Source organism: Nicotiana tabacum, chromosome 3, assembly GCF_000715075.1.
Source record: "Nicotiana tabacum cultivar K326 chromosome 3, ASM71507v2, whole genome shotgun sequence".
Classification (NCBI taxonomy): Eukaryota; Viridiplantae; Streptophyta; class Magnoliopsida; order Solanales; family Solanaceae; genus Nicotiana; species Nicotiana tabacum.
In genome coordinates this window covers 136,782,207-136,854,295 of record NC_134082.1, presented here as the reverse complement: position 1 = coordinate 136,854,295, position 72,089 = coordinate 136,782,207, and the positions used below count along the sequence as shown (strand labels likewise).

General features: G+C 40.6%; 2 protein-coding genes across 4 annotated transcripts; one reads left to right on the top strand and one right to left on the bottom strand.

Moving 5' to 3' along the window:
* The first annotated feature begins 51,767 nt into the window (after nt 1–51,767).
* Nucleotides 51,768–54,957, top strand: LOC107829475 (B-box zinc finger protein 19). Its single transcript, XM_016656924.2, has 5 exons — nt 51,768–52,165; nt 53,177–53,273; nt 53,412–53,527; nt 53,618–53,854; nt 54,551–54,957. The coding sequence occupies exons 1-4, from the start codon at nt 52,073–52,075 to the stop codon at nt 53,840–53,842; spliced, it is 531 nt and encodes a 176-aa protein (XP_016512410.1). The 5' UTR covers nt 51,768–52,072; the 3' UTR covers nt 53,843–53,854; nt 54,551–54,957.
* Nucleotides 54,958–56,055: 1,098 nt separating this feature from the next.
* LOC107829473 (fructose-bisphosphate aldolase 1, chloroplastic-like) lies at nt 56,056–58,716 on the bottom strand. Of its 3 annotated transcripts, NM_001326224.1 has the most exon segments (8): nt 56,203–56,481; nt 56,577–56,845; nt 57,069–57,109; nt 57,111–57,115; nt 57,150–57,159; nt 57,241–57,350; nt 57,429–57,698; nt 58,468–58,638. In NM_001326224.1, coding segments are annotated over 8 exon segments (1,155 nt in total).
* Nucleotides 58,717–72,089: the final 13,373 nt, after the last annotated feature.

The window sequence follows — 72,089 nt, the reverse complement described above, 5'->3', positions numbered from 1 at the left end:
CGCACAAAGAAGATCAACAACCGCTACCGTGACCAGATACACCTAGATCTGCACACAAGGTGCAGGGAGTAATGTGAGTACACCAACTCAGTAAGTAACAAGTTTAACCTGTGGACTGACAGGTAGTGACAGACAAAAACCTCAACAGGCAATTAGCAATTAATATAACAGAAATGTAGACATGCTTACAGTTCAAGTAAAACTCAACAGTAATAGATGGAACTGCTCAGTAAAAAGAGTTCAAAACTTAGAGATTTCATATATGTACCAATGCACATGAGCATGATCAATGTTCCACACCTTCCACTCACAAGTGCTCAACCACTCGGTACTTTATATGGCCATCCGGACCAGGGAAGGTCCATCCCAGAATATATATCACTAACCTCAGTCATTCAGTACTGAGGACACAGGTCGATCCAGCCTCTCGGAGAAGATCCATCTCCCGGTATAGTACTTCGGACCAAGATCCATGTCCAGGGAAGATCCATCCCTCATATATAATCATCTACTGTGCTCACTGGGGGTGTAAAGATTCCGAAGGGGCTTCTCTGAGCCCAAGCGCTATATCAATGCCAGCGAAGGCATGATCAATATCATTACTGCGGTGTGCAGCCCGATCCCATATTGTAAATGGATATTCGGCTCTCAGCCTCACTCAGTCAATACTCTCCAGTCTCACACACATAGGCTAAGATGTCATAATACAAGCTCAAACAATGAAATGATATGTCAAATAGCAATAATCGAGACTGAGGCATGATATAATATGCATGAACATGACTGAGTATAGAATATACATGAATCTAATGACATGATAGCAAGAAAGGATCTCTCGGGTCTCAACAGTGTTGGCGTGGAGCCTTAACATGATAATTTACATGATTTGCAGCTTATCAATTTGATCACATGATTGCAACACAGATATCAATATAAAATAGTAGCTAAGTGGTGCCATGGAATGATCCAGACCGCATTTCTCACGGTGCACGCCTACATGCCCATCACTTGGCATGTGTCGCCTTCATAATGGTCATAGAACACATCGTTCGGGGTTTAGAACCCGCAGAACCAAGGTTGGAAGTGTTACTTGCCTCAAGCCAAGCCAAAACTCTAGCCCGCAATGCCTTTTTCTCTCGAATCGGCCTCATAATGCCTCGAATCTAACCAAAATCAGTTCATAACCATCAAAATATTCTAAGGGAATAAATCCCACTCGAAAACAATCAAATTACAACAGAAAAATCCGAAACTGACCAAACCCGACCCTCGGGCCCACGTCTCAAAATTCGACAAATTTTACATCAATAGAATTATTATTTCGCCACGAGTTCATTCATACCAAAAGTACCAAAATCGAACCTCAAATGGCCCCTCAAATCACCACTCAAAGCTCTCCAATTAACCAAGCCCTAACCCCCAAATTTACCACTGATATTCCCTTAAATTTCATGCTAACAACGATAAAAATCACCATAATAACGAGCTTAGGAACCAAGGACCTTACCTCAATGAATCCCTCTGAAAATTCCCTTGAAATGGCTCCCAAAAGCTTCACCCCGAATGAAATATTGAGAAAAATGGCCAAAATCGCGAAGGGCAAAACATATACCTTCTGACCCAGGTATTCCGCACATGTGGTCATTTCCTGCTTTTGCGGTCCCTCTTATGCGGTCCAAGGCACCGCATCTGCGGTTTTCACTTATGAGCCCATTTCTGCATCTGCGAGGCAATGCTCGCACCTGCGCTATCGTAGGTCCGCTCCCTTAGCCGCTTCTGTGGTTCCAACTGGTTCCCTCTTGACCGCTTCTGTGGCTTGCTTCTGTATCTACAAGAGTCGCACCTGTGGCCTCACAACCACAGATGCGGTTATGACAGCAACTATAAAACTTCAGTTGCCAAACTCAACTCCAAAACCTCCCGTCAACCACCCAAAATCGCCCCGAGGCCCTCGAGACCTCAACCAAAAGCACAAACAAGTAACATACCACCATCCAAACTTATACCAATCTTCAAAATACCTCAAACAACATCGAATCAACCATATCACGTCAGATTCAAGCCTAAGGTTCCAAAAATCTTCCGAATTCCGCTTTTGATCAACAAGTCTATTAAACTACGTCCGAATGACCTGATATTTTGCACACACAACCCAAATGACACAACGTACCTACTGTAACTCCCAGAATTCCATTCCAACTCCTATATCAAAATCTTACCTATTAACTGGAAAATGCCAAAATTCCAATTTTGCTAATTCAAGCCTAAATCTACTACGAACCTCCAAAACACGTTCTGATCACACTCCTAAGTCCCAAATCATCTCCCGAAGCTATTCGACCATCGAAATTCACATCCGATCCCCTTTTCACACAAGTCAATATCCGGTTGACTCTTTCAACTTAAGCTTACTCAACAGAGACTAAGTATCTCAAACCTTACCAAAACCATTCCGGATTCGAACTGACTAACCCGATACCACATAACACGGATAAAAAAAGTATAAAGAAGCATAGATGAGGGAAACGAAGTGATAACTCATGAAACAACCGGCCGGGTCGTTACATCCTCCCCCTCTTAAATAAACGTTCGTCCTCGAACGGGTCAAGAAACATACCTGAAGCCTCAAATAGGTGAGGATATCTGCTCCGCATCTCCTGCTCGGTCTCCCAAGTAGCCTCCTGCATGGGCCAACCTCTCCACTGCACTTTCACTGAAGCTATATCCTTTGACCTCAACTTTCGAACCTGACACTCCAAAATTGCCACTAGCTCCACATTGTAAGTCAAATCACTATCTAACTGAACCTTGCTGAAATCCATAACATGAGACGGATCCCCAATATACTTCCGGAGCATAGAAATATGAAATAGCGGATGCACACTCGACAAGCTGGGTGGCAAAGCAAGCTCATAAGCTACCTCATCAATCCTCCGAAGTACCTCAAAAGGCCCAATGAACCGAGGACTCAATTTACCCTTCTTCACAAATCTCATAACACCCTTCATGGGGGAAACCTTCAACAGAACCTTCTCATCAACCATGTAGGACATATCACGAACCTTCCTATCAGCATAACTCTTTTGTCTCGACTGCACTATACGAAGCCTCTCCTGAATCACCTTCACCTTATCTAAAGCATCATGCACCAAGTCTGTTCCCTAATAGCCTAGCCTCGCCCGGCTCAAACCAATCAACTGGAGATCTACACCGCCTCTCATACATAGCCTCATATGGAGCCATATGAATACTCGACTAGTAACTGTTGTGATAGGTTACAAGTACCTTGGGCACAAGTACTTTACTTTATATTTTGATGATCTAATATACTTACCATCTAGAACCATATAAGGAACCTGTTACACATTTACAAGACCTTGAGATTGCAAAGTTCCAGGTTGGGATCCAGCCCTTGGGAAAGTAAGGTGACTACTATTTACTGAATCAAAGGACTTGTATCAACTGACCATAGAAGAGCTAGTTGGAAATTTGAAGACCTACGAGATAAAAAGGAAGATAGACAGTAAAAGAAGAGAACCAAAGAAAGAAAAAAACCTGGTACTCAAAGTTGATAGCAATGACTCAAGTGAGGAAGAGTGTAAGGAACAGCTGAGGGAACAGGTTCCTACCAGTTCCCAAGATACTGTATGAAGTCAACTCTCCAACAGGAAAGTTGCTGCCTGCACACGCTACTGCATAGGTACAGTGCAGTAGGCAACTTTCTATGAAAGGCTTTTTACCTACCTTGCTTAGATCATTATAAGTGATGCCACACACGTATAAATACAATCAAAGAAGGTAAAACAACTTACTTCATGAGAGAACCAGGTAAAGGACCTGAATCATGTCTGGTACAGTCATTCAAGATTAATTGACTCAAGATAATCTGGGCAGTGTACCTTTAGATTCACAGGAACCAGATTAGGGACCTGATACCTTGTGTTCCCCTGATAGAAGGATAAGTCTGGTGGACGCTTAAGTTTTCTAACAATTGGTATCAGAGTAGCTTCTTTCTAAAAGGATAACACCTGGAAAGGATCTACGTGGCTACTCCACCAAACTTCGAGGAAAGTCAATCAACTAATAGACCACAAAGATTTCAGAAGATGGGTCACAAAAATGGTGGGATCCCAAAGAAAGGAAGTTCCAGCAGGAATTTCAAAGGAAATGAGTGTTGTCATAACTGTGGAAATCCTGGACACTTCTTCAAAGATTGCCCACTTCTGAAACAAGAGCATTACAAACACAACACTAACAAAGTAGCAAAAAAGGAACCTGGTTCCTAATAAACAATTCAGCCAAAAAAGTGCAGTTGAAAATGTTGTAAAGCAAGCTCTTACTGCATGGGGAGACTCCTCTAGAGAATTAGAAGAGGAACTAGATACAGGAAGCAGCTCCATTATGGCAGTGCAAAATGAAGCAAAGGAATTTGATTCATTGTTTGCATTGACGACTCAGTCCCATGATGATGAAGAGGATGACAATGATGAGGTAACTTTCAAGGATTTTCATAGAAATCTGAAGTCCTACTCTTCAAAAAAATTGATGTCATTAGCAAATGTTCTAATTGATATATATTATAGTTTTGTTAATGAGAAATATGCCCTAACCATAGAGCTAAGAGATGCTGAACAGTCTAGAGATGATTTGATGGGAGTGGTTGATGACTTGAAGGAAACCATAGAGACCCTTAGCAAAGAAAAAAAATACTCTAATAGAGAAAATTGCAGCTATTGAGCAAGAAAGGGATGATATGGTAGTTTCTGTTGTAGATTTAAGGGAACAAGTGGAAGAGGTAACTAGAGAATACAACTTGTTGAAAAAACAAACAAAAAAATGGATGGGCAACATTGAGGGAGAGGAAGTGGCTGGAAAGGCTCAACTTGAGCTTGAGAGTAAGCTTAAGAATATTAAAACAAGTCTTGTTGCTGAGCTTTAAAAGAATAGACAACTTCAGGAGGATTTAAAAAGGGTTAAAAATGATCTTGATAAGTCACTTAAATGGACCCGATGCTTTGATGTGATAACGTCCATATACAGAAGTAATGGTGGAAATAGCCAAGGCATCGGGTTCCAAAAGGCTAAAACCTCTTATAATCCCCATAGGAAGTGTGTAACTGTGGCTTATAATAGGTTGTGCACTCACTGTGGTCAAACTAGTCATTACAAGGACTCTTGTAAAGTCAAAATTCAGTTTTACAGAAAAACAAAGTTTTTAGTGAAAATAGGCGTACAGATGAGGAACCTGGTACCCTGAAAGAAAAATATGTGCTACCTGCATGGGCAAAAAGAAGTTTGATTCGCCCGTTCTATCATTAACTTAAGTGTGCAGGGAATAGTGAAAGAGAGTAGTCAACAATGGCACATGGATAGCGACTGCTGGAAGCTCATAACTGAAGAACAAATGATTTCCTTTCATTGAAGGCCCTGCAAGGAAGGAGTGTATCCTTTGAAAATGGCAAGAAGGGATACATTCTGGGAGTTGGAAGGATTGAGAACAGTATGAGTCCATTGAACAGTAGAGTACCTGGTCCTCTACGAGATTCTGCTGGGTATTTCCCAAACCCGTGACAAAGGGATCTTGGCTGTCTTAGTGCTGTTAACGATAATGCTGAGCTAATGGCACAGAAGACTGGGTCATGCAAGTTTCACGCTGGTGAACAAATTAGTCAAGAATAGATATGAATGAACCTGGTTCTCCTGTAAATTAGACTGTGTATAGAGGTATCATAGGGTCACTTCTGTAGCAAACCAGAAATTGTTTTTAGTGTGGGTTTTTGAGCTGAGTTTCAATCCAATCCAAAGGAATCTCATTTGAAAGCTGCCAAGAGAACCGTATGATGTCTCAAAGGATGCAGGACCTGGTTCTCTACTACCCCTTAGGAGATATCCTTGACTTAATAGGATATGCTGATGTTGATTTTGTTGAAAATCTGCTAGATAGACAAAGCACATCTGGAACGACACATTTTCTGGGTTCATGCTTGATCTCAAAAGGTACAAAGAGACAAATGGTGTGGCTCTTCCTACTGCTGAAACTGAATACGTGGCTGCTTCTTTTTGTTATGCCCAACTAGTATAGATCAAGCAACATCTTGAAGACTTTGGTGTACTTACAGCTTGAACCCGGTACAACACAAAAGGACAAAACACATTGATGTCAGACACCATTTTCTCAGGGATAATATTGAAAAGGTTCTGATTTGTTTGAAGTTCTAGAAAAAGAAGGATCAGGTAGCAGACATCTTCACCAAGGCGCTGAGTAGGGAATATTTTGAAAGAAATCTTCTGGAGTTGGGGTTGATCAAGCTCAACTAAGGACCTGGTCCCTCGATGATTGGCTATATTAAGAAGGAAAGTTACAATGCTAAAAAGTGTTTTTCGGCGACATCTAACTCAAATCTATACTGTTACAGGTATACACATATGGCAGTCTCAGGACAAAAACAAGTAAGAGTGGCATTGCACTTCTAGGAGTTTTTGCTCAAAATTTTCAAAAACCGTGAAGGAACTTGGTTGTTGTGACTCAGGTTAGTAGTCTCTTTGATACTTATATGCCTTTTTAAGCCGCTGAAGTGTCATGTCATTAATTTGTTTCTTCCTTTCTCCTGCCTCTCCTCCTAAATTTTGAAGTCCAAAATGTTAAACCTTTTCTGAAGTGACCCGTTACCCCGGAAAGGCACTTCTCTATCTTACACCCAAATAAAACCTATTCTTTTCTTCAAAAAAAAATCAACCCTGTCTTAAAATAATTCTTCTTTCCAAATATGCCAGAAGTGAACCCAACTCTCTCACTTTCCAAAAACCTAACTCCGTCAGAATCAAAACTCTAAGAATTCTTTGATAGATTTTGATGGAAGTTTAACTGAAAGGGAACAGGGTAGATCTAATATTCTAAGAAAGTGAGGCTAAAGTTGCTGTTGGATTTGTGGAAGCCTTGAAGGATGGAGAAATTGGAAAATATGAGGACTGAATGAGAGACTTGATCCTCAAGTCCTTCTCATGAAGTCAATTTTAATAATTATCTTTTTCTCTTTGAGTTCTGTGTATAAATGAACTTCCGATCCAGTGAAAAGGATTGATGAAAAGTAGGCTGATTGATGATAAAGTGGTGTGAGTTGCTGATGTGATTGTGGAAGAGAGAATGAAATGAAATCTTTTCTTGTGAGAAAGAATTTTTAAAAAAAAGGAAAAAAGGGGGGGTTGGCTGAAAAAGATGCAACCGATGATAAGGGTAAACAGATTGAGAAGAAGAAGAGGGAGACATGGTTGCTCAAGGATAGAAAGGGTAGTGTAAGCGAGGAACCTGGTTCCTTACAAAAGCAAAAGGTTGAGCCATTAGGTTTGGAGAGAGAAGACGTTGAAGTCTTAAAAAGTGCGGTAAGGCAGAGAGTTGACTCTGATATTGCTGAAAAAATGGAGGAACTTCTTGACATTGTTGAGTTCCAAAAATCGAATCACCTCTTTGTTCCTCCAAGTCCCAATGTTTTCTGAAGAAGATGTAAAAACTTCTATATTTTATGTGATACTATGATGCTATATGTGCATGGGACTGAGTCTGTTCTTGATGAGACGAAGCTTGGGGAAATTCTTGGTGATCTTATTGATGGTTCAACCTACTCAGATAGGTTGAGAACCTGGTCCTCGAGGACCCTTGATAGAATAGAATGCTAAGTTGAAGGGTGAGAATCAAATATTGAGGAAACAGGTGGAGGAACTGAGAGAGTAGATGATCATTGATCAAAGGACAGTAAATGAACAAATGGACAAGCTCATCAAGGTCTTAGCCCCTTACTTTTCCTACTACCTAGTAATCCATGTCTTCCACTCCTTCCAAACTCCCTTGAATTCTTATCTTCTTTTGATCCATACATTTGATGACATTGGTACTTCAGTGGTTTAAATTGTCATATTATGTATTGTTGAAGCTACTATGATTTTATTATAATTACTCCACTATGGGCAATCACTCTATTTTGTGCACTGACATTCACTTGTTGTTCTTGTTATTATTTATGTTGTGTTGCCCAAGTGGCCTGAGTTAATATTGCTGAACTTCTTTTTGGTGGTACTTCTTCTGTTATTATTTTCGATGATGCCAAAAGGGGGAAGTTATATAGGTGTCAACATGGGGGAGGAACAAAATCGAATTGATATGTTGTGTTGTGCATGAAAGATGGATCTGCTTCGTAGGGGGAACATGCTGATAATATGTTGATTATAGGTCTGATCCGCAAGGAAACATGTGAGGAATCTGATTCTTAAGAGGAATAATAATTTTGGGTTTGTCATCATCAAAAAGGGAAAAATTGATCTAAGTTACTCTATGTCTTGTTTTGATGATGACAAACGTTCTCAACGTACTGGGTACAAAACAGATGTGATCAAGTGCATATAAGGAACCTAATTCTCAGGAGGAATAATTCTGGGTTTGTCATTCATGAAAAAGGGGGAAATTGATAATATATGGTACTTTGAGCTTTGATGATTTGCCAAAGAGTCATGAGGAACCGGTTGTGATCAGCTCCTTAGGTTCGGTTCTCATGGGGAATATGGCTGATTCATAGGGGGAACAATGTGGAGATCTGGTTCTTAGGGGGAATATCAATTCTAAGTTTGTCGTCATTAAAAAAGGGGAAATTGATAGGTTATAAGTACCTTGGGCACAAGTACTTTACTTTATGTTTTGATGATCTAACAAACTTACCATCCAGAACTAGATAAGGAACCTGTTACACATTTATAAGACCTTGAGATCACAAAGTTTCAAGTTGGGATCCAGCCCTTGGGAAAGCAAGGTGACTGCTATTTACTGAATCAAAGGACTTGCAGGAGCTGACCATAGAAGAGCTGGTTGAAAATCTGAAGACTTACGAGATAAGAGAAAGATAGACAGTGAAAGAAGAGAACCAAAGAAAGAAAAGAACCTGGTACTCAAAGTTGATAGCAATGACTCAAGTGAGGAAGAGTGGAAAGAACAACTGAGGGAACAGGTTCCTACCAGTTCCTAAGAAGACTGTATGAAGTCAACTCTCCAGCAAGAAAGTTGCTGCCTGCACACACTACTGCACAGGAATAGTACAACAATCAACTTTATATGGAAGACTTTTTACATACCTTGCTTACATCATTGTAAGTGATGTCACACACGTATAAATACAATCAAGGAAGGTAAACCAACTTACTTCATGAGAGAACCAGATAAAGGACTTGAAGCATGCCTGGTACAATCATTCAAGATTAATTGACTCAAGATAATCTGGGCAGTGTGCCTTTAAATTCACAGGAACCAGATTAGGGACCTGATACCTTGGTGTTCCCCTGACATAAGTATAAGTCAACTGTATAGCTGGAAAGCAACTGCAGAAAGTGACTGTCTGCAACTGTACATGCAACAGTTCTGCAGACAGTGCAACAATCACTTCCCATTGAGAAGAGGCATGTACTAACCAAGATTTGACATCACTAAGGTGATGTATTTTGTAATATAAACCTGGTGCAAGGCACAAGACATCACTCTCCAAGACTTGAAAAATCAGAAACAAAAATATTCTCTCAGGTGCAAGAACAACCTCTCTCAAGAACAAAGCTGCTTCAACCTCAAGGACCGGATCCAAGATTGAAGATATCTTAAGTCCTTAGGTTTGTTGAGTCTTTATTATTTGTTCTTCATTGTAACTCCTATCTTGCTTTTTAGAAGTTGTTTCTAGGAAACCCAAATTCGTAAACTCTCTAGTTTATGTTATGACTAGGTTTAGTCATAAGTTAAAGTCTTTGTAACTAGAGAGTTATAAAGTGGTTTGTAATAGTATTATTACAAGTTAGAGTGATTGAAGTTTTTGTAATAGAGTTATTACAAAGTGGCTTGTGGTGAGAGTATCACAAGTTAGTCAAAGTCTTTGTAACTAGAGAGTTACAAAGTGGCTTGTGGTGAGAGTACCACAAGTTAGTTGAGTTGAATCCTTTGTAATAGAGTCATTACAAAGTGGCTTGTAATAGGGGTTTACAAGTTAGTGAAATTGAATCCTACAAGTGTAGGCCGTGGTTTTTGTCCCCTTGAGTTGGGATTTTTCCACGTAAAAATCCTCTGTATTCTTTACTTACTGCCGAGAACAATTAGAGAACCAGATTCCCTATACTAGTTCATGTTACAATCTGTTGCTTACAGTGGGAACTTATAGAGAATCTGGTTCTCCATATAGTGGGAACTTATTCTGTATCTCATTTACATACTAGTTCAGTAGTTAGCACTGTGGAAACGGATATAGGACCATATCGCTATACAGTTTGGTTCATTAATATCTTCAGTGGAAACTCATAAGGAACCCGGGTCTCTATATAGTCTAGTGGACGCTTAGTTTCTAACATGTTGTTATAAGTAAACTCTACGAGCGGTAGAAACTGATCCCATGACCCTCCAAAATCAATGACACTAGCGAGCAACATGTCCTCTAATATCTGACTAGTGCGGTCGGACTGCCCGTCCCTCTAAGGGTGAAAAACTATGCTCAACTTAACCTGAGTACCCAACTTTCACTGCACCGACCTCCAAAACTGTGAAGTAAACTAAGTGCCCCTATCTAAAATGATGGAAACTGGGACACCATACAAACGAACAATCTCACGGATATAGATCTTTGCCAACCGCTCTGAAGAATAGGTAGTGCACACAGGAATGAAGTGTGTAGACTTGGTCAGCCGATCCACAATCACCCAAATAGCATCGAACTTCTTCAAAGTCCGTGAGAGCTTGACTACAAAGTCCAAGGTGATCCGCTCCCACTTGCACTCTGGAATATCAATTCGCTGAAGCAAGCTACCCGGTCTCTGATGCTCATATTTCACCTTCTGACAATTGAGACACCGAGCTACAAGTCTCACAATGTCCTTCTTCATTCTCCTCCATCAATAATGCTGTCTCAGATCCTGATACATCTTCGCAGCACCTGGATGAATGGAATACCGCGAGCTATGGGCCTCCTCCAGAATCAACTCCCGAAGCCCATCTACATTCGACACACATATCCATCCCTGCATCCTCAACACCCCATCATCACCAATAGTCATATCTCTGGCATCATCGTGCTGAACTCTGTCCTTAAGGACAAGTAAATGAAGATCATCATACTGGCGCTCTTTGATGCGATCATATAAGGAAGACCGAAAAATCACACAAGCCAATACCCGACTGGGCTTCGAGATATCCAACCTCACGAACTGATTGGCCAAGGCTTGAACATCAACCGCAAGAGGTCTTTCCCCAACTAGAATATATGCCAAACTCCCCATACTCATCGCCTTCCTACTCAAAGCATCGACCACCACATTGGCCTTCTCCGAATGGTACAAAATAATAATATCATAATCCTTTAGCAACTCCAACCATCTCCGCTGCCTCAAATTGAGATCATTCTGCTTGAACAAGTGTTGGAGGCTACGATGATCCGCAAATACCTCACAAGACACACCATACAAATAATGCCTTCAAATATTCAACGCGTGAACAATGGCAGCCAACTCCAAATCATGAACAGGGTAGTTCTTCTCATGGGGCTTCAACTGACGAGAAGTATAAGCAATAACTCTACCCTCTTGCATCAACACACACCCAATACCAACTCTCGAAGCATCACAATACACGGTATATGAACCTGAAGCTGATGGCAAAACTAACACTGGAGCTGTGGTTAAGGCAGTCTTGAGCTTCTGAAATCTCTCCTCACACTCTTCTAACCACATGAATAGAGCACCCTTTTGAGCCAACTTGGTCAAGGGCGATGTGATAGATGAAAAACCCTGAACAAAACGGCGGTAATAACCCGCCAAACCAAGAAAGCTGCGGATCTCTGTGGCTGAGAATGGTCTGGGACAACTCTAAACCGCCTCTATCTTCTTTGGATCAACCTGAATACCCTTGCTGGACACCACGTGCCCCAAGAATTCCATTGATCTGAGCCAAAACTCACACTTGGAGAACTTTGCATAAAGCCTCTCCTCCCTCAATCTCTACAACACAACTCTCAAATGCTCTACGTGCTGCTCCTAACTATGCGAATATACCAGAATATCATCAATAAAAACTATGACAAACGAGTCAAAATACGGCCGGAACACGCTCTTCATCAAATGCATGAACGCTGCTGGGGCATTGGTCAGCCCAAAAGACATTACCAAGAACTCATAATGACCATATCGGGTCCTGAAAGCTGTTTTAAGAATATTCGAGTCCCAAAACTTCAACTGGTGATAACCTGAACGAAGATCAATCTTGGAGAACACTCTCGCTCCCTGAAGTTGGTCAAACAAATCATCGATACGAGGCAAAGGATAATTATTCTTGATTGTTACTTTGTTCAACTGCCTGTAATCAATGTACATCCTCATCGTGCCATCCTTCTTCTTCACAAATAGAACATGAGCACCCCACGGCAAAATACTGGGCCGAATAAATCCCTTATCAAGGAGTTCCTGAAGCTGCTCCTTTAACTCTTTTAGCTCCGCTGGTGCCATACGATACGGTGGAATAGAAATAGGCTGAGTGACCGACACCATATCAATACTAAAATCAATATCCCTATCCGGTGGCATGCCCGACAGGTCTACAGGAAACACATCGGGAAAATCCCTTACAAGTGAAATAGAATCAATGCTGGGAGTCTCTACATTGACATCCCTCACAAATGCTAAGTATGAAAGACAACCCTTCCCAACCATACGATGTGCCTTCAAGAATGAAATTACCCTACTGGGAACATAATCAGTAGAACCTCGCTAATCAATCTGTGGCAATCCTGGCATAGCCAACGTCACTGTCTTGGCATGATAGTCCAAAATAGCATGACATGGAGATAACTAATCCATGCCCAATGTCATATCGAAATCCACCATACTAACCAACAAACGATCCCCTCGGGTATCTAAACCCCTAATAGTCACTACACACGACCGATATACACAGTCCACAATAATATTATAGCCTACTGGGTAGATACATGAACAAAGGAAATAAGAGACTCGCGGGTAAGCACGTGATTTTTGTCCTATATGAGAATTACTCCCAAAAACAAATTCAAAATAAAATGATTTTCCTTGGTGTGCAATTTTGAGAATTTTTGTGACATTTTTGGATAATTATTTGTATTTGTCTGTGCATGTTTATTTGTTAAATTAATAAAAAATACAAAAATATGTCGCATTTTGCATGTAGGATTTAATTCTACAATTGTTAGTAATTAAGTTTGTTTTACAAAAATTGAAAATTACAAAAATAGGCATCTTTTGCATTTTTAGCATTTAATGTCCAATTGTACAATTTTATGCTTAATTATTACTTAATTGTGCGTTAATTGTTATTGGGAGTTAATTTGCGCTTTTATAACTTAATTTAGTTCTTAATAATAATTTAAGTATTTTTATAATTTAGTTTTAGAAAAATAAAAGAAGAAAAGAGAGCAAAAATATAAAGAAAATCGGAATTGGGCCTCTTCTTCAATTTCAAACCACAGGCCCAAAAAATTGTCCAACCTTCCCCATGACCCAGTCCATTTCAAACCGGGTCGACCCAGTCCATAACCCAACACCCCTATTATCTTACATTTCAAAAAAAAAAAAAAAACCTAAAACTAACCTACACTACCCGCCCCCCTCTCTTTCTCTTCTTCTCCAAGACCACAAACTTTCCAAGCTTAGCAGCCATGGCTGCTGCCCGTTTCCCTCCCCCATCGTCCCCTTCATCCTCCGTCGACCACAACACACTCACACGCGCACAGCTTCCCCCGACATCTACTTCATCCCATAATCGTCCCCATCTAGGCAGCCATGAACGACCCCCTCCAGCTTTATTTTCTTCGCGACGCACCCAGCAGCTCCCAGCCTCCATCATCGTCGTCGTCGAATCCCAGCCAGCGCGACCATAGTCGCAAGCTCCGACCACAGTCGTGAGAACCAGCGGCGACCAAACGGATGCCATCGCCCCTGCTGCGTCGTCCAGCTGCTCCAGCTTCTGCCTCGTCGACTCAGCATGGACATGGCTACCTCGTCTAGCTTCTGCCTCATCGACTCATGCAGCCATGGCTGCCATTACGTCGCCTCAACATCGAGCTTCTACTGTATCCACTACGTCGACACAGCCATGAACGACCAGTGTCGTCATTTGTTCAAGCTTTGGTCCGTCGAGTCTTTTGTACGTCAACTCGAGTTGGTCGTTCAACGGAAGGTTCCATTTCTCCATTCTTAATGCCTGTTGTTAATTTGTAAATGCTTTACATAGAAATGACAGCCTTGTTGCACCCCCGATTTGTTTGGATTTGTTGATAAATTCATGAAGGTGACATATTCGTGTTTATTATGTTTGAAGTTTGTTAGTTCTTCATCAAGTAATTTAATCTCGAGTGTTTATTTTAGTGTGAATCGTTCATTTTGTTATGATGTTTGTTTGATTTAAGTTAAAGTTAAATTGTTTATCAAGTTTAGGATTTAAATCTGTTTATTTGTGATATTTAAGTTTAATTCGAATTTGAGTTCGAATTTGAATAAACTTGTTTCTTATTGTCGTCGGATCTGAAAGTATGATTGTTGTTCAAAAATATTGTTCATCATATGATTTCAATTCGCATGTTTTTCGATTCAGTTAATTGTATGTTCGTATTGGTGCCAATTTGTTCTTTATTGTTCATTGCTTAGCTTAAATTTATTAATTGAATTTTGATTAAGAATTTGGTTAGTTGCTTGATTGTGTTTAATTGATTTAGGGTATGGATATAGCTGATGGGCGTTATGGTAATTTCAAATTGTTTCGGGGGTAAAATGGTAATTGCAATAAGGTCGGAGGGGTAGTTTGGTAATTGAACATTTTGATATAATTGTTTATGTTAAGCATGTGGGACAAAATGTAATGGGGTGTGAGTGATATAATTATTTAATATAATGAGGGACAAGACATAATATAGTGGAGGGAAATATTGTATTTGTTTATGTTAGGCATGGGGGACAAGATGTAATGGGGTGGGGTTGATATATTTGTTTAATGTAGTGGGGGATGAGTGGGAAGATAATGAGTTTGGTAGGAGAAAGTAGTTGATTTATTAATTGATTAAAGGGTTTTGGGATGAGATATAAATAAGAGAACTTGATCAGATTTTTGGGAGAGAGAAGACAGATATAGAGAGAGAAAAAAAGAGCTGAATATTTAAGAGAGAAAGAAAATTCCGAAAAAGATTAAAACTTTCAAGAAAAAAAAAGAAAAAAAATACAAATAAAAAAGGAGCTGGAAATTAGAAGAGAGAGTAGTACACACCTGATAAATATTCTGATATACGGGTTTAGAAAAGAAGGGTTAAACATTAATTAGCCTTTCAAAATCTGAAAATTCCCTTGGTTTCTGTCCGTTGTTTATTGTTGGTGTTTCTGGATTTTATTTTGATTTTCAAATCTGTCACTGGGATTTCTGTTGACTGGATTGCTGGTTATTATTGTTGTTGCTGTGTTACGTACTACGTGGCTGACTTTCTTCTTCTTATATTGATAATACCAGGTACACAACTGTAATTCTGGCCTTTTGTAAGCTGAAAATGAAGAATGGGAGTTTAAATTTTTAATTTAGTTTTTTTTATTTAATTGCATTTATGTTATTTCATGTATTATTATTCTGTAAATCGTCGTTGTTTTGCATAATTAGGCATATTGTAGCGATGTATTACATAATGCTTTGCTTTAACCTGATTATTAAGTAATATATATTTAAGCATGTTCATTACTGATTAAACTGTCAAATAATTAAAATAGAAGAAAATAACGTAAAAATGGCTTTATTAAATCAGTTTGGCAAAATTGATTAAGTTCCTTATTCATAAGGGTTTTAGTATCACCAACGTTAAGTTAATTGGAATCATGTAGCTAAATTCAGTTAAAACATGAATTAATTTTGCGAATCAAGTATTAGGACAGGATTTGAATTAAAACAAGGTTAGTTAAGGTTAAATTATTAATTTTTAGAAATACGGTTTAGTAATCAAGATTATTTCTAATTTTCAGTATTTGTAAATAATTAATTTCAATAGCTCAAGTCAGCTAACAATATGATTTTTAATCCGACTATGGGATAATTAGTTTTTTTAAAAAAAAAAAAATTATTTGACAATTCCATGTTGTATTTATAATTATAATCTTTATTACTTTCCATTAATATTTGTTTTTCTCTTCTATTTAATATGTTATTTTTAAGTATGTAGAGATTGATTTTATATTTATAGATAAACTTAGTAATAATAAAAATGTAGTCATTAAAGGATATTCATAAAATAAGGAAGGATTTCGCTAAAAATAAATAGATGTAAACAATACAAAAATTTGCAGGATTCTCCAATCTCCTTTATTTATTTATTTTTTTAAAAAAAATACTTAGATCCCGGGATGGGCCGTTTAGTAAATTTCACGGTCCTACCTAAAAGTATAATAACGCGTAATCTTTTGGCGCATATTTAATAAGGTTATTTTCTTAAATATGGGTGTGCATTTATGTAACCCAAATCCCGATCTTGACGGAGTCAAAATGCATCAACAAATCACGTGTACACTGGTTGTGACGTGGTTCGAGATGCATTTTCACGACGTTGCAATTCTTGTATAAAATAATAATAAGAATAATGATAAAAGCGGGTAAAAGTTAAATTTTGCACATAGGTTCAACATAAATCAGATAATCAAGCCAAATATGACAGTTGAGCAACCGTGCTAGAACCACGAAACTCGGGAATGCCTAACACCTTCTCCCGGGTTAATAGAATTCCTTATCCGGATTTCTGGTACGCAGACTGTAATATGGAGTCATTCTTTTCCTCGATTCGGGATTAAAATTTGTGACTTGGGACACCCTAAATCTCCCAAGTGGCGACTCTGAAATAAATAAACAAATCCCGTTTTGATTGTCCTTTAATTGGAAAAAACTCCTTGTACCCTCGCGGGGGCGGAAAAAGGTGGTGTGACAGCTCTGGCGACTCTGCTGGGGACTAGAAACCCAGAACCACAGGTTCAGGGTTAGAAATTCGAGCTTAGATGAATGTTATATTTGGCTTTATTTATTATCTGATCATATTACATGTTTTGGCCTAAATGTGCAAAATGATACTTTTTACTGCTTTGATATTATTTGAACTGTACATATAAACTGTGCCGAAACCTTCTCTTCTTACCTCCGGGGATGTGCTTACTGGTTAAGAATCCCTATTCTGTTAGTGTCACACCCTGAATAAAAGAGGCTCGGAAAGTTTCTAAGCCGGCTGGCCTTTTGGTTCCTGGAAAGGAGCTCCTTCCTCAGCTCGAGTTGTCCGCTCGGGTACACTGTCTAGAACACCGACCCAAGTTTTGAACATAGAATAACGTGACTTCATGCCGGATCCCTAGTAGGAAAGCTTATTTGCATCACGTTGCATTTGACTTAGGGGACTCAACACAGGGGTTGGGTGCGTCTAGGACTAGCAACCTGAAATAGAAAAAGACCATCCTGCTGCATCCTGTTTGATTTGTATATTTATTTGCTTCAGATCTGCATGCTGACCGGCTTCTGAAATCATCAATTTTTAAGATAAATTGTGAAAAAAAAAAGAAGAAGAGAAAAATAACAGTGTAGGGAGATAACTACTTTTTAGAAAAATAAAATCAAAAGTCCAAAAGTATCAAAACCCTGCCAAAATTTTGAAAAATAAAAATAAAAATGTTTTGTTTTTTTTAGTTTAATTTATTTGAAAAAAAAAAAGAAAAAGAAAGGAGTCTTGTTTACAAGTTTAGTTTAGGTCTGCGCTGGTTTGACTCTCACAGGACGTGAGATACGTAGGCAACCCTCTTCGGGTCCAACCTCCCATTTTGTAAAAAATCGAAAAAATATATGTCAAAATTTTAATTTTCTGTCACAGAGTCGGGTGATGCCGTTTTTTATCAAAAGCCGAATGCTCCCAAAAGGAACGCCGGAAGGCTGACTTTGTATAAATGGCCACTTCTGTCATTTTTTTTTACTCGCACAACCTTAAAATCTTCGTCCCTGAAGTGCTAAAAGGTCGTGTTCGGAAGATCTGTTTTTTTTAGGAAAATAATCAAATCACTTTGAGTCAAATAAATTTTCTTTTGTTTAATCATATTAATAAATGTGCAGAATGAGCACGATTCAGAATGAACCTTTTTCAATCATGAATAAAATTCCCCTCCAGTTGCGGCTATGGTGGAGTGATTTAGGCAAAGAAGGGCATGACGAAATCAAGAAACATTTGAAAGGTCTCACGAGTTTGTTGGACATTAGGCCTCGAGGAGATATTATAAGAGCCCTAGTCCCTTACTGGGACCCTGCGCACAATGTCTTCCATTTCTCGGACTTTGAACTCACCCCAACTTTAGAAGAAATAGCAGGGTACATCGGCAGTACTGAGGTTCCGTTGAGGCATAAATACCTGGTTGCTCCAAGAGCCGTAGCAGTGCACCGGTTTCTGGACTCGTTAAAGATAGTCAGAACAATCCATAACCCTGATTTGGCAAAAGGTTTTTGCACTCTGAGCTTCATATACCAAAGATATGGCCACATAGGAGGATTCGACAAGCCAGAAAACAAGTTGTGCAGCAAAAGTAACCGTCGAAAGTGGGACGAACATAGACGGGTTGCTTTCATGATAACCTTCTTAGGGCTTTTAATTTTCCCTAGGAAAGACGGGAATATTGACATAAAGATAGCTGGGATCGTTAGTACTTTGCTCACTCAAAAAGATAGCACGTTGGCACCGATGATTGTATCTGATATGTTCCGAGCCCTCACGGCCTGCAAAGCCGGAGGAAACTTTTTTGAAGGTTGTAACTTGTTGTTGCAAATGTGGATGACCGAACACCTGTTTCACCGAGCCCAGTTCCTAAGCCATGGGTCTTCTGAAAAGACATGCATAGAGGAGTTCTACACCAGAATTAATGAGGCCCGCCTACCTGAAGGAGTCTCGGCATGGACTTCATATTTCCGGACCCTCAATGCCAGTCAAATACAGTGGACACTCGGATGGTTACCGATCGACGAAGTCATATACATGCCAGCAGCTAGACCCCATTTTCTCTTGATGGGACTTAAGAGCATTCAACCTTATGCGCCGTATCGGGTTTTGAGGCAACTTGGGAGGTGTCAGATAGTGCCCAAAGATGAGGATTTAAGCACTCAGGTAATTGAGATCAGTTCCGATGGTCAGTTTCCTGAAGCGAGGGTCCGCCAGATTTGGAGCCAATGTCAATACTTAGAGGCAAATACTTGTGTGTTGAATCAAGCAAGAGGGGAAGTTTTACCTAGATATCAGGCTTGGTACAAAAGGGAAATGTCGTCAGGAAGGCCGGCTAAAAGGTCTCACCTTCAAGAGTTTGCCGAGTCTTCACAAGAACATTGGGACCGGTTGGCCAAAGAGCGGGAATATCTTGCCGAAATAGGCAAGCTAAAACAACAGATTAATGATCTAAAATTTAAGAACAAAGTGCAGGTTGCTTCCAACAAGGGAAAAAAGAACAGATTAACCAGAGAAAGCGAGAACCTCAAAGCTCAGATCCGGAGGATGAAAATGGATGCCAACAACCAACTGAGAAGCCGGGCTGATACGAGGTTGATAGCAGAGTTGAGGAGTTAGGTCAGCAAAAGCCGAGAAGACTTGGAGAGATCTGAGGCTTGTATAGCAAGAATGCGGATCAGGTGGGCAAAAGTTACAGCAGCGCGGAGAGAGCACCTATGGCAAGTGAAAAGGGACTACGAAATGAGTGTTACAACATTGAGAGAAATAAACTCCATTCTCAATAATCGGGTCCTTAAACAAGCCCGGGATGCTAGAACAGATAGGGAACGCTGCTATGAGTCAATAGCCCGAATGGAAGAACAAATGGAGAGGTTCCAAGATCAGCTCATTGACAATACTCGAATATTGGGACTAAAAAATCAACGGATAGAACAGTTGTGCATAGAAAGGGATAATATCCGAGGTAGGATTGATGAGATTGGGCACTACATCTACATGAGATGCCTAGCATGTGAGCAAATACCTCGTGATACCCTTCTTGCCTCAATCATGGGCTACGTCCACCAGATCATGAATGAGTTGAATAACTTGCAAAGGGGTCTTACACCAAAGCCCGCGGAAAGGCCGAACGATGCCTCGCGGGCACCTAAATTAAAATCTTTAATGTATCCCTAGATCAGAGTTTGTTGTCTACCCCTATGTTCTCTTCAAATATTGTTAATAGTGTGGAGTCTGTATTTCGTTTGTTTTCTTTCAAATAACAGTTGTAATAACATATTTGGTTAACAAAATGTAAAATTGGGTCTTTATTTTATGTATGCATGAACTACGCCTGGTCTGATTCGTGCGGGGTCACGATACGTAGGCAATCTCTATAGGATTCGACTTTAATTAAAAAAAAAATTTAAAAATAAAAAATAAAAAAATAAAAAATAAAAGGGTAAAAGAGAGAAAGAGAAGAAAAGAAAATGTCCCTGAAACACTTAAAAGAGGCACACATGAAATAAGTCAGGATGATGCATGCGATCAGAGCAAAAGCATGTTAGAAATGGTTCACTGCCTAAGAACATTGCATCCCCAATATGCGATTACAATATCTGTCAAGGCTCTAACACTGACAAGTTTGTTGTTTTTCCAATAATACCAGTTAGTTGTTAGAGCGTACTGGCACCGTACCATTATCAAACAAGATCGAAAGGTCCTATACCAGAAAGCATGACTGGATTAGACAACAGTGTTGAGTCGGAAAAGACAGCACATCAGATGCTGAAGGAAGCCATGGAAAAAATGAGGATGGAAATGAATGAAATGCAGATAGCCTTAGCTAGAGCCCAAAAGGGGCAGGAACTACCTGTTACTCCTACTCTCCAACCAAGACACACGTCAGAATATCCCTCTCCCGGTCCTTCAATGAGTTTCCCAAGCCATCACTACTATCAGGGAAGAGAGGCTTATGATCCCCAAGCTCCACCACCCAGTCAAAACCTTCCTCCACCAAATGTTCCCGTCTTTGTGGCACTTCCCCCAGCCCCATTGCATAGATCATCCAGTTAGCCGCTGTTTCTGGCTCACGACACACAATATTACCCCCCTGAACTCATGTTCAAAGCACCCGAGCCACATACCTATAATCCCCACTTTGAGGTCCCGACGGAAATTGAAAAGCCGGCTAAGAGCCCAGAGCAGGACGAGGTGATGCAGAAATTTAAAAGCCTGGAGCAGTCCTTCAGGAACATACACGGGTTAGGCAACCAGGTCAGCGTGGCTTACAAGGATCTATGCCCTTTCCCTGACGTTCAATTACCAGCAGGGTTCAAGATGCCTAAGTTCGATTTATACGAAGGGCATGGCGATCCTATGGCACATCTACGGGGTTTTGTAGCAAAATGAGGGGAGCAGGGGGCAAAGATGAGCTATTGATAGCTTACTTTGGCCAGAGTTTGAGCGGGTCGGCATTAGAGTGGTATACAAGACAAGATCCGAGCAGGTGGTACACCTGGGATGACTTGGCACAGGCTTTTGCAGGACATTTCCAATACAACCTTGAGATAGTCCCAGACCATCTCACATTGCTAAAGCTTCAGAAGAAACCCGGAGAGAGCTTCCGGGAATTTGGGTTCCAATGGAGAGAACAGGCAGCCAGAGTTGATCCCTCAATGAGAGAGGGAGAAATGGTGGATTACTTTCTACAAACTCTCGAGCCAACTTACTTTGGTCACTTGGTGACGTCAGTTGGCAAATAATTCAATGAAGTGGTGAAAATGGGAGGTATGATAGAAGAGGGACTTAAGTCCAATAAGATCCTGAGTTACTCGGCAATTAAGGCAACAACTCAGGCCATTCAGAGCGGCACGGGAGGTGCGCTCGGAAAGAAAAGGAGAGAGGAGGTCACGACAATAGAGGCCGACAATTGGTCCAGATCTAGAGGTCCTTCCCCTCATTACCAACCCAGACCCCATCGTCTAAACTACCCACACATTCCAAATTACCCTCCACAACCCTACTACCCACCACAAGAACAACATTTCACCGTCCATCAAGCCCAGACATACACCCAACCTCCGGTTCGCCCACAATGGCGCGCGCCAGCTCCCCACAATACATACCCACCTCCACATAACACCTACCCACCACCGCAAAACACCTATCCACCGCCAAGAGCCTACAGGAACCCTCCAGGGATGGGTTTCAGGGGAAATCCGGTCTCCATAAATGAAAGATTGCAGAGGCAAAGAACTTTTACTGAGTTGGGGGAAACTTATATTGCCTTGTTCCACAAATTGAGGCAGTTGGGTTTATTAAATCCTGGTGAGCCTAGATTGCCAAATCCCTTACCACAAAATATGGATCACTCGATAAGATGTGAATATTGTTCGGGAGCTCCCGGACATGATACCGAGAAATGTTGGAGGCTGAAGCATGCGATACAAGATCTTATTGATACCAGCAAGATCGAGGTACAGGCCCCGGAGGCACCCAACATTAACCAGAACCCATTGCCAAAGCACCCCGAAACCCACATGATCGAGCTTGTGCACGAAGGAGGGGAGCCGAAGAAACCCTCACAGACAGTGATGATGATCCGTGCCACTCCGAAATAAAAATCGATCGATGAGGAAGCAGGGGTACAGTTGAAGGGGGAAGATGTCAAGCCAGTGGTGATATTGGGGAAGAATCCATCTGTCACTACAAGGAAACCAGAACCAGCAAAGTTGGTAATAACGGGAGCATCATCTACACCCGTGGTTGTTGTAAATGGGGTCTACAGGGAACCGGTCATCATAAAGCCAGTAGTCCAAACACCAGTGATTGATAGCAAGGCCGTGCCTTGGAAGTACGAAAAGGCAGTGGTGATGTACAAGGGACAACAAGTGGAGGAGAATAGTTGTGAGGCGCATGGACTGACTCGATCAGGATGGTGTTTTGCTCCGGCGGAGTTGAGAAGACCCAATCCAGCTGCAACAAAGAAACCTGTGTCTGAAGAAGAAGCTGAGGAATTCTTGAAGAAGATGCAAGTGCAGGATTACTTCGTGGTCGAACAGTTGAAGAAAACACCGGCCCAGATCTCGCTGCTATCATTACTAATCCATTCAAATGAACATCGTCGGGCTCTGATAAAGATACTGAATGAAGCTCATGTGCCCAACGAGATTTCTGTAAATCACCTGGAAACGATTGCCAACAAAATTTTCGAGGTGAACAGGGTAACATTTTCAGATGATGATCTGCCAGTGGAGGGCTCGGAGCATAATAAAGCTCTCTACCTAACTGTCAAATGTGAAGATTCGGCAGTTACTCGGGCATTGGTGGATAATGGATCAAGCGCCAATATTTGTCCATTATCCACCCTGAACCAGTTAAAGATCGACCACGGAAGAATCCACAAGAATAGCATTTGCGTCCGAGGATTTGAAGGAAATGAAACAGTCACCGTGGGGGATATTGTACTTGAGTTGACCATCGGTCCAGTCCAGTTTACCATGGAATTCCAGGTATTAGATGCCGCAGTATCTTATAACCTTCTGTTGGGACGACCGTGGATCCATGCAGCCAAAGCAGTGCCATCCACCTTGCATCAGATGGTCAAGATCGAGTGGGATAGACAAGAGGTCGTGTTGCACGGCGAGGATACTGCGTGCACCATAGGAGGCGCCATTGTACCCTTCATAGAGACCAATGACGACAAAGGTCCCTGGGTCTACTAGATTTTTGATACAGTGTCGGCAAACAAGATCCCTGAGGGTGAAATCATTCAGCACCCTAGGGTAGCTTCCGTAATGGTCATGATGGTTTCAGAAATGCTGGGTAATGGGTTTGTGCCAGGAAAAGGCTTGGGAGCTGAGCTTCAGGGAATTGTTCAACCTGTTTCCTTGCCCAAGAATTTGGAGACCTTTGGGTTGGGGTTCAAACCGACTACGGCAGATGTAAAGCGAGCGCGGAAAATGAAGAAGAAAGTTTGGTTTCTTCCCAAACCTGTGCCACGTCTCTCAAGATCTTTTGTTAGAGCAAGCGCCAAGGGGTCACCAGTCCCGAAAATTCTCGGGCCTTTGATTGGGAGTGACGGGGATCTGAATCAGAGCTTCGAAAGATTGTTCACTGATGTCAATATGGTAGAAGTCGGAGAGTGTTCCAACGGAACAGACATACAGTTTATGGGGCCTGAGGCCAAAACCAACAATTGGACGGTTACTCCTCTTCCTACTCGGGGAGAGTCCTGGTAGTAGGATTTGATTTTTGCTTTCTTGTTTTTCGGATTATTCAGGGTGTAATCCAAATATCATTTTGTCTTGTAAAAGTGTGAACCTTGTTATCCCGCATTTTTAATAAAATTCTTTTTCTTGTCTCATTTTAATTTTGTTTTATTCTTTTCTCTTTCTGAACAGTTCTCTTTTTACTGGTTCTAATGACATGGCATGCACGACGGATCTTCGACCTAGTCTAATAAATCAATCTGACTCTGATTTAATGATACAAAGAGATCGATTGTGACGATGAGTCTGAATATGATGAGGATAAAGCCTTCGAAGAAATAAACCGAGAACTATGCCAATTTGAAGAGAAACCCAAGCCTAATCTGAATGACACCGAGGCTGTAAATCTAGGGGATGCGGATAATGTCCGAGAAACCAAAATCAGCATCCACATGGAGCCTGGCATCAGGGAAGAATTAATCAAAGCACTCATTGAGTTTAAAGATGTTTTTGCATGGTCGTATGATGACATGCCGGGTTTAAGCACCAAGCTAGTGGTTCACAAATTGCCCACTGACCTGGCATGCCTTCCCGTCAAGCAGAAACTGAGGAAGTTCAAGACAGATATGAGTGTGAAGATTAAAGAAGAAGTAACCAAGCAGCTGCAAGCAAAGGTTATTCGGGTCACTCGATATCCTGATTGGTTGGCTAATGTGGTGCCAGTACCAAAGAAAGATGGGAAGATCAGGGTATGCGTCGACTACCGCAATCTGAACAGGGCAAGCCCAAAAGATAACTTTCCATTGCCCAATATCCATATCTTGATCGACAATTGCGTCGTACGAGAAGTCGGCTCCTTTGTGGATTGCTACGCCGGGTATCATCAGATTCTGATGGATGAAGAAGATGCAGAGAAAACATCTTTCATTACGCCATGGGGGACTTATTGCTATCGGGTAATGCCATTCGGTTTGAAGAACGCTGGGGCAACGTACATGAGAGCAATGACTACTGTGTTACATGATATGATACACAAAGAGATCGAAGTGTACGTAGATGATGTGATCATCAAATCCAAGCGTAAGGAAGACCACGTAGCAGACCTTAGGAAGTTTTTCCAAAGACTTCGAAGGTACGACATTAAGCTCAACCCAACCAAATGTGCATTTGGTGTTCCATCTGGAAAGCTTTTGGGATTTATCGTCAGTCGGCAAGGCATTGCGTTGGATCCGTCAAAGATCAAATCCATCCAGGAATTGCCGCCACCGAGGAACAAAACAGAAGTAATGAGTCTGTTGGGAAGGTTGAACTATATCAGCAGATTCATCGCTCAGCTCACAACGACTTGTGAACCCATCTTTCGATTGCTGAGGAAAGATGCCGCGATAGAATGGACGGTAGAATGTCAGGAGGCATTTGACCAGATCAAAGGATATTTATCTAATCCACCTGTGTTGGTTCCACCTGAGTCGGGGAGGCCATTAATCCTTTATCTAACGGTCCTGGATCATTCGTTTGGTTGCGTGTTGGGTCAACACGACATCACAGGAAGAAAAGAGCAAGCCATCTATTATCTCAGCAAGAAGTTTACAATCTATGAGAATAAGTACACTCAACTTGAGAAGACATGTTGTGCTCTAACTTGGGTAGCACAGAAGTTTAAGCATTATCTGTCGTCACATACTAACCTTATTTCACGCCTGGATCCATTAAAGTATATTTTCCAGAAGCCTATGCCCACAAGAAGATTGGCAAAATGGCAAATATTACTCACAGAGTTCGACATTGTCTATGTGACGAGGACGGCCATGAAAGCCCAAGCATTGGCCGATCACTTGGCTGAGAATCCTATTGATGAAGAATACGAGCCTTTGAGGACGTATTTTCCAGATGAAGAAGTGATACATATAGAGGAGTTAGAACTGAATGAGGAACCAGGGTGGAAGCTTTTCTTCGACGGGGCTGCGAATGCAAAAGGAGTTGGAGTAGGAGCAGTACTTATTTCAGAAACAGGACATCACTATCCTGTTACAGCTCAGCTACGTTTCTATTGTACCAACAACATGGCTGAATATGAGGCATGCATTTTGGGCCTACGATTGGCTGTAGACATGGATGTTCAGGACGTCTTGGTCTTGGGAGACTCGGACCTCCTAGTACATCAGATCCAGGGTGAATGGAAAACACGGGATTTGAAGCTTATACCATATCGACAATGTTTGCACGATCTGAGCAAGCGATTTCGATCAGTGGAGTTTAGACACATCCCGAGAGTTCACAATGAGGTTGCCGATGCTTTGGCCACTTTAGCATCGATGTTGCACCATCCAGACAAAATCCATGTTGACCCATTGTATATTCAGGTTCGTGATCAGCATGCCTACTGCAACATAATAGAAGAAAAAATGGATGGCGAGCCATGGTTTTATGATGTCAAGGAATACCTCAGGATGGGGATATACCCGGAGCAGGCAACCGGAGATTAAAAGAGAGTCATTCGACGATTGGCAAATGGATTTTTCCTCAGTGGAGGAATGTTGTACAAAAGAACCCCAGATTTGGGATTGCTGAGATGTATTGATGCAGGTCAAGCCACGATAGTGATGACAGAGGTACATGCTGGAGTCTATGGGCCCCATATGAGCGGATATGTGTTGGCAAAGAAGATTCTGCGAGCAGGATATTATTGGCTCACTATGGAGCATGATTGTATCAGTTTTGTACGAAAATGCCATCAGTGTCAGATACACGGAGATCTGATTCATTCTCCGCCAACAGAATTGCACACAATGTCAGCACCATGGCCATTTATGGCATGGGGCATGGATGTCATTGGGCCTATCGAGCCGGCAGCTTCGAATGGTCACAGGTTCATTCTGGTAACCATCGATTATTTCACTAAGTGGGTTGAAGCCAAAACTTTCAAGTCAGTAACCAAGAAGGCAGTGGTGGATTTTGTCCATTCCCATATCATCTGTAGATTTGGGATCCCAAAAATAATAATCACGGACAATGGTGCTAATCTTAACAGCAACTTGATGAGAGAAGTATGTGAACAGTTTAAGATTACACACCGTAATTCCACCCCGTATCGGCCCAAGGCGAATGGAGCGGTTGAGGCAGCCAACAAAAACATAAAGAAGATATTGAGGAAAATGGTTGAAGGATCCAGACAATGGCATGAAAAGCTACCATTTGCATTGTTGGGATACCGCACTACTGTTCGTACTTCAATAGGTGCGACTCCTTATTTGTTGGTATACGGAACTGAAGCAGTAATACCAGCAGAAGTTGAAATTCCATCCCTTCGAATTGTCGCTGAGGCCGGGATTGACGATGATGAATGGGTCAAAGCCCGAATAGAGCAGTTGAGTTTAATTGATGAAAAAAGATTGGCAGCAGTATGTCATGGCCAGTTATATCAGAAGAGAATGGCAAGAGCATACAATAAGAAGGTGCGCCCCAGGAAATTTGAAGTAGGGCAACAAGTATTGAAACGGATCCTCCCACATCAGATTGAGGCAAAAGGCAAGTTCGCCCCGAATTGGCAAGGGCCGTATATTGTGACCAGAGTATTATCCAACGGCGCTTTACGTCTGACAGATGTCGAAGGAAGATGCGTCGACATAGTTATCAATTCTGATGCAGTCAAAAGATATTATGTGTAATTTCTTTTGTTGTTTATTTGTTTGTTTGTACTTAGTGCTTATCGGAAAATGAAATGACGGAGGCAATTCTTTCTTCTATCCAAACACTTTTAACCTTTGCTTTACCCCTTTGAGCCTTACTTATCTTTTTATACCCCTCTCTTGGAATCATTAATGAAAAAAAAATGAAAAAATATATCAAAAAAATAAAAAAATAAAATAAAATTGAAGGTTGCAAGAAAACAAAAGAGTCAGTGAACTACGTTAGACCTGATTCCTCAAAGAGGATACGTAGGCGCCTCACGGCTCGGTCATAATGTAACAAAAAATCAAAAATTCCCCAAGCAAGAAAACTGGGGCAGAAGTTATGTTTTTAAATTTTGAAAAAAAAGAGTTTGATTCCAAGAGTTGTAATGTTTTACCTATCAAATCTATTTTGAATTTTATATCCTTTTCTTCTAAAACCCATATTGATATCCAAAAAAGTCCTCCCGATCAGTATCCGAGGGGTACCAAGACAGGCAAAGGAAAGCCAAGAATAACACGCCGGTCACCGACTAAATAAGGATCATGAGCTGAAAGAATTGATAGCCATAAGAATTCCCAGTAGAGCGTATCTTACCAGCAACACTCCAATCCCCAGCTGAGAGAAGAAAAATGAGAGAGTCTTATCGGTGAAAACTGTCACAGGCACCATAAGACGACGTAAGCTGAGAGAAGTAAAATGAGAGAGTCTTATCGGTGAAAACCTTCACAGGCACCATAAGGCGACGTAAGCTGAGAGAAGCAAAATGAGAGAGTCTTATCGGTGAAAACCTTCACATGCACCATAAGGCAACGGGAGCTGTGAGAAATGAGAGAGTCTTATTAATGAAAACCCCTCAAAGGGCACTATGAGGCGACAAGGTATATTGGCAGAAAGGATCCGCATTTTGCAAAGAAGTAGTCACCTATTTATCCCCAGCAGGTGAAGACATCAGAAAGATTGATCAACACAAATAGACTGGGTTGATTAATCAGGAATGCACAACATGATCGTTGGAATCGGTTGTACCACCCAGATAAGTTCATTTTTTTTCTTCTCTCTTTCCCCCATCATTTGTACAAAAAGATTTTCTCTTTTCTTTTCTTTGTTTAAAAAGACTTTTTCCAGAAAATTATTTTTGAGAAAGGTCTTTCAGAGCTTACTACCAGTTTCCAAAATGGTACAACGTAAAATGTGAAAAGGGCAGGCCAGAGACAAGGCAATAAGACAAAAGACGTTGGTTGCCAGGCCGAATAATATTGTCCTAAAATGGCAAGGAAAGTACGGGGAAGAACCGAAAAAAAAAATGTTGAGGAAATTGTAGGTCAAGTTCCAAGAGGATCCCCAACAGGACTCCGACCGAATATTGACCAAGTTCCGAGGTAGTCGGACAACACAGAATGGGAAAGGAAGAAAGGAAAATCCATCTACAGCAAAATAACCCCCAGCAAATTTTGAGATACAGAACAGGGAAGGGATAAATAGAAAAGCCATCCCCAGCAGAATGTTATCCCCAGCGAATAACATCATCCCTAACAAGTTTTGGGAATGCCAAACAGGAATAAGGGGAAGGGAACAATCATCCCCATCAGGAGCGACATGACCACTCGCCATATATATAAAAAAAACTAACTACCACTCGCCATATTTCAAAAAAAAAAAACTAACTAAATTTTCTTTGATTTGAACAGGAAAATAAAGTGTTGATGATGGCCTAAAGATACGCCATAAGAAAGATCGCCAGAATTGGGGCAGAAAATTTTCTGCCACAAGTGGAAATTTTCTCGGAGAATCGAGGAAACAAATTCAAATTATTCTTTACCAATTAGGCGCCCACCTGTATAACAAGGGAATACATTTTTTTGTCTTTTCATTTCATGTTCTAGGTCGCCCACCAGTATAATGCGGGTATACATTTTCATTTCATGTTCTAGGTCGCCCACCAGTATAATGCGGGTATGCATTTATGTTTTCATTTCATGTTCTAGGTCGCCCACCAGTATAATGCGGGAATATATTTCTGTCTTTTCATTTCTGTTCTAGGTCGCCCACCAGTATAATGCGGGTATGCATTTATGTTTTCATTTCATGTTCTAGGTCACCCACCAGTATAATGCGGGTATACATTTTCATTTTATGTTCTAGGTCGCCCACCAGTATAATGTGGGTATGCATTTATGTTTTCATTTCATGTTCTAGGTCGCCCACCAGTATAATGCGGGTATGCATTTCTGTTTTCATTTCATGTCCTAGGTCGCCCACCAGTATAATGCGGGAATACATTTCTGTTTTTCATTTCATGTCCAAAGCGCCCACCAGTATAATGCGGGAAGAAATTTTCTGCCACAAGTGAAAATTTTCTCGGAGAATCGAGGAAACAAGTTCAAATTATTCTTTACCAACTAGGTCGCCCACCAGTATAATGTGGGAATACATTTTTTGTCTTTTTATTTCATGTTCTAGGTCGCCCACCAGTATAATGCGGGTATGCATTTATGTTTTCATTTCATGTTCTAGGTCGCCCACCAGTATAATGCGGGTATGCATTTCTGTTTTCATTTCATGTCCTAGGTCGCCCACCAGTATAATGCGGGAATACATTTCTGTCTTTTCATTTCATGTCCTCGGTCGCCCACCAGTATAATGCGGGTATACATTTATGTTTTTCATTTCATGTCCTAGGCGCTCACTAGTATAATGCGGGAATACATTTCTGTCTTTTCATTTCATATCCTCGGTCGCCCACCATTATAATGCGGGCATACCTTTCAGTTTTTCATTTCATGTCCTAGGCGCCCACCAGTATAATGCGGGAATACATTTCTGTCTTTTCATTTCTGTTCTAGGTCGCCCACCAGTATAATGCGAGAATACATTTCTGTTTTTCATTTCATGTCCTAGGCGCCCACCAGTATAATGCGGGAATATATTTCTGTCTTTTCATTTCTGTTCTAGGTCGCCCACCAGTATAATGCGGGTATGCATTTATGTTTTCATTTCATGTTCTAGGTCACCCACCAGTATAATGCGGGTATACATTTTCATTTTATGTTCTAGGTCGCCCACCAGTATAATGTGGGTATGCATTTATGTTTTCATTTCATGTTCTAGGTCGCCCACCAGTATAATGCGGGTATGCATTTCTGTTTTCATTTCATGTCCTAGGTCGCCCACCAGTATAATGCGGGAATACATTTCTGTTTTTCATTTCATGTCCAAAGCGCCCACCAGTATAATGCGGGAAGAAATTTTCTGCCACAAGTGAAAATTTTCTCGGAGAATCGAGGAAACAAGTTCAAATTATTCTTTACCAACTAGGTCGCCCACCAGTATAATGTGGGAATACATTTTTTGTCTTTTTATTTCATGTTCTAGGTCGCCCACCAGTATAATGCGGGTATGCATTTATGTTTTCATTTCATGTTCTAGGTCGCCCACCAGTATAATGCGGGTATGCATTTCTGTTTTCATTTCATGTCCTAGGTCGCCCACCAGTATAATGCGGGAATACATTTCTGTCTTTTCATTTCATGTCCTCGGTCGCCCACCAGTATAATGCGGGTATACATTTATGTTTTTCATTTCATGTCCTAGGCGCTCACCAGTATAATGCGGGAATACATTTCTGTCTTTTCATTTCATATCCTCGGTCGCCCACCAGTATAATGCGGGCATACCTTTCAGTTTTTCATTTCATGTCCTAGGCGCCCACCAGTATAATGCGGGAATACATTTCTGTCTTTTCATTTCTGTTCTAGGTCGCCCACCAGTATAATGCGGGAATACATTTCTGTTTTTCATTTCGTGTGCTAGGTCGCCCACCAGTATAATGCGGGCATACATTTCAGTTTTTCATTTCTAGGTCACCCACCAGTATAATGCGGGTATACATTTTCATGTCTTAGGTCGCCCACCAGTATAACGAGGGAATACATTTCATATTGTTGCATTCAGGCGCCCACCTGTATAACGAGAGGAATACTTTTCAGTCTTATACTGCAGATCTTGAAATCAGTAACCCACCGGAAGGTAGAAGGTTACAACAGGAATTCCCAGCAGGAAACAATAAAAAATCCTCAGCACCGGAAAACAGAAGGTTGCAACAAGAGGTCCCAGCACAAACTCAAGCGCATGAGTCAAAAGGAAGAAAAGACACGTCTTGAAAGAAGTGGCATGTGAACATTGAATTATGCCCAACACAACAAAGCTTAATGAAGAAAGCCATATCCCCAGCAGACAGAAGGGAATAATGAAAACTGGTATTCAGAAAAGCAAAAGGCCAGTGTCATCCCCAAAGTCTCGGAAGAAAAACACCGGAAGAAACGCAAGCCGACAAGAAAGCAAGGCAACAGGAACAAGTTGCAGATAAATGAAATCTTATGATCTGTAGTCTAGCCTAGCTGCTTGTTTTCTTTTAAGCATGGTGTAATAAGGAGGTCAGCAAACAAGTAAAAGTAGCATACAACAACAGTAACATTGCAGTCCCATGGTAGTCCCAGCTACCAAAACTTTCCGAACTACATTGACCTGATTCCTGTTTAGCCCAGGATATGTAGGAAACCTCTGAAGCAAAGGTTCGGTCAAAACTTTCAAAAAAATGCTTCACACGGAGTACTCGAACGGGCAAAATTCGCTCACTTTATCTTTGCACGAAAACCCTTCGTGTCTTCGGGCAAAGAGGGGCAGCTGTAAGCACGTGATTTTTGCCCTATATGAGAATTACTCCCAAAAAAATTCAAATTAAAATGATTTTCCTTGGTGTGCAATTTTGAGAATTTTTGTGACATTTTGGATAATTATTTGTATTTGTCTGTGCATGTTTATTTGTTAAATTAATAAAAAATATAAAATATGTCGCATTTTTGCATGTAGGATTTAATTATACAACTGTTAGTAATTAAGTTTGTTTTACAAAAATTGAAAATTACAAAAATAGGCATCTTTTGCATTTTTAGCATTTAATGTCCAAATATACAATTTTATGCTTAATTATTACTTAATTGTGCGTTAATTGTTATTGGGAGTTAATTTGCGCTTTTATAACTTAATTTAGTTCTTAATAATAATTTAAGGATTTTTAGAATTTAGTTTTAGAAAAATAAAAGAAGAAAAGAGAGCAAAAATACAAAAAGTCGGAATTCGGCTCTTCTTCTAATTCAAGCTACAAGCCCAAAAATACCCAACTTTCCCCATGACCCGGTCCATCTCCACACGGGTCGACCCGGTCCATAACCCAACATCCCTATTATCTTACATTTCAAAAAAAAAAAAAAAAAAAAAAAAACCCTAAAACTAACCTACACTACCCGCCCCCCTCTCTTTCTCTTCTTCTCCAAGACCACAAACTTTCCAAGCTTAGTAGCCATGGCTGCTGCCCGTTTCCCTCCCCCATCGTCCCCTTCATTCTCCGTCGACCACAACACACTCACACGCGCACAGCTTCCCCCGACATCTACTTCATCCCATCATCGTCCCCATCTAGGCAGCCATGAACGACCCCATCCAGCTTCATTTTCTTCGCGACAACCCAGCAGCTCCCAGCCTCCATCATCGTCATCGTCGAACCCCAGCCAGCGCGGCCATAGTCGCAAGCTCCGACCACAGTCGCGAGAACCAGCGGCGACCAAACGGATGCCATCGCCCCTGCTGTGTCGTCCAGCTGCTCCAGCTTCTGCCTCGTCGACTCAGCATGGACATGGCTGCCTCGTCCAACTTCTGCCTCATCGACACAGGCAGCCATGGCTGCCATTACGTCGCCTCAACATCGAGCTTCTACTGTATCCACTACGTCGACACAGCCATGAACGACCAGTGTCGTCATTTGTTCAAACTTTGGTTTGTCGAGTCTTTTGTACGTCAACTCGAGTTGGTTGTTAAACGAAAGGTTCCGTTTCTCCATTCTTAATGCCTGTTGTTAATTTGTAAATGCTTTACATAGAAATGACAGCCTTGTTGCACCCCCGATTTGTTTGGATTTGTTGATAAATTCATGAAGGTGACAGATTCGTGTTTATTATGTTTGAAGTTTGTTAGTTCTTCATCAAGTAATTTAATCTCGAGTGTTTATTTTAGTGTGAATCATTCATTTTGTTATGATGTTTGTTTGATTTAAGTTGAAGTTAAATTGTTTATCAAGTTTAGGATTTAAATCTGTTTATTTGTGATATTTAAGTTTAATTCGAATTTGAGTTCGAATTTGAATAAACTTGTTTCTTATTGTCGTCGAATCTAAAAGTATGATTGTTGTTCAAAAATATTGTTCATCATATGATTTCAATTCGCATGTTTTTCGATTCAGTTAATTGTATGTTCGTATTGGTGCCAATTTGTTCTTTATTGTTCATTGCTTAGCTTAAATTTATTAATTGAATTTTGATTAAGAATTTGGTTAGTTGCTTGATTGTGTTTAATTGATTTAGGGTTTGGATATAGCTGATGGGCGTTATGGTAATTTCAAATTGTTTCGGGGGTAAAATGGTAATTGCAATAAGGTCGGAGGGGTAGTTTGGTAATTGAACATTTTGATAAAATTGTTTATGTTAAGCATGGGGGACAAAATGTAATGGGGTGTGGGTGATATAACTGTTTAATATAATGGGGGACAAGACATAATATAGTGGAGGGAAATATTGTATTTGTTTATGTTAGGCATGAGGGACAAGATGTAATGGGGTGGGGTTGATATATTTGTTTAATGTAGTGGGGGATGAGTGGGAAGACAATGGGTTTGGTAGGAGAAAGTGGTTGATTTATTAATTGATTAAAGGGTTTTGGAATGAGATATAAATAAGAGAACTTGATCAGATTTTTGGGAGAGAGAAGACAGATATAGAGAGAGAAAAAAAGAGCTGAATATTTAAGAGAGAAAGAAAATTCCGAAAAAGATTAAAACTTTCAAGAAAAAAAAAGAAAAAAAATACAAATAAAAAAGGAGCTGGAAATTAGAAGAGAGAGTAGTACACACCTGATAAATATTCTGATATACGGGTTTAGAAAAGAAGGGTTAAACATTAATTAGCCTTTCAAAATCTGAAAATTCCCTTGGTTTCTGTCCGTTGTTTGTTGTTGGTGTTTCTGGATTTTATTTTGATTTTCAAATCTGTCACTGGGATTTTTGTTGACTGGATTGCTGGTTATTATTGTTGTTGCTGTGTTACGTACTACGTGGCTGACTTTCTTCTTCTTATATTGATAATACCAGGTACACAATTGTAATTCTGGCCTTTTGTAAGCTGAAAATGAAGAATGGGAGTTTAAATTTTTAATATAGTTTTTTTTTATTTAATTGCATTTATGTTATTTCATGTATTATTATTCTGTAAATCGTCGTTGTTTTGCATAATTAGGCATATTGTAGCGATGTATTAAATAATGCTTTGCTTTAACCTGATTATTAGGTAATATATATTTAAGCATGTTCATTACTGATTAAACTGTCAAATAATTAAAATAGAAGAAAATAACGTAAAAATGGCTTTATTAAATCAGTTTGGCAAAATTGATTAAGTTCCTTATTCATAAGGGTTTTAGTATCACCAACGTTAAGTTAATTGGAATCATGTAGCTAAATTCAGTTAAAACATGAATTAATTTTGCGAATCAAGTATTAGGACAGGATTTGAATTAAAACAAGGTTAGTTAAGGTTAAATTATTTAATTTTTAGAAATACGGTTTAGTAATCAAGATTATTTCTAATTTTCAGTATTTGTAAATAATTAATTTCAATAGCTCAAGTCATCTAACAATATGATTTTTAATCCGACTATGGGATAATTAGTTTTTTTTTAAAAAAATTATTTGATTATTCCATGTTGTATTTATAATTATAATTTTTTTTACTTTCCATTAATATTTGTTTTTCTCTTCTATTTAATATGTTATTTTTAAGTATGTAGAGATTGATTTTATATTTATAGATAAACTTAGTAATAATAAAAATGTAGTCATTAAAGGATATTCATAAAATAAGGAAGGATTTCGCTAAAAATAAATAGATGTAAACAATACAAAAATTTGCAGGATTCTCCAATCTCCTTTATTTATTTATTTTTAAAAAAAATACTTAGATCCCGGGATGGGCCGTTTAGTAAATTTCACGGTCCTACCTAAAAGTATAATAACGCGTAGTCTTTTGGCGCATATTTAATAAGGTTATTTTCTTAAATATGGGTGTGCATTTATGTAACCCAAATCCCGATCCTGACGGAGTCAAAATGCGTCAACAAATCACGTGTACACTGGTTGTGACGTGGTTCGAGATGCATTTTCACGACGTTGCAATTCTTGTATAAAATAATAATAAGAATAATGATAAAAGCGGTTAAAAGTTAAATTTTGCACATAGGTTCAACATAAATCAGATAATCAAGCCAAATATGACAGTTGAGCGACCGTGCTAGAACCACGGAACTCGGGAATACCTAACACCTTCTCCCGGGTTAATAGAATTCCTTATCCGGATTTCTGGTACACAGACTGTAATATGGAGTCATTCTTTTCCTCGATTCGGGATTAAAATTGGTGACTTGGGACACCCTAAATCTCCCAAGTGGCGACTCTGAAATAAATAAACAAATCCCGTTTTGATTGTCCTTTAATTGGAAAAAACTCCTTGTACCCTCGCGGGGGCGGAAAAAGGTGGTGTGACAGGCGTGTCTAAATAATGAGAAAAATATGATGACACATAAGAAAAGGTGGAACCGGGATCAAATAATACAGAGGCATCTTTGTGGCAGACTGAGATAATACCTGTAATCATAGCATCTGAGGTAATAATATCTGATCTGATTGGGAGGGCATAGAAACGGGCCTGACCAACCCCTGATCTGCCTCCCCCTCTAGGGCGACCCTTAGCTGACTGACCTCCACCCCGAGCTGACTGAGCGGGTGGGGAAGTAATTGGTGCTGAAGCTGAAGGCTGACTCCTCTACTAGGATGAACCTCCCGTAAAATGGGGACATAACCTCTTGATATGACCCAAATCTCCACACTCGAAGAAACCCCTTGTATCAAGTGGCGGTGGGGACTGAAGGGAGCCCCGTGCACCAGGATGCCCACTAGAAGAACCCGGCATAGATGAGCCCTAAACTGATGGTGCCTGAGTCGAACTTTGAGCTAGAAGGGCACAGAGAGATGAGTGACCCTGATGTGAATTGTGAGAACCATGGCTAGATAACCCACCACGGTGACTCGAACGGGCTGGTTGAGCATGCCTGAACGAATAGACTCTACGGTGCTGAAACTGGCGTCCCAAAGAAGAACCTCCAAAACTACTAGATCCCCGAGGCCTCTTGGCCTCCCTCTCCTCTCGCTCCTGGTGACGAACTAATTTAATCTCTCTAGCAATGTCAACCACCTCCTTATAAGAAGCACCAAATACCCTCTCTCTGGTCAGAAAAATATGTAGCTGATAGTTGAGGCCATCAACAAACCTTCTAATCCTCGCCCTATCGGTGGGAACTAGCCAAATAGCATGACAGGGCAATTAGAAGAACCTCATCTCATATTGCGTCACTGACAGACCCTCCTGATGCAGCTGCTCAAACTCCCTGCGCAGCTCCTCCCTGCGGGAATACGGTACGTACTTCTCTAGGAAGAGAATAGAGAATTGATGTCAGGCAAGGGGTGGTGCACCAACAGGCCTATGCCTATTATAAACCTCCCACCAAGTGAAAGTAGCCCCAGAAAACTGAAAAGTAGTAAATGAGACCCCACTAGTCTCCAGAATACCCGTTGTACGCAACATCCTCTAACACTTATCCAAGAAACCTTGGGATCCTCGCCCTCTGCACCACTGAAAGTCGGAGGCTGAAGTCTATCAAACCTCTCCAATCGACGCTGCTCCTCATCAGGCATAACTAGAACCACAAAATCCTGAGCAGGTGCAACCGGCTGGGCTGGTGTGCCCCTGGTGTCTGAAGTCCCTGTACGACCTGCTCAGGTGTGCAAGCGGCAGGAGTCTAAGTGCCTCCCCCGGCCTGAGAAGTAACTTCTATAGAAACTGTGACTGCCTGATCAATACTAGTTCACACAGTCAGAATTTGAGCCAAAGTCTCCTAGAGACTTGGAATAACAATAGGAACAGTCGGTGCCTGAGCAGGTGCTACTGAGCACCCCCGGCTGGAGCCTGATAATGAACTGGGGCGGCAAGTAGATCTGTAAGTGTTGCCCTAGCTGCTGTACGGCCCACACCCCTACCCCTACCACGACCTCGACCGCTTCCTCGGCCTCTAGCGGCCCCAACTGGTGGTACTGGTGGTCATCCATCCTGACCAGTAGCACGTGTCCTCATCATCTGTGAGAGAATAGAATAACAGATGTTTAGTACTCGGATCAATAGATTCGCACGATAGAATTCAAGAATATGAAGTTTTTCCTAAAGATTCTGCAGCCTCCCAAGGATAAATACATAGGTCTCTGTACCGATCCGCGAGACTCTACTAAACCTGCTCAGGACCCATGAGACCTATGTAACCTAAGCTCTGATACCAAAATGTCACGACCCAAAATCTACCGCGGCCGTGATGGAACCTATCGTGGAACTAGGCCAGCCACTTATTCCAATTCTTCCATTTTACCCATATTATTAACTATAGAAAACATCAATTTTTAAACAGAATTCCAATAATAAATGTTAGAAGTACCAAAACAGCGGAAAGAAATACAACCCCGACCTCGGGTGTCACTAGTCATGAGCAAACTAATACAACTGTCTGAAATACAAATCTAGAATAGTCTCAATACATCTAATAAGTCTAGCTAGAGGAAGATAGGGAAGGAGAAGCCAGAACTGCGATCGCCAAGCAGCTACCTCACAATCTCCGGTAGAAGTCCGCATAAAGAAGATCAACAACCGCAACCGTGACCATATACATCTAGATCTGCACACAAGGTGCAGGGAGTAATGTGAGTACACCAACTCAGTAAGTAACAAGTCCAACCTGTGGACTGACTGGTAGTGACGGACAAAAACATCAACATACAACTAGCAATTAACAGAACAGAAATGTAGACATGCTTACAGTTCAACTAAAACTCAACAGTAATAGATGGAACTGATTAGTAAAAAAGTTCAAAACTTAGAAATATCTAAGTACCAATGCACAAATAGTATGATCAATGTTTCGTATTCCTCCACTCATAAGTGCTCAACCACTCGGTACTGTATATGGCCATTCGGCCCAGGGAAGATCTATCCCGGAATATATACACATCACTGACCGTAGTCATCCAGTACCAAGAAAGGCCGATCTAGCCTCTCAGAGAAGATCCATCTCCCGGTATAGTACTTCGGACAAGATCCATCCCTCATATATAATCATCTACTGCACTCACTGGGGTGCAAAGACTCCGAAGGGACTTCTCTGAGCCCAAGCGCTATATCAATGCCAGCGAAGGCATGATCAATATCATTACTGCGGTATACAATCCGATCCCACACTATAAATCAATATGTGGCTCTCAGCCTCACTCAGTCAATACTCTCTAGTCTCACACACATGAGCTAAAATGTCATAATACAAGCCCGAATAATGAAATGATATGTCAAATAGCAATAATCGAGAGAGGCATGATATAATATGTATGAATAGGATTGAGTATAGAATATACATGAATTTAATGATATGATAGCAAGAAACGACCTCTCGGGTCTCAATAGTGTTAGCGTGAGGCCTTAACATGATTTGTAGCTTATCAATTTGATCACATGATTACAACACAGATATCAACATAAAAGAGTAGCTAAGTGGTGCCATGGAATGATCCATGCCGCATTTCTTACAGTGCATGCCTACACGCCCGTCACTTGGTATAGCGTCACCTTAATAATGGTCATAGAACACAGCGTTCGGGGTTTCGAACCCGCAGAACCAAGGTTGGAAGCGTTACTTACCTTAAGCTAAGCCAAAACTCTAGCCCGCGATGCCTTTTCCTCTCGAATCAACCTTTGAATGCCTCGAATCTAACTAAAATCAGTTCATAACCATCAAAATATGCTAAGGGAACAAATCCCACTCGAAAACAATCAAATTACAACACAAAATTCCGAAACTTACCAAACCCGACCCTCGGGCCCACATCTCGGGATTCGACAAATTTTACATCAATAGAATCCTTATTTCTCCATGATTACATTCATACAAAAGAACCAAAATCGGACCTCAAATGGCCCCTCAAATCACCACTCAAAGCTCTCCAATTAACCAAGCCCTAGCCCCCAAATTTAGCACTGATTTTCCCTTAAATTTCATGCTAACAACGATAAAAATCACCATAATAACGAGCTTAGGAACCAAGGACCTTACCTCAATAAATCCCTCTGAAAATATCCCTTGAAATAGCTCCTAAAAGCTTCACCCCGAATGTAATATTGAGAAAAATGGCCAAAATCGCGAAGGGTGAAATATATACCTTATGACCCAGGGATTCCGCACCTGTGGTCATTTCCCGCTCCTGCGGTCCTGCTTCTGCGATCCAAGGCACCACATTTGTAGTTTTCACTTATGAGCCCATTTTCGTATCTACGATGCAATGCCCGCACCTGTGCTATCGCAGGTGCGCTCCCTTAGTACAAATACATTAATTATAAAGATATGGAGATGTGACAACTAGTTAATTCCATGATGTTGGCTTAGACTAGCATGAAAGACTTTGTCCGCTCTAGCTGCACACCTTGGGAACTCCCCACTTTTCCATCATAGCCGTTGTCTGCATCGCCCCAAGGTTGAGCGTCGTTAGCCCTCGAGGGTGAACCCTGACCTTAGTCTCGAACCTTGTGAAATATGCTTACGAGGCACTATAATGACGGTAAATTAGACCCTCCGATTTTACCGTATACAGATAGTCCCCACATTTCTTAGAGTGAAAGTGATAAGAAACGATCTTGAATTCCTGCCCCTCTAGTACTTCCGTAATGACGACAGTTATAAGTTTCCAAAAGACGACGTACACACAGTCCTTGAAAGCCTTTGCATTGATTATGGCGATTGGCTGTCCATTGGCCTCCTTCAACGTACGTGTGGGGCCTCCATAAATACGTCTATTCTCGTCTTTTAAAACTCACTGCATCATCAAACCCTCAAAAAGGTTCCTTCTACCTTTACTTTTGTTTTTTCTTTGAAACGCAACTTCCCTTTCTCTTCTGGAATCTTTTAGGAATGGAGAAAACTTCCGCCTCTGCTTCTTAGGAGAACATGACCTCCTCCTCTTCACTTCCATCTAAAGTAAAAGCGGAAATGCCTCCTCGTGCTGAGGAATGTGTTCCAGGATTTTTTGCAACGGCTTCCGATTTTAGGGTCGAGAGACTTTCTTCGAAGCCAGGGTGTTGTGAGCCCGTTTACCTTTGGGCCGGTGGGGCCATCCTCGCCTCCGATTGATCCTATGATTCTCGACTTCTGCCAATGGTATCAAGTGACCCTCGGTCAAATTCACCCTTCGTTCTAGCGCATTGTCTACATGATCAAGTACTATGTGAACATGATTGAGGAGATGCCTTTCACCCTCGATCACTTGATCAGGATGTACAACCCCCATCTCTTCCGTGGGGGTTTGATTAAGCTCCACTACCGAGCTCCGAGGGCCCTCTTTGCCTGCATCGAAGAAGTTGGGAATGGAGGGTGGATGAGCCACTTTGTCCGAGCAAGGACTTCCAACCTGATCCCGGTGGAAAGGATGCCGTTCCCCGAGTAGTGGAACATGGAACGTAAGTAGATACGTTATCTAGCATTCCCTTGCTTCTTTTTAAGTACATTCTTCCATGCACTTAATTTCTTCTGCTAATGCAGCCACAACGATTTACCTTGGCGCGATCACGGACCTCTCGGGCTGGGTCATCCGGTTGGACTCGATTTGCCCATATGCTGAGCGAGTGTGGCGTGATCTGTCTCAAGCCCGATCAGAAGCTAAGGACCATGGTGAGCCTTCACCCCTGTTGTAGTTGTATCTTTCAATCTAAATCGCTACTGATAGCGCTCTCACTCCCTATGCTTACCTCTTGCATTTGTGTAGGTATAGGGAGGTCCCCCTAATGAAGGGAACATCGCTTGGTGAGGAGAGCGCTTTGGTACCTGATGAAGGGAAGAAAAGACAAAGGGATCCGTCGAATGAACCTTCGGAATCCAAGAAGATCAAGGCAGAAGAAACTAAGGCGGACCCGACATCCCTAACTCCGAAAGCAGCGAGAAGTCCTCGAGTTGAAGGCAAGGGGGAAAATAACTTCTCGATAGCGCCCGAGGGAGGGGAAAACTAGACCGATCTTTAGGCCGTAGAGATGATGGCTCCCGAGCCGGAGCTCAACGTCATCGTGGACCAACTTCGGAATGGGGAGGCCACTAAAGGAGTATCAGGTGATGTCCTCGAGCCGACCAATGGACAAAGTACCCCTCGAGCTGGGACACATTCGGTAGGTGGTTCGGAGGAGCCTAGTTCTGGAGCCCTAAATGGACAAGAGATGGTCCTGATTGACCCTACTGGTGTCGTTGTTGTAAGTGATTACCTTCAGGGAATGACCTTACCCTCTAAGGGAATGCAATATGTCCCGAATGAAGAATCTTTCGATTCGGGGGTGCCTATCGGAGGCAAAGATGAACTCGAAAGGCCTTCAACCATTCCCGAGGGAATTCCCGAGCTTGATGTTTCACTCGTCTTTGGCGAGATGAGCAGGTAGTTTTTGTTAATATTGTCTGTCGTTCTGACCTCTATCATTCTGATCTTTATCTTTCTAACTTGTCTTTTTCATGGCTTCATGCCAAAGTGCTTTACAACCAAACTTTCAGCCGGTTTCAGGCTGAGGTAACCCGTTATGAGCGCGAGAGGGCTCATCTTGTTGAACAGGTTACCTAGTTTTCGTTTGCTATTGTCTGAATGTTTGCCAGATACTAGTATTTTAACATCTTGGATCTGATTCATGCAATTTGAGAAGGAAGGTGCCCTGCTGAGGGAGGAGCCAGAGATTCTAAACACTTCGGACTTAAATGACATGTGAGAGAGATAACCTCTAAGAGGGATGCCTTCCTGGAAAAGATGGTCTTAGTTGGGCGTCAACTTCGAGATACGAAGGCGAATAATGACAATTATAGAGGTCTCCACTCTGAGTTAGTTATTGCACTATCCGGGATCAAAACTGAAGCTGAGGCGCTTATATCTGTGCACAAAAAGGGTGTCGTCATAATAAACGCTCAAATCGGGAAAGTGCCTAAGGAGACCGAATTGAAATTAACTCGATCCATAGAGCACGCTCGATTAGAATCTCGGAGGCAGACCCTTGAGGGCATACATGTCGAGGATATCAATTTGTCTGCCGAGCTCGATAAGGTGAAGACCCTAGAGAAGAAAGTTGTTGTCATGTTCGCTTCTGGAGGTGTGCCGGGTAGTGGCTTAGAAGATGATTATAACGAAGGCGGGACCTCCCGAGGAGAAGAGGTCGTTGAAGGCCCTAGGACTGTAGCCGGGACCATTGGGGCGCAACCTCCAGCGGAGCCGCCAAAGATGCAGGCTTAATGATAGATTAGGACTCCATTTGGCCCCTTCCTTGTGAGGGTTTTTCAAAAGCCTTGTAAGAGTACCTCTGCGAGCCATATGTATAATAGGCTTTTTGTTTTTTATCATTTCTTTTCTCCTTTGCCCTTTGAGAATAATATGTGATACTTTTGATAATCGATCTGAGATCTTAGATCTTGGGCTATACCCTCGGGTTGTTGCTATTGTTGAGCGGCCCATAACGTTCGAAACTCGGTCCCCGAGTGTTCTCGGATTAGACCTAACTTTTATATGTTGGGTCACTATGATCTTCGATTTTAGCGTTGGCGATAGTGGCTCTTATGCATTGGGTCGGTACGACCTTCAATTTTAGTACTGGCAATAGTGGCTCTTACGCGTTAGGTCGGTACGACCTTTTGTATGGGCTGGTGACAATGGGTCTTACGCTTTTGCTCATAGGCATGTTCAGTTAATTGTTTTGGGATCAGTCTTCGAATCGGGTTTCGACTCGAGCTTATTCGACCCTCAAGTTTTTGAATTTAAAGCTGGCCCTTAGGCTCTTACGCGTTGGGTCGATACGACCTTTTATGTGGGCTAGAAATAGTGGTTCTTATGCTTTGGATTGATGCGACCTTTTATGTGGGCTGGCGACAGTGGTTCATACGCTTTGGGTCGATGCGACCTTTTATGTAGACTTTATTTTTCCCTCGATAAGGATTTTTTGAAATAGTGTTTGCCTGACTCTTCGACGGTTTAATAAAAAACCTCGATTGTGAGTCGTTATGTGGCGATGATCGAGCACTTCGGGAGGTTTGGCTCGGAGTCTGAGTATCTCAAAGCTAATGTTTAGGAGCTGACATGGTCAAAGATCTTTTGCCTATGTCGAGGCTAGCCATTTTAACCGGTTCTTTCCGAAGTATATTCGAAGTAATTGAAGGCCTGTGATTTGTAGAGATGGTCGGGCGTCCCCGAGTCGCGTTAGTTTGGCTGGTACAGCCTTGTGACCGTAGTCATTTGTGTTTTAACGGAGCCTTTCAGTCCCGAGTGAAGTAATTTTGGCGTCTATATCGAGGTTATGCCTTTTAGGGGTATTACAAGTTTGATATATAGCATTAACTTTGAGATCGGGTTTATGCCTTTAGTAAAGTCTAACAAGTTCTATATGCCTTTGAGGTCTTACAGTTTTGGATACTTGGTACAAGTATGGTTCATGCCTTGCTTGAGGTCTTATAGATATTATCACTTGGTATAAGTGTGGTTCATACCTTTCTTGAGGTCTTACAGATATTGATGTTGCCTTATATAGGTCTTATGAGACTGAGGCTTCCCACATGTGGTCTTATGGCCTCGGATTTTGATAAGTCGATGGGGGTGGCGATTGACGGCAGTCCCTAAGTCATCGGGGATTTCTTGGCTCGGGAGCTATTATTTGTAAATATGATATTGCCTCATTGAGGGCTTACGATTTTGAAGTTTCCGACCTGGGGGTCATGTGGCCTTTTTGATGCCAGTCCCCGAGTGTTCGGGACGTTTCTGGCTCTGGAGCCACTTTGTGATCTTGATGTTGCCTCTTTGAGGGCTTATGAGTTAGGAGCTTCGACCTAGGGATCGCATAATTTCGAGTTGTTGACGCCAGTCCTTGAGTATTCGGGACATTTTCGGCTCTGGAGCCGTTTTGCAAAAAATATCAAGTTTCTTGAAACGCATAATGCTTTTGGGAAATATTCTTTGATTACTTGGTACAAGTATACTTGCCTTTGCTGTTAAGGGCTCGGTTGCTCTATACGGACATAGTTCGTTCGACTGTTTGGCTCGGTACATTATTTTCCTATCGAGACCTCATTTGATGTATCTTGGCTTCTCCGAGTAGGTGACCTTTCGGGGGGATGTCCCCAGTATTCAAGGTTGATTGCAAAAGAAACCTTAAATACTTGTTGAGTCTTTCTTAGGCAGCATATGGATGTTACCTCGTTAAAAACCTTGTCGGTGAAACCCTTCCAGGGACAAAATTCGGTCGAAGGAAAAGAATGCAACACATGCTTTTAAGAGCCCGAGACCCTCGAGTTTGAGGGTGTTTCAGAATCTTTCATCGGACACTTTAGCAGTAGTATCGTTTTAGCATTGATATGTTCCAGTTGCTTGGAAGTTGGTCGCCTTCCATGTTACCGAGCTTGTAAGACCCTTTGCTAATTACTCCAAGGATGTGGTACGGTCCTTCCCAATTTTGGCCCAGATTTCCTTCATTAGGGTTTCGGGTGTTAAGGGTGACTTTCCTTAGGACCAAGTCCCCGACTCTGAAATGTCGGAGGTTTGTTCTCCTGTTATAATACCTTTCGATCGTTTGCTTTTGGGCAGCCATTCAGACCAGCGAGGCTTCTCGCTTTTCATTAAATATTTTGAGGGCCTTAGTCATAGCCTCGTTGTTCAAGCTCTCAATGGTGTGTCAGAATCTAGTGCTTGGCTCCCCGACCTCCACTGGTATCAAAGCCTCGACGCCATACAATAGAGAGAAATGTGTTTCCCCTGTGCTTGATTTTGAAGTTGTTTGGTATTCCCATAGCACTTCGGGTAATATTTCTCTCCATTTTCCCTTATCGCTTTCCAACTTCTTTTTTAAGTTTTGGATGATGATATTGTTTGTGGACTCGCCCTGGCCGTTTGCACACGGGTGGTAAGGTATCGACAGAATTCTCTTAATTTTGTGATCCTCAAGGAACTGTGTTACTTTGCTTCCGATGAATTGCCTCCCATTATCGCATGTCATCTCGGATGGAATCCCGAATCGGCACATAATGTGGTCCCAAATAAAGTCAATGGCTTCTTTTTCTCTTATCTTCTTGAAGGCCTGCGCTTCCACCCATTTTGAGAAATAGTCAGTCATAAATAAAATGAATTTAGCTTTACCTGGCGCCGTTGGTAGAGGTCCGACGATGTCCAATCCCTATTTCATAAACGGCCATGGCGATAAGACCGAATGTAGCTGTTCGCCGGGTTGGTGAATCATAGCGACAAATCTCTGGTATTTGTCGCACTTTCGAACGAATTCCTTAGTGTCTTTTTCCATGTTGTCCCAGTAGTTGCCTGGCCTGATCACCTTTCGGACCAAAGAATCGGCACTGGAGTGGTTTGCGCAAGTACCCTCGTGAATTTTTCGGAGTACATAATCTATGTCTCCTGGCCCCATACATACTGTTAGGGGGCTATCGAAAGTTCTTCTATACATAGTCTCATTTTCATCGAGCGAGAACCGGGCTGCTTTGGTTCACATGTCCCTTGATTCCTTTGGATCCACGGGAGATTTTTCGTCTTTGAGATAGTCAATATATTTATTTCTCCAATTCCATGTTAGGCTAGTAGAATTAATCTCGGTATGACCTTCCTCGACCATTGATTTGGACAGTTGAATAACAGCCACATAGAGTAGGTCATCTTCTTCAACAGATGATCCAGGTTTGTGAGGGCATTGGCCTCGCTGTTCTGCCCCCAAGGTACGTGGACGAAGGTTCTTTAAAACGGCATAATGTGACTTGGATTTTTTCCAAATACCTTTGCATCCTGTCTTCTCGGACCTCGTAGCTCCCATTTTCCTCGTTTACTACCAGGAATGAATCGCATTTTGCTTCGACGTTCTCAGCTCCCAGGCTTTTGGCCAATTCCAGACCTGCAATCATAGCCCCATACTCGGCTTCATTGTTAGTCAATCTTGCAGTTTTTATAGATTGCCTGATTATGCCACCCGTAGGTGGCTTCAGGAATATACCGAGTCTGGATTCTCTCACGTTTGTGTCACGTCAGTGAACAGGGTTCATACCCCAGAAGACGTGCCTGATTTTAGTAAAAGTTCCTTTTCTACCTCGGGCACGAGGGAAGGCAAGAAGTCATCCACGAAGTCTGCCAGAATCTGGGACTTGATGGCCTTTCGGGGTTGATACTCGATATCATACCCCCCGAGTTCAACAGCTCATTTGGCCAATCGGCCTTATAGTTCGGGTTTATGCAATATGCTTCGGAGAGGGTATGTTGTTAGAACTCAAATACGGTGGCATTGAAAATAGGGTTTCAATTTTTGTGATGCGCTTATTAACGCAAAAGCTAATTTTTCTAGGTGCGGATACATGGTTTCGGTGTCCCCTAGGGTTCGACCTACATAATAAACAGGGAATTGCGTACCTTGCTTTTCTCGAACTAGCACACCGCTTACTGCTATCTCGGATACGACCAGGTATAGATATAGCATTTCATCCTCTTTTGGCGTGTGGAGCAAAGGCGGACTAGTCAGATATCATTTTAATTCCTCTAAGGTGTGTTGGCATTTTGGAGTCCACTCGAAGTTGTTCTTTTTAAGTAAAGAGAAGAAATGATGACTTCTGTCCGACGACCTTGGTATGGATCTGTTCAAAGCCACTATCCGCCCTGTCAGCCGTTGCACGACCTTTACATTATTTATCATCGTGTTTTCTTCGATGGCCTAGATTTTGCCAGGGTTAATCTCGATCCCCCTGTTTGATACCATAAAGCCTAAGAATTTGCCCGAACCCACTCCGAAGGCACATTTCTCGGGGTTAAGCTTCATGTTGTAACTTCTGAGGATGTCGAAGGTTTCCTGCAAATGAGTCAAATGATCCTCTGCGCGCAGGGACTTAACTAGCATGTCATTAATATAAACTTCCATGTATTTGCCTATTTGATGCTCGAACATATTATTAACTAGACGTTGGTACGCAGCCCCTGTGATTTTCAGCCCGAAGGGCATTATATTGTAACAGTATGTACCATACTTCATGATGAACAAAGTCTTTTCCCTATCCTCGGGGTTCATCTGAATTTGATTATAACCCGAGTAGGCATCGAGAAAGGTGAGGGTCTCGTGGCCGGCCGTAGCATCGATCAGGCGATCAATGTTAGGCAATGGGAACGAATCCTTGGGGAACGCCTTATTTAAGTCTTTATAATCTACACACATTCTTAACTTATTTCCCTTTTTGGGTACTACCACTATGTTGGCCAGCCATTTGGGGTACTTCACCTCTCTAATAGACCCTATTTTAAGGAGTTTCGTTACCTCGTCCTTGATGAATGCGTGTTTTACTTCGGACTGGGGTCTTCTTTTTTGCTTCACCGGTTTAAACCTAGGGTCGACACTCAATCGGTGGGTGGTTATTTCCGGCGGGATTCCTGTCATATCTAAGTGGGACCAAGCGAAACAGTCGATGTTATTAATAAGAAATTGAATGAGTTCTTTCCTGAGTTCGGGAGTTAATCCCGTTCCCAGGTATACCTTCCGATCTGGGAGGTGCTCGATCAAAACAACTTGCTCCATTTATTCAATTGTCAATTTCATTGTATTCAACTCTTCGGGGGCAACGAAAGTTCGAGGAGCAAGGAAATCTTCTTCATTATCCTCGGGGGACTGTACGCTCCTAGACTCATTCGAGGTGGAGTGTATGGGAGTCGGCGCCTCCTGGTAAACCGCGAACATTTCTTTCGCCGCATGAGTCTAGGTTGTTATACCATCATTTATTGGAAATTTTATCATTTGGTGCAGAGTTGACAACACTGCCCTCATGTTGTGTATCCACGGCCTGCCAAGCAATACGTTGTACCTCATGTCACCGCCGATTATGTGGAACTTGGTGTTCTGAACTGTACTGGACATGTCAACCGGGAGGGCGATCTCTCCTTTTGTTACTTCGCCGGCCATGTTGAAGCCGTGGAGGACCCGTGAGGCGGGTATGATCTTATCGGGCAACCCAAGTTGTTCTACTACCTTTGACCTGATTATGTTGGTCGAGCTTCCTGGATCCACGAGCACACGTTTAATTCGAATGTTGCTTAAAAGAAATAAAATTACTAGCGCATCGTTGTGTGGTTCTGCCAAGGTCTCGAGATCCTCCTCGCTGAATGCAAGGGTGTCTTCGGTCATGCGGTCTCGGATTGGACCTTCTATTGCAACGAATAATTTTATCCGTTTGATCACGGGTCCTCGAGGAATGTCGGTCCCCCCGATAATCATATGAACGACACGCCGAGGAATCTCTCTTTTTGCCCAGGTTGGATTTTTCCTAGTTTCCGCTGATTTTCTCAGCGCGCTCCCTGGTTAATGTGAGGACCGGCGCTAACGCATTGGGCGTCGCATGAGGTCGTACCCTTGGGAATCGGCTTCGGTGTTCTCTCAGGGTTTCGCGATGGCACACCAATACCTGGAATAACCATACCGCCCTTTCCATCGTTTTTAGGCTGTTAGTTTTAGGTACATTTACTGGTTTAGGCATTTCGACCTGAAATCAAAGATCTTAAACAAGAAAAAGTGTGAAAGATAACTTGTGTTGTGTAGTAAAACCAGCAAAAAAATAATCACTATTATTTATAGCCTCACGGTGAGCGCCAAACTGTTTACCGTGAAAAAGGTAATAACAATTAAATTTGATTTAGTAGTTCTAAAAAACGTGATCTATTTTTATGCTAGTTGTTAAGAAGTTGGTGATATGTGAAAGATTTAGAAACGGAATAAGAGCTTGAGAGCAAGGTGATAACCAAACCGAATGGTTAGTAATCGGGGCCTCGAGCTTGCCTATTCGAGGGCCTCGGGGTCGAGTCTGAAGCTTGGCTAGGAACTATCGAGGGTAATCGATGGGTGACTAACAGTAGTAATAAATCAATGACTCATCTTTATGGACAATAACAAGCAATAAATGAAAAACAATAAATAGAACACAATAAATATAGGCAATAAATGGAAGCAATAATATCAGGAGAATATGTTAGAGAGTAGATAGAATGTTCTTGTGTATTTTGTATTGAGCAACCGATGTTTACATAATGACAAGGATCACCTTTATATAAGAGGGGGAATCCCAACATAGTACAAATACATTAATCACAAAGATATGGAGATGAGAAAGCTAGTTAATGTCATGATGTGGGCTTAGACTAGCCTGACAGACTTTGTCGGCTCTAGCTGCATGCCTTGGGAACTCCCCACTTTTCCATCTTAGACGTTGGTCTGCATCGCCCCGAGATCGAGCGCCAATAGCCCTCGAGGGTAAACCCCGACCCTAGTCTCGAACCTTGTGAAATATGCTTACGAGGCACCATAATGACGGAAAATTGGAACCTCCGATTTTACCGTATACAATACTATTAAACATTTGCACATATATTTTTTTCCTTCCTGCTACAATAATTATAGCATGCATGTGCTTGGTCGACATTGTTACTTTATCTATATATCCACACGTTCATTCCGATCGAGCGCCCCAATAAGTTCAAATGGATGTGGAATCCTTGTATCAATGTATCCATTTCTTCTCAAAATTTACTTTAGTTTTCGTATATAATCCTATTTATTTATTAAATAAAATAGACACTAGTAGATATTTGTCCCCTTTCCCGGAGTATCCCAATGGAATAATATCTACAATTATCTTTTATGCTTCTGCAACTTTATTCGTAAGTCTTGATTTTACATGTCTATACCAACCTTAGTAAGTGGAGGAATTAGACAATTAAAGCCACGCCTCCAACAAATTTGTTTGTCAAAACTTTCTAAACCCGTTGTGTCAATCGAGGTCTTTTGGGTGAGGGCAAGGGGATTTGAAACCCAACAACAGACAATAACGCGTCAATTCGTAACATTGTGAGTTTTTGCCTCTTTTATACTGCTTTAGACTTGTACTTATGGGTTATCAATGCATATTATTATTCGATCAAAAGATATATAGACCAATAAGGTTTGTTTAGACTTGCTATGGCTCAACTTGCTCCACAAGGATCCAAATTTTGATAGATGGAATTAGATGCATTTAACTTATATATACTTATAATATAAACAATTTTAATAATATATCAAATTACTTAAAAAAATAATTACTGTATAAGTAATTATTCATATGAAACTAGTTCAAAAATAGTAGACAAATTGCTATGATGTTGCAAGTTATAATTATATATATCATCAATTTGTATAAAATTAAATTAAACTAAAATCGAGATTATCAACAACTAAGTAAATACACCGACAAGGCAACTAGGGAATGCGGAGTAGTAGCACGTGACAAAAAAATGAAGCATTAGGGGACCAAATCGATTTAGGCAAGTCATTGGGATGCAATAACAAAATTTACGTACGGTTGTTGAAAACAAAAAGGCAAAGGGGGCACGTGGCGTAATCATAGACCTCACAAGGTGGCTTGCATTAAAGAATATCCAAAAATGATGAAAATGGAGAAGCATCATTGAAAAGACAAGTACTCACTATTAAATTCGATGGGCCATGTCATGTCTAAGATATGTAATTGGTGGTTGAGAATTGGAATTTTCATGGCCACCCTCTTTAATCTTGTGGCTGTGGAGCATTCCCTCAGTTGACGCCACCATATATTTTTCTTTACGGTTCCTCTAATAGATCATGGTGCTATTTCTGGTCTGATATTCAAAACCCGAGCCAATCAGAAAAATAATCCTAGTCCCACCTTTTATCATTATCGTTTACTATCTTTTCAAACTGTAGTTTCCTTTAAAGAAATATGGTTTGTTAAACTTAAAATATATTTTGTGAGTTGTTTCCTGCATTTGTACCAAGTATTCAACTTGACGTAAAGATCCAGACTTTGGAGGTTATTTGACGAAATAGAAGTATATTGAAGAAGAGTTGAAAGTGATAAGTAATGTTTAAAATTGTGTTAGTATTGGGGGAGTCGTAGAAATGAATAATGCGGACACTTTGTGATGTTTGTGAAAGTGCTGCTGCCATTCTTTTCTGCGCTGCCGATGAGGCTGCACTTTGCCGTGCCTGTGACGACAAGGTCTAATTTTACTCTCACTCTAATACTATTTGTCCCTTTGTACTTGCATGAAACTTCTATTTCTTCTTTTGGGTTGTAATTAGTTTGTTGAATGTGTTCAGTTTAGCATTTTATTTGTTGATGGGGTGGAATAATTGTTCAAGTCAACTTATATCTGGAAAAGGGAACGGAAGAACAAAGAAATGACTATTTTTTGTGTACTGGATTGCAGATATCTTGTGTCGACCATAGTTATAAAATCAACAAGATAGGATGATGCTAATTTTAGAATTGAAATTATCTCTGTGTGTGTCTGTGTGTTTTTTCTTTTGATAAGTGTAATTATGTGCGTCTTTATGTTACTTAAAGAGGCTGCAATCAGTTGCTCCATCATCAACTTCTTTAAGGTCAAAAATCATGCTGACCTGTTATGCAAACGGGCATTTCTTCAGTATTTACAACCAGGGAATCATTGCTTCTTCTCTCTGGTTTTGGTTTCTTCTGTTCATCTACTTTAAGTTAGTAAAAAAATTTTCTTAGTCCTTAAGGGTTATTTTATATATCTATATGTTGGAATTTGTCTAGTGACTGTGATCTTCCCAGTTGTTGAATAAATGCAAACATCTTATCTAAAAGTTTATGCTATATTAGAGAGACACACTTCTATTTATATCTTTAATAACATGTCTGTTCACGTGTGAGCCTAATTCTTTCTTATGGGTCAAGCTAGCATGTGCAAAAATATATTGATAATGAATTGTGGTGAGATATGAACCAAGGACTCCTGCCTACTTCCATGCCATGTTGATTATCTAATCACCGCATGTAAAAGTTTAAGATGTTACAGCCTTTTATGTTCTTATTTATATCTTCAACACTACTCATTTCTGACCCAGAGGCATGAAAGGCCAAATCTACTGGAGTTCCATCTGAGTCAACAAGTTTAACCTACTAATATTGACAACGCCGCTAAGAGACTTGATGTTCTCCATTCTTGTGAACGTTTCTAATTGTATTCACATTTGTCCATAGGTTCATATGTGTAATAAGCTTGCTAGTAGGCATGTGAGGGTTGGACTAGCTAAGCCCAACGATGTTCCTCGTTGCGACATATGTGAAAATGCACCTGGTACATAGAGTTTAATCCTCTTCATTCTTCAGTTCTTAAGTTTTTTCTTCTGATTCCTGTGATGTTATTTTGTTGTTTTATCCTACTCAATAGGGCGTGCAAAACGAACTAACTATTGCTAACTTCCTTTGCTTGAAGCATTCTTTTACTGTGAGGTTGATGGAAGTTCTCTTTGTCTGCAATGCGACATGATCGTACACGTTGGAGGTAAACGAACACACAGTAGATATCTCCTGTTGAGGCAGAAAGTTGAGGTTGGTAACTCTGTCGTATGAGTTACATCCCACTCTTGATATGTGCAGTGTGATATGCTTTGGTTCATCTTTCTATACTTTCTCATGTAGTTTCCAGGAGACAAACCTGGGCCTATGGAGGAGTTAGCCGGGAAGACATTAGATCCTGGTGAAAACAAGAGGGAATATAGTCACTCACCAAAGCCAATGGTTGAAGACAATCAACAAAATCGCAGATCCTCTCCTGTCGTAGTTTCAGATGGGAGTGCACATGATCATGCCAAGAAGGACAAAATGATCGACTTAAATGTGAAGCCAAATCGCTATCATGGTTAGGCATCTAATCAGGTTAGGCACTCTACATCTCTCATAATCAATCCCAGAATAACTTTGCCATCTTTCATCAATAATATCTACTTAATAAAGTGTGAGTTCACTTTCTCCCTTTTCATTTTAATGCTAAAATCATGTGAACTGAACTGCTTGAAAACATACAAAAGAAGATGTTTCAAGAGGGAGAATTGACTGGTCTATAGAAGATAGATAATTTGTCAAGAATTCTGAAGTATCTCAAAATAGAAAAAGAAAAAGAAAAACCAAAACAAATTATTTACCACTTTGATTTCCAATCAGGGTAATCCAATTTGATCAGCATAAGTGCTTATAGAGATATCACCTTTCATTTATGGATAGTAAATATGGTAAACCGGATGACTTTTGGTTACTGGGGAAATGTAAATCCTTTCTGAACTACTGAAGGTTGCTGAAATATCTGCTGAAGAGATGTGCTTTTTTCATTTTCATGTTTTCTTGCTAATGTCTCTCTTGTAAGTCTCCTGGAATCCCATTCACAAATCGTTTTGTATAGAAGGACCTTGTTTTAAGTTGCAGTCGTCACTGTCCAGTCTTTGCTAAACCAACTAGGATGATTCTATCCAAAAAAGAAGAAAATAACTTGATAGATTGTTCATGAAAAGGTTGATCATAGTATTTCCTATCGTAAGGTTTTGAGCATTACTTTATGTTTCTTTTTTACCTCAACAGGATTAATACATCTTGAGGGCTGTTCCAGCCAAATCACATTTATGAAGAAATGTAAGTGAGGCGTCACGCTTATAACTCATATGGCGTGCATTTTCCACTTTTGCGCATGTGATAGAAGGTTCACCAATGTCATTGATGAAGCTCATTAGCCCAGATTAGTAGTCGAACAACATTCAGGCAGCTAGTTTATGATAAACTGCATGTTCTGATTGCTTTGAGGTCCTGCTGAAAAACATTGCTAGTAGTTTTTTGCTAGACTCTTAATCAAGTTTTGTCTTAGGATTTAGTTTAGCTGTTAAGACAGCATCATAGAACTGCCTGCTGAAAGTTGTTGATGTAATTGAAGTTTAAGGTGATTTTGGCAGAAGTTGCTGTTATCTTAAAATCTAAGGTCACTTCTGAGTGTAGAGATTATTTTCATTGTTTCTTGCAGTTGTATAGAGGTTCATTAAAATTTTCTTCCCGTAAGGACCTAGCCTGCAGGAAATGCTGCAGTTTCTAATTCGTCATCTCTCCTAGTTTGGAACAACTGGGAACCAGCACTTGTTTTATTTATGTTCTAATTCGTGTCTACTAGCAAACACATTTGACCTTCAACAAAATCTTAGCTAACGGGAATTAATGGACTTAACAGAATTATTTATAAAAAAGAATAGAAATTGAATACGTCACATCGCCGTAGGATGGTTTCTTTTCTAGCAAAAGGAATGGCAACAGAAACAACCAACTCTTCCTGCTTCGCCAGTAAGGAAGAAGAGGTGACTCCTACATTCGAAAAGAAACCAAATAATTAAAAGAATTACAGAAAGCAGCTATGGAGGAAGTTTCCTGCTGAAATACAGGATTCCATAAGCAACAGTGAGCAAGAAGAAGGAAAAAGAAAAGAAGAAATAGAGTGAAACATGAGTTCAACAGTGTAATATTCTACTAATGAGGATCCTAGTAGTAGGAAGAACTATTGATTGTCGGAGTGTGTTACAACTAGGTGAATCTTCTGAAGCTAACTCTTGGAGGTGTTGGTAATGGAAGATAATAGTTGGTGTGACGGCAGTTGTAGCTATAGCCTCAGCTGCAGTTTTTAAAGGCACAAAACTGTCGAGCAGATAGATTTGTGGATGTCTACCTGCCAGTATTCAGGATGGAGTTCAACTTAAAAGATTATGACACAGCTATAAACCTATACAAAAGGAAGATGTGCTTTTTGTCCTTCAACTACCACTGAATTGTGTATCTTGTAGTCAACACTCAACAGATGGGTAGTTGCTCATCCATGAATCATGCCATCTTTTTTATAGCAGTTATCCTGCCTATGCCGTTATGTTTCATTTCTATAGCATTCAGTTTTTCTATTGGTGTGCCTGCTCAACTATGCCTATGATCGTGCTTTTGGATGTATCTTAGAATTGGATTTTTTTTTCTTCCTTTCCGCTAAATTTGATTTTGATGGCATTTGCAACATGTTTGCACCTTTAACATTGTGAAGAAGTTGAACCCATAACATAAAATTGACCAAGCTTGATGAGTGTTATAAATTGCTAATTGCACAACGCTATATGAACAAAACAGTCTCCAGGAGCTATAAGCATTTATGCAGTTCGACTTAGCTACATTACATGCTTCATATTCAAACATCTATAGACATTGGTAAGCACCTAGTAAACGTATCCCTTCACGAACATTCCTTTCTTGGCCTCCTCGGACTCACCCTCACCAGCGTATTTCCCGAGCTGAGCCAGAGAGTTGGCCTTTGCTCTAACAAGCAAAGCTTCCTGAGCTGCCTGCACATTTTCTGGTCTTCCACCCCATGTCTTAAGGCATGTGTTCTGAAGGGCTCTTGCATATGAGAACGACACGTGCCATGGGTTGGGACCTTGGTTCATGGCGTTCAAGTTAAGAGTAGCCTCAACTTCAGATTGTCCACCAGACAAAAACTGTGTATAACAAATCATGGAAATGATTACTAGTCAAGTTCTTGGAATTATGGAAGAATGTTTGATATAATAACAGAAGAGTAGATAATACTTGCCATGATTCCTGGGACGGCAGGAGGGATTCTTTGGCGGAGGAGGTTGAGGGTGTAGTCAGCAACTTGCTGTGGGGTGGCCCTTTCCTTGCACTCTGCTCCAGGGGTGACCATACTAGGCTTCAAGAGGATACCTTCAAACATGACATTGTTCTCGGCGAGGTAGAAGAACACTTCAGCCCACACCTTCTTGGCGACTTCAAAGGTCCTGTCAATGTTGTGTTCACCATCAAGTAAGATCTCTGGCTCAACGATGGGTACCAACCCATTGTCCTACAAGAATGAACCAGAAACTTTAACCATTATTCGTGTTGAAAGCTTAGAATAACATAGAGATTTCTTAAAAGTATTTACAATATTAGTGCAATTTCATCTATTATAGCACGTTACCTACTATTGTAGATAAATTTAACCTGCACAAAACTTGAACTCTAACAGAAATTCTTTCAGATTTGTGTGTTTCTGCTTCCTATATATATACACATGCCAACTTACCTGAGAAATGGCAGCATAGCGAGCAAGACCCCAGGCTGCTTCCTTAACTGCAAGTGCAGAAGGACCATTGGGAATGCTCACAACAGTACGCCTGTAAGATTCACAAGGGAGAAGTAAGATGAGCTTCAAGTTAAGCAATTGTTGTATAACTTACAAAAGAAAAGTGCTTTACCATTTGGCGAAACGGGCACCTTGTTGGTAGTAAGCAGCAGAGCGGGAGGCAAGGCCATCTAGACCTTGACACCATGATTCATCGTTTGAGCCAGCCAAGGGAACAAGACCCTGTGAATTTTCAAACTTTTAGCAATTTATGACCAAAGAAACTTAGACCTTTTAAATCACTAAGGTTAGATCTTTTACCTTGTCAACCTTAATACCAGGAACAATGTTCTGCTCAACCAGCACATCAACAATTTTCTTTCCTTCGACGGTTGATTGATAAAGTGTCTCCTCAAAGAGGATGGCACCAGAGATATAGTCCCCAAGTCCAGGAACTGAAACAAGTAGTGTCCTGTATGCCTGGCGGTTAGCCTCAGTGTTCTCCAAACCGATTGAGGCTAAACGCTTCCCGCAGGTAGCATTGGACTCATCCATCGCCAAAATTCCACGTCCAGGGGATGCAATAGTTTTCTACACTCAATTCATTAGTTCAAATCAGCCACATATAGCTTCATTCATCTCAAAAAAGTTCTAAAGAACGCTTAACACTTATACTCTTAGACTATTCTTACAGAGATTAGGATAGCCCTTCTATATACATCACTTTATCTTGGTAGTAAATTTGAGCAAAAACAAACAATACCACTGTAAGAAAAATGATCAAGAACTGGTAATAATACATTCTTTCATCTTTTTATCAAGAAAAAGAAAGAAGAAAACACTAGCAAAACACTTCTCTATGGGAATGGCAAATAGACAGAGGCAGATGGAGTGTATTGTTTATGGATTCAGCTAGACTTAATATTTCAACACGGAACATAAATATACATGTGAAAGAAACCACTAAAAGTTCCGCAATATCAAATTTTGGACCCATATTTTTAGAAGTAGAATGAGTTCAATGCTAATTAATCTTAAGGTTAAACTTATCAAGTTTAAATCATACATCTGCCTCTCAAATAAGGCCCAAGGAAACAAGCTCATCTTTCGTAGTTGCATAATACCATGCTTTAAAATTTCTTACTCCAGAGGAGTAAGAGATAGCTAATCAGTTAAAAGAACATAAGACAGCTAACCTGCATGTTGTGACTAAGTAAAATAACTATCACATGAAATGTGAAGAGAATTAAAGTGTGTTATTCGCGATACATAAAATAGTTCAATCGGACCTGCTCCTTAAACTTAAGTCAAAGCAAATGAAGCACTAGTAGATAGGAAAATGTTATAAAAGAGCATGTACCGCAGTTTTAACGAGCTCATCGGCATAGGAGCTAGCACGGACAGTAAGAGCAGAGGGAGCAGCTGGCTGACAGCGGACGACGGAGACTGATGGCTGGCGGAGGGACTGCCCTTTTACAAACTCAGTCTTGTCAAGAACTGGAGATGTCTTGAGGAGAGATGCTGATGCCATTTTTTCTTTCTTTCCTTATCTTTTCTCTCCTCAGCTACGAGTTTTTCTTGTGTGTTCAGTACAAGCGGAGAGCCCCATGCTCACTTCATTTATAGTTCCAGGAAGATAATATCATTTGAGGCCATTATACTTTCACCAATCAGCACGTTCCAGTTGGCTTGATAACTTGCTGACTTGGCTCTACTTATGTAGGAATTTGCAAACTGATGGTTGGTTTTCATTGGTTTACTCTTTTTTCTTATTTTCCTTATCATTTAAACTTGCTGTGTCACAAATTTAGCTCCTTTTTGGAACTTTGTAAAACCATAAATATGGTTGCACTATTGGACTTCCAATTTTTGCCAGTTAACTAATCACTGGACCCATTAGATTTGAGGCTCTGATTGTTCTAAAACACAAGAATACAAAAATTCGTAATGTGGGTTCTGTTGAGTGGCCATAATGCAATGGCGTCAAGATTTATAAGAAACTCCACTTTTAATTAAAAGATCCACCACCCTAATTCAACTTCATTATTCGAAATAATTTTTCCATTTTAGCAAAAATACATGCTTTTTTTCCATACGAAGTTCCAAAGAATCTCTTTCGTAAAAAATGGTTGGTTAATAGCAAGTTCCTCTAGCTTTATTTCTTGCGAAGGAGGCAAGCAACAGCCTTTCAAAGAGTTAGATTAATGAGATTGATAGTTCCTATAAAATTGACTGCATTTGAACGATCAAGGAAGACGTATACTTCCTTTCCAACATGGGTCCTCATGAAAATCTCCACACAAATTGGCATTAAATTCACATATTTCTTCTCTTTTGATTGTAATATCTGAAGAATGTTCACAAGGTGACCATTACATTCGGGTCCATCATGCCCCAAAGATCTGCCAATAGGAGCCCAAGAGTAGATGTCAAGTTCAGGGATGGCCCATAAATTCAAGAAAACAATGTCATGACTCAGGAGCCACTCAACTGATTGGAACACATCTGTCCTTCTCTTTACTTCTGTATTGAGAAAAATTGAGTTTACATATTAAAGTAATTGAAAGAGACGTGTCATGACACGTAGGCTGGTCAAAGAATAATGATTGGTAAAGAGGCATAAGTTGCAACAGATACGAGCAGAGGCACAAGTAAAGGCACGAACAGTTATTCAAAAGACTCAACACTCGCATCTATTTAAATCCAAAAATCAAGGAGAATGAATCTGACAGCACAAGAGAGTACAAATACAGTATTTAATAAGCATTTAATACTGGAAACGTTAGAGAATCTGTATTAAACTACAATGATTATGTACGTAGCATTTAATATCCTTATTTGTTTATAATGGCCTTATTATGACAAAGGCAAAACATATATTTTTAAGATAGCTATAAAAAGGAGAGAACTAATCATTTGTAAGGATAGAAAATATTATCTGAATACACTGGTTTACTTTATTTTCTTCTGCTTATCTGATTGTTAGCAAAATCATTTCCTTTTACTCATTTTTGATTATCAGTAACCTGAGTTCTTCTAAATTAAAGCTTTGACCGAAATTTTACTTTTTGGTTAAACAAATTGGTTCCGTTACCGGGAATCTGGTAATCTATTCTTTCTTAGCCTAACCTTTTTTGTTGCATCAACCATGTCAAACATTAATGACAACACCCAAGGAAACCAACAATTCCAAGGATATCCACAGAATGATCACACCCCGATCCCTTCTCCACAAAGCTCCCCTCGGCGGTCTCGAGAAGGCACTCCTGATGGATCTCATGCAAATGGAAACGCTCAATTTGAAAATGATGAAGCTGTCAATGAAGCTTTGCAAAAACTAATCGCTCAACAGGTCAATAAAGCTCTTGAGGCCTTTGTTAGCCAGTTATCTGTCGCACCAACAACACCCACTCCAAATGACAACACTTTGGAGAACCCTCGTTCCGGGCTTGCCAATTCAGACAGTGGTGGAATCCCCACCGAGTCACGAGATGGAGAACCAGGTAACTTAGTCAATTCTGATTTACAAATTTTAGTACTAACATTGCAAAAACAGCTCAAGGAGCAAAGTGACCGCATAGAGCAAATACCTGGAGTACCGCCCGTAATCAAAGGGATAGATATGGATAAATATTCACAAAAACCCTGGAAGCCAAGTGTTGCTCCCCTCTCAATTCCAAAGAAATTCAAAATGCCCGATATTCCAAAATACGATGGAACAACTGATCCACGAGACCACGTGACTGCATTCACAACAGGCGTAAAAGGCAACGACTTGACCAAATAGGAAATTGAATCAGTACTGGTCAAAAAATTCGATGAGACACTCACTAAGAGAGCTTATACTTCATTCCCAATTTCTGGTATCAAAGCACAATAAATAACTTGTCAATTACTATGACGATCTCAGGTCAAAGGAAACTTTTACATCACATTCTTCAAGAGAATATCCTATTGACAGTTTATGATAATTCTAACCATTAGGAATTATCCAATGAGTCGGTTCAATGATCATATCTTTATATGCATCATCTATCTATGTAATTTAGTTAATGAGATCAACTAATCTTTATCCCATAAAGACGATCACATAAATATTGATCTAACCGAATTACTAATGTCCAAATTAATAATCCTACGATCAAGAACAAATTTAGATTAAATTATAAGAAACTTTACCCTCATTATCATGATCTCCATCACAATGTCAAATCTTAAAATTTAATCAAGGACCTTATTAAATTAATCAAGCAATTAATAACAATGATAAAAGGATATCAAATGCCATATTTATTTTATATCAAATAATGTTCATAAAAACATGTTTAAATTATCAAATATGATATTAGATCTAGGGCATATCTACTATATCCCTAACAATCTCCCACTTGCACTAGAGCCAATTGCTCTTATACTTCATTCCCAATTTTCACCTGTGCTTGTCAAACTCCTTTATACCAAGAGCTTTAGTTAATGGGTCTGCAACATTTTCTTTTCCATCAACCTTTTGAATCTCGACATCTCCACGTTCAATGATCTCTCTTATCAAGTGATACCTTCGTAGAACATGTTTGGATTTTTGGTGTGATCTTAATTCTTTTTCTTGAGTAATGGCTCCAGTATTGTCACACAATAATGGACCCGCACCTTTTATTGAAGGAACCACACCAAGTTCCGTTAAGAACTTTTTCATCCATACAGCTTCCTTAGCAGCTTCACTAGCTGCTATATATTCTGCTTCAGTCACTGAATTAGCTACTGTAGCTTGTTTGGAACTTTTCCAACTCACTGCACCACCATTTAAGGTGAATACATAACCAGAAATAGATTTGTTATCATCTCTATCTGAAGAAAAACTTGCATCAGTATAGCCTTCAAGTTTCAACTCAGAATCTCCATAGATGAGAAATTGGTCTTTAGTCTTTCTTAAGTACTTAAGAATGGTCTTCACCGCCTTCCAATGTTCCTCACCAGGATTTGCCTGATATCGGCTAGTCACTCTAAGTGCATAAGCCACATAAGGACGTGTACATGTCATGGTATACATGATAGCTCCCACTGTACTAGCGTATGGGATCCTACTCATGTGTTCTCTCTCTTCAGGTATTTTAGGACAATTCCCCCTACTGAGAGTAATTCCAGTGCCTATCGGTAGATAGCCTCTTTTGGAATTATCCATATTATACCTCTTTAAGATGGTATCAATGTAAAAAGATTGGGAAAGTCCAAGCAGTTTCCTAGATCTATCTCTATAGATCTTTATTCCTAATATATAAGTTGCTTCTCCCAAGTCTTTCATGGAGAACTGTTCAGATAGCCAAATATTGGTACTTTGCAATGCCGGTATGTCATTCCCTATGAGCAATATATCATCAACATACAACACTAAGAATATAATTGTGCTCCCACTAACCTTTTTGTACACAAAAGGTTCTTCTTCGCATCTAACAAAATTGAACTTTTCAATTGTCTTGTTAAAGCGAATATTCCAACTTCGAGAAGCTTGCTTTAGTCCATAAATGGATCTTTGTAGCTTTCAAATTTTATTATGATCAGACGAAGATGTGAAACCTTCAGGTTGTATAATGTACACATCCTCTTCTAGCTCACCATTAAGGAAAGCTGTTTTCACATCCATTTGCCATATTTCATAATCATAGTATGCTGCTATAGCAAGCAAAATCTGAAAAGATTTGAGCATTTCCACGGGAGAGAAAGTCTTATCGTAGTCAACTCCTTCTTTTTGACGATATCCCTTGACAACAAGACGAGCTTTGTAGGTCTCCACCTTTTCGTCTGCTCCAATCTTTTTCTTAAAACCCCATTTACAACCTATAGGTTTTATATCCTTTGAAGGTTCAATTAAAGTCCATACTTTATTTTCCTTCATAGATTCCATTTCGGATTCCATGGCCTTTGGCCATTTCTCATAATCAGAACTTTGTATAGCCTCTTTATAAATCTTAGGGTCATCATCATTATGATCAACCTCATTTGATACATCATCTTGTACCATTAAATTTAATCTAGTTGGTATATGACGTTCTCGTGTAGACCTTCTAAGAGGTACTTGTACAGCCTGTTCACCTTGTACTGGATTTGGTTGTTGTTCAATTTGGTTTGGAACTGGTTCATTAACCTGTTCTTGAACTTCATTTAGTTCTTGAACTTCAACCGTTGAAGATGGCAACTTCAAAACATCCAATAAAAGTTCTTCAACTTGGGTCTCATGATCTTTATATTGTGTTGATTCATTAGTTTCTTGAACTTCATCAAGTTCTATTTCTCTATTATAATTTCCTTCTAAAAGAAATTCCCTTTCCAAAAAGGTTGCTCTTCTGGCCACAAATACTTTATGGTCAGAAGGGTAATAGAAATAATATCCCATTGTTTCCTTGGGATACCTAATAAAACTACACTTATCAGATCTTGAGTCAAGTTTATCAGACTGTAGTCTCTTAATATAAGCTGGACAACCCCAAACTTTGATATATTTAAGGTTAGGCTTACATCCTTTCCATATCTCATATGATGTTGTAGAGACTGACTTAGTGGGAACTTTATTAAGTAAGTATGTTGCTGCTTCCAAAACATATCTCCATAAATTTATTGGAAGATCAGTGAACCCCATCATAGATCTCACCATATCTAATAAGGTTCGGTTTCTCCTTTCAGACACACCATTGTGTTGTGGTGTTCTTGGAGGTGTCCACTGTGAGAGAATCTCATTCTCTTTGAGATATCTGGTAAAATCTTCACTAAGATATTCTCCACCTCTATCAGACCTTAGTACTTTGATACTTTTATCGGTTTGCTTCTCAACTTCACTACGGAACCTTTTGAACATTTCAAAAGATTTAGACCTGTGTTTCATAAGATACACAAATCCATATCTTGACATATCATCAGTGAAGGCGATGAAGTAAGAATATCCACCTCTAGCTTGAATTTTCATGGGCCCACAAACATCTACATGAATTAGTCCCAATAATTCAGAAGCTCTTTCTCCACTTCTTGTAAATGGAGATTTGGTCATGTTTTCTTTGAGACAAGATTCACAAGTTGGATATGATTCAAAATTATATTTGTCAAGGTACCCTTTCTTGTACAACTTGTTAATTTTTTTCTCTCCAATATGACCAAGCCTACAATGCCAAAGGTATGTATGATTTACTTGATCATCTTTTTTCCTCTTAAGACTTGAAACATGCATAATCGAATTAGCATTCACATTAGGTAAGATATAAACATCATGTTGGAGATAGCCATTCACATATAAATTATCACTATAATAAATAGAGCAAATACCATTGCCTATATTAATGCGAAAACCACATTTGTCTAACATAGAAGCTGAAATTATGTTCGAAACAAATTTAGGAACGTAGTAACAATCATCCAACATAAGTACTTTGCCCGTAGGCATTATTAAAGAAATTGATCCTACAGCTACGGCCGCAACTTTTGCACCATTTCCAACTTGTAGATTAATTTCTCCTTTCTTCAACTTTCTACTTATCTGGAACCCCTACAACATATTGCAGTTGTTATAACCACTGCCAGTATCTAATACCCACAATGAAGAATTAGCAGAAGTTAAAGAAACCTTGAAAATATTTTGCATTAAATTCTTACCTTGTTTCTTGTCCTTTAAAGTTGCAAGATATACTCCTGGCAGTTTCTCTTCCAATGTCCTATTTTCTTACAATGGAAACATACAACATCAAATTGGTCAGTTTTGCCTTTTTTGCGTTTGGGTTTGGTCACACCACCCTTGGGCGCAGTAGGCTTTTTCTTAGGTTTACTTTTACCCTTACCCTTCTTGTTAGAAGAGTTTCCAACCAACATGACAGTTCCTTTCTTCTTCTCAGATGTAAGTCAATTCTCATAATCAATCAGTATGTCAAGTATCTCATGAAGATCACAATCCATTTTATTCATATTAAAATTAATAACAAATTGTGAAAAGGATTCTGATAGTGATTGCAAGATCAAATCTTGAGAAAGCTCTTTACCCAGTTTGCACCCCAACTTCTCAAGTTCTTCAATAAGACCAATCATATGATTGATATAGGGTCCAACTGGAGAATTTCCAGTCAATTTGGATCCAAATAAAGCCTTAGATATCTAGTATCTAGCTGTCCTGCTTTGTGTACCAAACATCTTCTTAAGATGTTCAATGATTACAGTTGAATCCATATCCTGATGTTTCCTCTGTAGTTTAGAATTCATAAAAGCGAGAATGATGCATTTGGTAGTAAGACATTCTTCCAAGTATTTCTGATAAATCTTGGTAGCATCATCATCATCCTCATCCTCATCTGGGACTTCCTTGACAGGCTTATCTATCACATCAATAAGCTTTTCATGCATGAGAACAATTCTCAAATTTCTGTACGAATCATCAAAGTTTGGTCCTACCAACTTGTTGGTCTCAAGTATTCCATGCAGTGATATAGCAGACATATTGAGAAATCTAAAATATAGAAAAGAAAAGGCAATAATATTAGAACATATTTGCATATATCATAAAGACATGGACTTTTATTTAAATGATATTTCCACTAATTATTTTAAACTATTTACCCTCATTATAGTTTACGAAATCTTTATTTCTGTTAGTGGAGTAAAGGAATCCTTTAACAATAAGTATGAGCCCCTTGGAAGTCAAGTCGTTTCTCACATATATTTTAAAGGTAGATACTCTTACCAATTGTATCCTCATACAATTTCCTTAAATAGCTCTATGTCAAATAGTCCCCTGGTAGTCAGGTCGATCCTATTAGCATAGAGTTCAACCATCATGATAGCAAAGAACTTATTAAATTTTATACTCCATGGGTATTCTAGGCGTATAGTGTAAAATTGAATAATTCTTTCAATCCATACATCTAATGCAATAAATAATTTTAACATATTCTCGAACTATAAGTCTCCTGGTAGTCAGACCGCTCCTTATAAACAAGAGATAAGTCAAATTATTTACTTTGATGGACACTACAAAAAAAATAGGCTTTAGCGGTAATAAATTAATTGCCATTAATCTATTCACAGAAGGCAAATATTAGCGGCCAATAGATAATAATCGGTAAATATTTACTTTTGGTATTCCCTCCAATTTCTAAGTTTTCCTCTAAATCCTCTTCCGCTCAAACATTAATATACCCTCTCAAACCCTCTCATACCCAGAAATTAGGATTAAAGAAAAAATGTTATTATGGCAGGCTCTCCAAATCCCCATGGGCAACCAAATTGCCGGCCACCATCAAACTTGTTGGTAAGTATCTTTATTTGTCTTTAAGTCTTACTATCATGTGGATTGACTATATTAGAGCCTGTGGATGGTACAAAAACAAAGTTTGAATATCATTATATTCCAAAAGCCAAGGAATATGATGACTTCATTTTTGTTTTTTTTGGTTACTTTATTGATGATTTTCAATAATTTTTATCTCCCATCTCAATAACTACATGACCGCACCTTTGAGCGATAGCAATTACGTTCTCTGACAAAACAATTCAATAAATTTAACAAAATCCAAATCGGCCGGCTACACCTCGTACCCCAGATAACCATTACACTCAGTTCCCAAACCGTCGCCCTGAAACTTCTAATTTGGTTGATGAAAATTTGTAATTGCTGGTTGTTGGATTTTTATTGCCGCAGATTTAATTGTTGAATGAGAATTTTTTAGTATCTTTTCTAATTCGGTATCACGATCCGGATTTTCCACCCTCGGGAGTCGTGATGGCGCCTACTAATGGGAGCTAGGCAAGCCAAATCTTAACTACCTACTACACTTTCATATTGCTTCATTTTAACAAACACAAGGCGATAACATGATAACAGCGGAATTTTAAGTAAATAAGCGGAAGTCAACAAATAAATATCTTAAGTCTACGTCTATTACAACTTTCAAAACCTCAAATACCCAAAACTTGGTGTCACGAACTGTCTAAGAGTTACTACATACAAGGTCTGAAGAAATATAATACACTGTTTCTGGGCAAAAGAAAAAGAAACAGGAACTAGTGATAGAGGGAGACGCCAGGGCCTACAGACGCATGCAGGTCTACCTTAGGTCTCCGAGTGGACTGAAGGAAGCCCTCCAACTACTGACCAAAATATGCTCTTGGATCTGCACACAGTGCAGAGTGTAGTATCACTACAACCGAACACATGTGCTGGTAAGTGTCTAGCCTAACCTTGGCGAAGTAGTGACGAGGCTAGGACCAGACTACCAAATAAACCTGTGCAGTTCATATATATATGCAGCGGAAAAGAAATACAGAAATAACCAGTCAATGTGGGAGGGGGAAACATGTTGTGGGGGAGATAATAGTTCCGAATAGAAAGGCATCAAGTACGGAAAGGAACAACCCTTCGTGCTTTTACTCTCAGCCTCACCAAAGCAATTATATAATGAAAATGTGCACGGCATCACCCTTCATGCTTTTACTCTCGTCCTCACCAAAACAATCATATAATGAAAACGTGCACGGCACCACCCTTCATGCTTTTACTCTCTTTCCTCACCATATAATCAATAGAATCGGCACAGAATGATATGTCATGCGGTACTGCATCACCCTTCGTGCTTTAACACTTTTTCTCACAATAACAAATAATGCACGATATCACCCTTCGTGCTTTAACACTCTTCCTCACCCAAACAACAATCACAAGAAAAGGGGCAAGGGAATAAACAAAATAGTAATAGAGGTCCCGGCAAGGGAACAACTGTTAAACAATTAAATCCCGGCAAGGGAACAACAAATAAATCAACAATAGCCCGACAAGGGTGACAATATAATGAGCTCTCCTCTTTCCCAATTTCACTCACAATTCACTTCACAACTCGAGCCAATGCTCTAAAAGTTCAATTGTCACTTATACTTTCACAATTTCGCTATACAACTTGAGCCAATGCTCCTCAATGCTCATAGATCACAATTCTTTCCGCAAACCTTATAGAACAATTAGAAATCTTCACCAAGGCAAGAAAAATACAACGAAATTATGAAAATCACAATATAAGACCCACGGTCATGTTTGACACCAACGTATAGATACTCGTCACCATGCCTATACGTCGTACTCGACAAGAAGCAAATAGAAAATAGGACACAACCCTTAATCCCTCAAACTAAAGTTAGACCAAACATTTACCTCGATGCAACGAACATAACTCAAGGTTCAATTATAGCTTTACCCCTTGATTCCACCACCAACGCTTGTATCTAGCCACAATTTACTTAACGATATCAATAAATGCTAAATGAATCAATCCTAATGCATGAAAATGAGTTTTCTAAAGTTTTACCTAAAAAGTCAAAATCGCCCCCGGGCCCACCTGGTCAAAACCCGAGGTTCGAACCAAAACCCGATTACCCATTCTCCCACGAACCCAAATATATGATTTGTTTTGAAATCGGACCTCAAATTGAGGTCCAAATTCCCAATTTTTGAAAAACCTAGGTTCTACCCAAAATACCCAATTTTCCCCATAAAAATCATTGATTTGAAGTTGAAATCATGTTAAAAGATGCTAATGATTGAAGAAAACTAGTTAAAAATGACTTAAAATTGATTTGGAGAAGAAAGGTTGTTTGAAAAATCGCCTCTTATGTTTTAGGGTTTTGAAAAGTGGAAAATAACTGAAAGGTCCGTTTAAATATACTCCTCTCAGACCCTCACCGCGGACCGCACAAAAAAGGATGCGACCGCGGAGCTCTACCGCGGACAGCAAGAAACTGAGCGCGGCCGCGAAGGTTGGACTTGCTCATCGCGGACCGCACAAATCCCACCGCGATCGCGGAGTCCCCACCGCGGCTGCGAAGCTTCCACCGCGGACCGCGAGACCTGGCTTCAGAGACCTGCAACTTTTTCCTAAGTTCAAAACTTTCCGAAACACACTTACTAACTCAACAACATCATACGAACTCATCCGTGCGATCAAATCTCCAAAATAACCTCAATAACAATAAATCAAACCTCAAAATCAAGAACTTTTTCTTAAACTTCATCAAGTATCAAATTTAGAAATTTAGGTCCGAATCACGTCAAACGACATCCGTTTTCAACCAAACTTTATAGAAATGACTTAAACCATATATAAGACCTGTACCGGGCACCGGAACCAAAATACATGCCCGATACTATAGTTTTCTAATTAGATTTCATTTCAAATTTCCTTAAAAAATTTCAGAAAACAATTACCTTTAAAAATTCATTTCTCGGGTTTGGGACCTCGAAATTCGATTCCGGGCATACGCCCAAGTCCTATATTTTCCTACGGACCCTCCAGGACTGTCAAATTGTGGATCCGGATTCGTTTACCCAAAATGTTGACCGAAGTCTAATTTATTCATTTTACAGTCAAAACTTATTTTTTTCACAAAAAAATCATATTTAAGCTTTCCGGCTACTAGCTCGGACTACGCACGCAAATTAAGGTAACTCTAAATGAGGTTTTCAAGGATTCGGAGACACCGAATTCTCCACCTCTAAAACAACCGTTCATCCTCGAAATGGACAAAAGAAGGAAGTACCTGAGTCGGCAAAAAGATGGGGATAACGGCTCCGCATATCAGACTCGGGCTCCCAGGTCGATGCCTTAGGGGGCTGACCTCTCCACTAAACACGAATAGAAGGGAAACTTTTCGACCTCAACTGATGAACCTGCCAGTCTAGAATGGCTACTGGCTCCTCCTCGTACGACAAGTCCTTGTCCAACTAGACAATGCTGAAATCTAACACGTGGGATGGATCTCCATGATATTTCTGAAGCATGGACACATGAAACACTGGATGTACGGCTGATAAGCTCAGTGGAAATGCAAGTCTATAAGCCACCTCTCCCACTCGATAAAGAATCTCAAACGGACCAATGAACCTAGGACTAAGCTTGCCCTTCTTCCCAAATCTCATCACGCCCTTCATAGGCGACACTCGAATCAATACCCACTCTCCAACCATAAAAGCCACATCTCGAACCTTGCGGTCTGTATAACTCTTTTGCCTGAACTGAGCTGTACGAAGCCTATCCTGAATAATCCTGACCTTATCCAAAGCCTCCTGAACTAGATCCGTACCCAACAATCGAGCCTCTCCCGGCTCAAACCATCCAACCGGAGACCGACACCGCCTACCATATAAAGCCTCATAAGCAGCCATCTGGATACTCGACTGGTAACTGTTGTTGTAGGTAAACTCTGCTAAAGGCAAAAACTGATCCCACGAGCCTCCAAAGTTAATAACACATGCCCGGGACATATCTTCCAAAATCTGAATAGTCCGCTCGGAATGCTCGTCCGTCTAAGGATGAAATGTTATACTCAACTCAACCTGGGATGCCCAACTCTCGCTGAATTGCTCTCCAAAATGCAAGGTAAACTGCATATCTCGGTCCGAAATGATAGATATAGGCACACCATGAAGACGAACAACCTCCCGGATATAGATCTCAGTTAACCTCTCGGATGAATATGACACTGCCACAGGAATGAAATGTGTTGACTTGGTCAGCCTATCAATAATGACTCACACTGCGTCGAACTTCCTCTGAATCAGCGGGAGTCCAACAACGAAATCCATAGTGATCCGCTCCCACTTCCACTCGGGAAGCTCAATCCTCTGAAATAAACCACCAGACCTCTGATGCTCGTACTTAACCTGCTGACAATTCAAACACCGAGCTACATATGCAACGATTTCCTTCTTTATTCTCCGCCACCAATAATGCTGCCGCAAATCGTGATACATCTTCGCGGCGCCTGGATGAATAGAGTACCGGGAGCTATGGGCCTCCTCTAAAATCAACTCTCGGAGCCCATCCACGTTTGGCACACACACTCGATCCTGCAATCTCAAAACTCCATCATCATCTAAGGTAACCTGCATGGCACCTCCGCGCTGCACCGTGTCTCTAAGGACACACAAATGGGGATCATCATACTGGCGATCACGAATATGCTCCAATAAAGAAGAACGAGCAACCGTGCAGGCCAATACACGACTAGGCTCAGAAATATCCAACCTCACGAACTGATAGGCAAGGGCCTGAACATCCAAAGCAAGCGATCTCTCACCGACCGGGATATAAGCAAGACTGCCCATACTGGTTGACTTCCTATTCAACGCATCGGCCACCACATTGGCCTTCCCCAGGTGATACAAGATAGTGATATCATAATCTTTCAACAACTTTAATCACTTCCTCTGTCTCAAATTCAACTCCTTTTGCTTGAACAAATACTGAAGACTCTTGTGATCCGTGAACACCTCACATGCCACGCCATGCAGATAATGCCTCAAAATCTTCAATGCGTGAACAATGGCTGCCAACTCCAAATCATGAACCGGATAGTTCTTCTTATGAATCTTCAACTGTCGTGAAGCATAGACAATGACCTTGCCATCCTTCATCAACACTGCAACAAGCCCAATACGAGGCTGGGGACCGCACCGCGTAAATATACTCCTCTCAGACCTTCACCGCGGACCGCGCAAAAAAGGCTGCGACCGCGGAGCTCCACCGCAGACCGCAAGAAATCGAGCGCGACAGCGAAGGTTGGCCTTGCTCGCCGCGGACCGCACAAATCCCATCGCGGTTGCGGAGTCCCCATCGCGGCCGCGAAGCTTCCACCGCGGACCGCGAGACCTGGCTTCAGAGACCTGCAACTTTTTCTTAAGTTCAAAACTTCCCGAAACACACTCGAGCCCTCGGGGCTCCTAACCAAACACACGTACTAACTCAACAACATCATACGAACTTATATGTGCGATCAAATCGCCAAAATAACCTCAATAACAATGAATCAAACCTCAAAATCAAGAACTTTTTCTCAAACTTCATCAAATATCAAATTTAGCAATTTAGGTCCGAATCACGTCAAATGACGTCCGTTTTCAACCAAACTTTACAGAAATGACTTAAACCATATATAAGACCTGTAACGGGCACCGGAATCAAAATACGG

Coding starts and splice junctions, on each gene's coding strand:
- LOC107829475 (XM_016656924.2), top strand. CDS start 52,073: ATGCGGACACTTTGTGATGTTTGTGAAAGTGCTGCTGCCATTCTTTTC. Junction 52,166..53,176: donor GCCGTGCCTGTGACGACAAG/GTCTAATTTTAC, acceptor ATTTGTCCATAG/GTTCATATGTGTAATAAGCT. Junction 53,528..53,617: donor TGTTGAGGCAGAAAGTTGAG/GTTGGTAACTCT, acceptor TTTCTCATGTAG/TTTCCAGGAGACAAACCTGG.
- LOC107829473 (XM_016656923.2), bottom strand. CDS start 58,638: ATGGCATCAGCATCTCTCCTCAAGACATCTCCAGTTCTTGACAAGACT. Junction 57,351..57,428: donor CTGGTATTAAGGTTGACAAG/GTAAAAGATCTA, acceptor GAAAATTCACAG/GGTCTTGTTCCCTTGGCTGG. Junction 56,482..56,576: donor CTGCCGTCCCAGGAATCATG/GCAAGTATTATC, acceptor TGTTATACACAG/TTTTTGTCTGGTGGACAATC.